Here is a 72,089-nt window from a genome sequence, read left to right as displayed (position 1 = left end):
AAAGCCTGCTCGAAGCAGATGGGTACACAAACTGCTGAAGCGAGAGGTTGAAGATACTCGTGAGCACATATCTTCACTCATTAAAAAGACAGTCTTGGCCATTTGGCTACTCTGGTTCAGTCCCACCTATCACCTGTGAGTTGTGCTCCTCCCACCTGCTTATTCTGCCTTCTGCCCCCTTCCTTTCCAGTCCTGGTGAAAAGCCTCAGCTTAGCATGTTGACTGTTTATTTCCTTCCATGAATTCTGCCTGACGTGCTGAGTTCCTCCAGCTTTGTGTGTTTGTTGATGAATATTTCCAGCATCTGCAGAAATCTCTAGTGTCACTAATTTGTCTGGATTGCTCACTAACTCACTTCCCTAGTTGTTGCAGGGCCCTGGTCTTATAATATTTTGGCCCTGTCAATCCTTCTTTCATAGTGATCATGCTCAAATCTGCATCACCCAGGTTAAGCAAGGAAATTGGCTGCTGCATCATTCCCTCTTTACTGAAGAGGCTTACAGTACCCTTAGTCATAATTCAATTAAATAATTTTCTGAGGAATAGACTTTATCTTTTAAAAACTTATATTCCTTAAAGTCCATTTTTTAAAATAATTAAATTTGTTGTCTGATATCTTGTCTTTAACTATTTTTGCTTCCATGTAAAAGCCCATTGAATTTGTTAACTCCACATCTTCACTTGGTTAATTTTGCCAACTTGCTAATTTATTTTATTCATTTATACCACTATTATCAACTTTTTAAAAATTTGGTTAAGTCACCATGAAAGGTCAATATTGAATTAATAAGTTACCTTTAACCGTACACTGAATGTAGTGTCCATGGCCTTTTGCTGCTGAAGACATCCATTTATTGTCAGCTTCCTGCATCTTGAACCAGTCTGGCCAGTCTCCTCTAACCTCTCATTAACAAGTCATTTTTGCCCATAGAACTGCCACTCACTGGATGATTTTTGTTTATCATACCATTCTCTGTAAACTCTAGAGACTATTGTGCATGAAAATCCCAGGAGATCAACAGTTTCTGAAATGCCCAAACTACCCTGTCTGGCACCAACAATCATTCCACTGTCAATGTCACTTAGATCACATTTCCTCTCCATTCTGATGTTTCATTTGAACATCAACTGAACCCCTTCACAACATCCGCATGTTTTTTTGGATTGAATTGCAGCTGTGTGATTAGATAATTATATATCTGTATTAACGAGTTGTACAGTAGTACCTAATAATGTGAAACCATTTTTCTCAGTATGAGTTTAGATTCTAGCTGTGTCCTTCTCCTCTATTTGACCTCCATTCTCTTCATTTTGTTACATATCTCTTCATTCTTTATGTCTGCCCTTTGCATTACCCATTCCCACCCCTTCAATTCTTTCAACTACTTCCACAACCATGGCTCATAATCTTTTCATTTTCTTTATCCGCTCTGTTGACCTCTTTACTTTTCTCTGGCAAAATGCCATCCAAGATTTGACAGCTGAAAAGACTAAATCAGTCAACGGCAATTTCTGCAAAATATTTATAACATGAGGCAAAAAAAAACACTGTGGAGAAACACAAGCAGCAGCACCTGCTGAGACAAAGGGAAGTTGAGATCCTTCATGACGACTGAGAGTAAATGGTTAAAGGAAAGAGAGGCTGTGAGAAAGGTAGCATGATTAGTTGGGGGGTGGGGTGCAATGGGATTTTACCATGCCTTTACTCCACAATGCTTCCTGATCAGCTGGAATTCCTCTAGTAATTTGTGCTTTGTTCACAAGACACAAGATAGGTATATCCACAGAAGAAGAAATTCTCAAATGGGAGGTTAAAGCATTTGTGGTTGACAAGGGAAATTAAGACTGTATAAAAGCCAAGGAAAGGCCATATAAGGTAGCAAAAGTGAGTGATGGCCTTCTGTCTCTTTCACCTATCAACTTCCAAGGTTTTTACTTCATCCATCCCTCTTCAGTTTTCACCAATCACCTTGTGTTTCTCTCTCCCCTACCCCCACCTTTTAAATCTACTCCTCAGCTTTTTTTTTCTCCGGTCCTGCTGAAGGGTTTTGGCCCAAAACATCAACAATACTCTTTTCCATAGATGCAGCCTGGCCTGCTAAGTTCCTTCAGAACTTTGTGCGTGTGTTGCTTGGATTTCCAGCAACTGCTGATTTTCTCTTGTTTGTGGGAAGATGGATGATTGGGCTTTTAAAATCCAACAAAAGGCAACTAAAAAAACTATAAGAAGAGAAAAGATGAAATATGAGGGCAAACTAGCCAATAATATAAAGCAGGGTACCAAAAGTTTTTTTCAGTTACATAAAGAGTAAAAGGAAGGTGAGAGTTGATATTGAACCACTAGAAAATGATGCAGGGGAGGTAGTAATGGGGGACAAAGAAATGGCAGTTGAACTTATTGGGTACTTTGTATCAGCCTTCACTGTGGAAGACACTAGCAGTGTGCTAGAGGTCTGTGAGTGTCAGGGAGCAAGAGTGAGTGCAATTGCTATTACAAAAGAAAAAGTGCTAGGCAGTCTCAGGTGTCTCAAGTCACCTGGACCAGACAGACTACATCCCGGAGTCCTGAGACAAGCTGCAAGGTCATGATCTTTCAAAAATATCTTGATTCTGGCATGGTTCCAGAAGACTGGAATATTGCAAAAGTCACTCCATTCTTTAAGAAGGGAGGAATGCAAAAGAAAGAAAACTATCGGCCAGTTAGACTAATCTCAGATTTTTCAGTTATTTAGGTGATGGAACTGATAACTTTGTGGCACCGTTAGCGAAAGATATGAAGATAGGTGGAGGGCTAAGTCGTGCTGAGGAAGCAATGTGATTGCAGCAGGACTTAGTCAAATTAGAAGAATGGGCAAAAAGGAGGCAGATGGAATGCAGTGTTTGGAAACGTATGAAAATGCATTTTTTGGTAAAAGGAACAATAGTATGGACTATTATCTAAATGGGAAGAAGGTTCAAACATCAGAGGTACAAAGGAATTTCGGAGCTCTCATGCAAAGCTCCCAGAATTTAATTTACAGGTCAAGTCTGTGGTTAAAAAAAAAGGCAAATAGAACTTGGGCATTTATATCAAGTGGAATAGAATAAAAAAGCAAGGAGATAACACTGAATCTTTTTAAGACACTAACCAGGCCACACTTGGAGTATTGTCAACAATTTTAGGCCTAATATCTTAGAAGGGATGTGTTGTCATTGGAGTGAGCCGAGAGGAGGTTCATGAGGATGATTCCAAAAATAAAAGGGTTAAAATATGAGGAGCACTTGGCAGCTTTGGGCCTGTACTCATTGGAATTTAGAAGAATGCATAGGGATCCGGGACGAGAGGGCATATGACCTCAAAATTGAGGAGCAACCTTTTAGAACAGAGGTAAGGAGGGTTTTTTTAGCCAAAGAGTACTGAATCTGTGGAATGCTCTGCCACAGACTGCGGTGGAGGACAAGTGTGTGTGTATATTTAAGCTAGAAGTTGATAGTTTCCTGATCTGTCAGGGCATCAGAGGATATGGCAAGAAGGCAGGCGTATACGGTTGAGTGGGATCTGGGATCAGCCATAATGGAATGGCAGAGTGACTTGGGGGGCTGAATGACTTAATTCTGCTCCTATGCCTTATGGTCTTATGGTCTAACTGTCTACTGTCCACTCTGGTGCGTTGATGCTCCCTGACCTATTGAGTTCCTCATTGCCTTGAGCATTCTTCCAGGTTATAGCATTTGCAGACTCTTATGTTAACATTCCTTTTACAGCTCTTTCCATTACAGATTCTGTTTTCTCAATTTTCCAGTTCCTGGAAGATCATTGACAAGAAACATTGATCCAACTCTTCCCTGCTGTCTGATCTGTTGAATGCTTCTGGCATTTTCCTTGTATCAGACAATGATACAAGTGCCATCTTGGGCACTTTTGTGACTGTATCAACATTGACCTGCACTCATCAGACTGAGCAGTTGTAATTAGAACTCTCTCAGGATGCGACTTGGAATACTAAATTTCTTGAGACCTTGCTTGACCTTGTTTCTATGTTAGAAGTTCAAAACATTATCCTCTTAAAGACAACTTTAAGACATAAAAGCTATTATTTTGTTGGTCTTTTAAAATTATTTTCTGTACCAGTCCATTGAAAGAAACAAGACTACCTCCATAAATAGTATAGATTGTTCTATCTTTCCTTGGATTATAAAGTAGATGAGCCCACTTTTAACTGTGTTGATGTACATTTTGCACAGTACTTGCTTATTTCTTCAGTTTATTAGTCTCCAATTCAGTGCTTCAATCTACATCATGCACTTAAATATAGAACATAGTGTGGAATACAGTATGGGCCTTTCAAATCATGATGTTGTGTTGTTCTATACAAGCCTACTCCACGATCAAATTAACTTTTATCTCGTACACAGTCCATAACCCTATAATTTGCTTACATCAATGTGCCTATCTAAGATTCTCTTAGATATCCCTAATGTATTAGCTTCTACCACAACCAGGCACTCCAGGTGTTCCAGTGCCTTCCAAGCACTTATAACTCTCTATGTAATAAACCCATCTCAGAGATCTTCTCTAATCTTTCCTCTACTCACCTAAAACTGATATCTTCTAGTATTGGCCATCCCACCCTGAGTAAAGGGTTCTGGCTGTCCACTCTGTCTCATAATCAAATACACCTCTATCAAGTCACCTTTCATCTTCCTTCTCTCCAGAGCAGAAGGTCTTAACTCATCAACCTTTCCTCATAAAACACACTCTCTAATCCAGACAGCATCTAGGTACATTGCCTCTGTGCCTTCTCTAAAGCTTCCATGCCCTTCCTACATTGAGGAAAACTAATCTGAACACAATACTTCAGTGTGGTCTAACCAGAATTCTATAGCTCTTGAACTCAATGCCCAGCTATAGGCCTTCTTAACTACTCTATCAACTTGTGTATCAATTTTGAGGTATCAATGGACTCTGTTCCTCCATACTACCAAGAATCTTACTTTTATCCCATACTGCACATTTCCTAACATCATTCTATAGGTGGCATTCTATCTCATCACGAGACATAATGAATAGGTGCAATCCCAACGCAGATCTTTGAAGGACTCATTAATCACAATCTGCTATTTTGCTTGTCTGTTATCTCAATTCTGTTTCCTATGACTCAGCCATCTTACAGGTCAGGACAATTCCATGAGTTTCAACTTGAGTCAAAAGTTTTGTGTGAAGGATTTCATCAACTTACCTCTGCTGTACAACACAAATAACATGCATTAAAAGATCTGTTCCAACATCTGAACAGAACTATGTTTTATATTATAGACATCCGTTAGTCTCAAGAGACCATGGATTTGCATCTTAGAAAATTTCCAGGGCGCAGGCCTGAGCAGGGTTGTATGGAAGATTGGCAGTTGTCCATGCTGCAAGTCTCCCCTCTCCATGCCACCGATGTTGTCCAAGGGAAGGGCAAGGGCCAATACAGCTTGGCACCGATGTCATCACATAGCAATGTATGGTTGCTCAAGGACACAACATGCTGTCTTAGCTGAGGCTTGAACTAGCGACCTTCAGATCACTAGACCAACGCCTTAACCACATGGTCACACGCCAACACTGTAAATTTTTTACAGAACTATGTGTGTTGAAAATAAAAGCCAAGAATTTCAAGGACATCAACAGAGATTGTATAAACCTTAACCCATTTAATTGAATATGGTTTAAGGGCTACTGAACAATTTAGTACCACAGCTGATCTGCCAGTAGAACCACTGCCTCTTAAAGCCAGAGACTTCGAATGCACTCTGTGTGGAGTTTGCTTGTTTTCTCTCTAACCATATGATTTCCTCTGGGCTCTCCAGTTCCTAGCATGTCCCAAAGACATAAAGGTTTGTAGCTTAATAGGCTTCTGTAAATTTTGTTTAGTAGATAGGTAAGTTTTAGAATCTGGTTGAGTTGATGAGAATGTGGAGACTGATTTATGATTAGTGTAAATGGATAGGTGATAGTCAGTATGAATTTGGTGGGCCAAAGAGCCCGCTTCCACATTGTATTTCTCCATGTCTTTGGCATGTATGATGTTGTGGGCATAACTGAACCATGGCTGAAAGAAGATTATAACTGGGAGCTTAATATCCAAGGATATACATTGTATCGAAAGGACAGGCAGGTAGGCAGAAGGGGTGGCATGGCTCTGTTGGTAAAAGATGAAATCAGTTCATTAGAAAGAGATGACATAGGGTCAGAAGGTTTTGAATCGTGGGTAGAACCAAGCAACTGCAAGGGTAAAAAGACCCTGGTGATTATATACAGACCTTCAAATGGTAGTAAGGAGATGGTCTACAGATTACAATGGGAGAGAGAATATTTATGTCAAATGGCCATTGTTCCAATAGTCATGGGGGATTTCAATATGCAGGTAAAGTGGCATGCAAAGTTTGGGCACACCAAGAGTTTAGAGCTCTCAGATAACTTTTACCAAAGTCTCAGACCTTAATTAGCTGGTTAGGGCTATGGCTTGTTCACAGTCACAGAAAGACCAGGTGATGCAAATTTCAAAGCTTTATAAATACCCTGACTCCTCAAACCTTGTCCCAACAATGCAGCCTTGGGCTCCTCTAAGCAGCTGCCTAGCACTCTGAAAATTAAAATAAATGATGCCCACAAAGCAGTAGAAGGCTATAAGAAGATACCAAAGCGTTTTCAGGTAGCCATTTCCTCAGTTCATAATGTGATTAAGAAATGGCGGTTAACAGGAACTGTGGAGGTCAAGTTGAGTTCTGGAAGACCAAGAAAACTTTCTGAGAGAACTGCTCGTAGGATTGCTAGAAATGCAAATCAAAACCCCCATTTGACTGCAAAAGACCTTCAGGAAGATTTAGCAGACTCTGGAGTGGTGGTGCACTGTTCTACTGTGCAGTGACACCTGCACAAATATGACCTTCATGGAAGAGTCATCAGAAGAAAACCTTTCCTGCATCCTCACTACAAAATTCAGTGTCATAAGTCTGCAAAGGAGCATCTAAACAAGCCTAATGCATTTTGGAAACAAGTTCTGTGGACTGATGAAGTTAAAATAGAACCTTTTGGCCGCAATGAGCAAAGGTATGTTTGGAGAAAAAAGGGTGCAGAATTTCTTGAAATGAACGCCTCTCCAACTGTTCAGCAAGGGGGTGGATTGATCATGCTTTGGGCTTGTGTTGCAGCCAGTGGCATGGGGAACATTTTACTGATAGAGGGAAGAATGAATTCAATTAAATACCAGCAAATTCTGGAAGCAAACATCACACCATCTGTAAAAATGCTGAAGATGTAAAGAGAATGGCTTCTACAACAGGATAATGATCCTAAACACACCTCAAAATCCACAGTTGACTACCTCAAGAGGTGCAAGCTGAAGGTTTTGCCGTGGCCCTCACAGTCCCCCAACCTGAACATTATCAAAAATCTGTGGATAGACCTCAAAAGAGCAGTGCATGCAAGATGGCCCAAAAATCTCACAGAACTAGAATCCTCTTGCAAGGACGAATGGGCAAAAATCCCCCAAAACAAGAATTGAAAGACTCTCAGCTGGCTACAGAAAGTGTTTACAAGCTATGATACTTGCCGAAGGGGGTATTACTAAGTACTGACCTTGCAGTATGCCCAAACTTTTGTTTCGGGCCCTTTTCCTTTTTTGTTGTTTTGAAACTGTAGAAGATGAAAATAAAAAAGCCATCTTGCTTAAAATATTAAAGAAATGTGTCATCTTTAACATTATGTCTTTTGGAAATCAGGTCATCTTTTACTCGCTTAGCTATTCACAGTAACAGAAGTTTTGACCAGGTGTGCCCAAACTTTTGCATACCACTGTAGATTGGGAAAATCAAGATGGTGCTGGATCCCAAGAGGGGAAGTTTCTAGAATGCCTTTTTAGAGCAGCTCATGGTTGAGCCCACGAGATGATCAGCTATTCTGGATGTTGTGCAATGAACTGGAATTGATTAAAGAGCTTAAGGTAAAAGAACCCTTAGGGAAAGTGATCATAATATGATCAAGTTCACCCTGAAATTTGAGAAGAAGAAGCTAAAGACTGATGTATCAGTATTACAGTGAAGTAAAGAGAATTACAGAGGCATGAGAGAGGAGCTGGCCAAAATAGATTGGAAAAGAACATTGGCAGGGTTAATGGCAGAGCAGCAATGAGTGGAATTTCTGGGCACAATTCGTAAGGCACAGGATATATACATCCAAAAGAGGAAGAAGTATTCTAAAGGCAAAGTGACACAACCATGGCTAAAATAAGAAGTCAAAACCAACATAAAAGTCAAATAGAGGGCACATAATAGAGCAAAACTTACTGGAAAGTTATAGGATTGGGAAGGATTAAAACCCAACAGAAGACAACTAAAAATCGCTTTAAGAAGCAAAAGATGGAACACAAAAGTAAACTAGCCAATAATATTCAAGAGGATACCCAAAGTTTCTTCAGATAAATAAAGTGTAAAAGAGAGGTGAGAGTGGTTATTGGACCACTGGATGATTATACTGGAGATGTTGTAATGGGGGAGCAAGGAAATATCAAAATGGCTGAATAAGTACTTTGCATCAGTTTTTATTGTGGAAGCCACCAGCAGTATGGTGGCAGTTCCAGAGTGTCAGGGGTCAGAAGTTTGTGGAATTGTCATTACTAGGGAGAAGGTTCTTGGGAAACTGAAAGGTTTGAAAGTAGATAAGTGACCTGGATCAGATTGTGTACACCCCAGTGATCTGAAAGTGGTGGTTGAAGAGGTTGTGGAGGCATTAGTAATGATCTTTCAAGAATTACTAGATTCTGGAATGGTTCAGGAAGACTGGAAAATTGCAAATGTCAATCCACACTTCAAGAGGGGAAAAAGGCAGAAGAAAGGAAATTATAGGCCATTTAGATTCACGTCAGTAGTTGGAAAGATGTTGGTGTCGATTATTAAGGATGAGGTTTCAGGAGACTTGGAGGCATGTGATAAAATTGGCTGTAAGGCAGCATGGTTTCCTTAAGGGGAAATCTTGCCTGACATATCTGTTGGGATTCTTTGTAGAAATAACAAGCAGGATAAACAATCGGTTGATGTTTTGTACTTGGATTTTCAGAAGGTCTTTGATAAGGTACTGCACATGAGGCTGCTTAACAAGCTATGAGCCCATAGGATTACAGTACGGATACCACCATGGATAAAGCAGTAGCTGACTGGCTGCAGGCAAAGAGAGGGAATAAAAGGAATCTTTACTGGTTGGCTGCTGGTAATTAGTGGTGTTCTACAGGGGCTTGTGTTGGGACTACTTCTGTTTATGTTATGTGTCAAAGTCAAGTCAAGTCAAGTCAACTTTTATTGTCATTTCATCCATAACTGCTGGTACAGTGCATAGTAAAAATGAGACAACGTTTTTCAGGACCATGGTTTACATGACACAGTACAAAAAACTAGATTGAACTACGTAATAAAAAAAACACAGAGAAAGCTATACTAGACTACAGACCTACACAGGACTATGTAAAGTGCACAAAAACAGTGCAGGCATTTCAATAAATAATAAACAGGACAATATAAGCTTGGGGGAAGAAACTGTTACATAGTCTGGTCGTGAGAGCCCAAATGCTTCGGAGTCTTTTCCCAGATGGCAGGAGGGAGAAGAGATTGTATGAGGGGTGCATGGGGTTCTTCATAATGCTGTTTCCTTTGCGGATGCAGCGTGTAGTGTAAATGTCCGTGATAGCGGGAAGAGAGACCCCGATGACCTTCTCAGCTGACCTCACTATCCGCTGCAGGGTCTTGCGATCCGAGATGATGCAATTTCCGAACCAGGCAGTGATGCAGCTGCTCAGGATGCTCTCAATACAACCCCTGTAGAATGTGATGAGGATGGGGGGTGGGAGATGGACTTTCCTCAGCCTTCGCAAAAAGTAGAGACTCTAGGCTGGGCTTTCTTTGCTATGGAGCTGGTGTTGAGGGACCAGGTGAGATTCTCCGTCAGGTGAACACCAAGAAATTTGGTGCTCTTTACGATCTCTACCAAGGAGCCGTCGATGTTCAACGGGGAGTGGTCGCTCCGTGCCCCCCTGAAGTCAACAACCATCTCTTCTGTTTTGTTCACATTAAGAGACACGTTCTTGGTTCTGCACCAGTCCATTAGCTGCTGCACCTCCTCTCTGTAAGCTGACTCGTCGTTCTTGCTGATGAGACCCACCACGGTCATGTCATCGGCGAACTTGATGATATGGTTCAAGCTGTGTGTTGCAGCACAGTCGTGGGTCAGCAGAGTGAACAGCAGTGGACTGAGCACGCAACCCTGGGGAGCCCCGTGCTCAGTGTGATGGTGTTGGAGATGCTGTTCCCAATCCGGACGGACTGAGGTCTCCCAGTCAGGAAGTCTAGGATCCAGTTGCAGAGGGAGGTGTTCAGGCCCAATAAGCTCAGCTTTCCAATCAAAGACTTTGATGATGGAGTTGATGGCCTTATTGCAAAGTTTGCAGATGATACAAAGATAGGTGGAGGGGCAGGTAGTTTTGATGAGGTAGATAGGCTACAGAAGGACTTAGGCAAGTTAGTAGAATGGACAAAGAAGAGGCAGTTGGACTACAGTATCAGGAAGTGTATGGTCATGCATTTTGGTAGAAGTAATAAAAGGGTAGACTATTTTCCAAATGAAGAGAAAATACAAAAATCTGAGGTGCAGAAGGATTTTGCAGACCTTGTGCAGGATCTCCAAAATGTTCATTTGTAGGTTGAGTCAGTGGTGAGGAAGGCAAATATGATGTTAGCATTCGTTTTAAGAGGACTAGAATATAAAAGTGAGAATGTAATGTTGAGGCTTTATAAAACACTGGTGAAGCCTCACTTGGAGTATTGTGAGCAATTTTGGACACCTTATATTAGAAAGCACAGGCTGACACTGGAGAGGGTTCAAAGAGGTTCACAAAAATGATTCCAAGATTGAATGGTGTTGTTGCGTGAATGAAGTCATCAGAGAGAGAGAGTTACTTGTAGAAACAAAGCAGCTTCTTTATTCGACAAAACAAGGTACAGCAGGCCTCATACCTAGACACTTTCGGTGGAAAGGTCTGCTGGCCCAACGTGGGGCTCGATATTTATTTGCTAAACATAAAGGACAATTCCATATTTACAAAGTATAGGCATTGTTTTCTTTTGAAACTGCATACAAACTTCACACCTTCTGATTCGCATCCATCCCCCAGGTGCCAGCAGTGTCTGGACTGGGCTTTTAGGAATCCATTGTTCCAAACTGAATCCACAATACATTGTCAAGGAACAGAAGACTGGTAGCCAAAGCCATTTGCTAAATGTTAAAGACCTAAACCCCAAAATCACTCTAACAGTCCCTCCTCTTAGCCCTCCTGGACAAAAATAAATTTGTAACCAGGAAAGGCCAACCTAAGAGGATCTACTCAAATAGGGCAGCAAAAACGCCCTGCCTCGAAATTCCCCCCCCCCCCCCCAATTTTGTGTGCTTTGATATCTACCCTAGCATTCCCTAATTGCTACCTACCAAATATTAAGCAGAGAGGCTGTTCCAGAAATTTGAACAAGTCTTTAGAACTGCGGCTCCTTTCGTGTGTCTGTTGGCTCTTTCCCTGCAGGCTGACTGCAGCTTAATCACATTCCTTTGCCTTCAGCCCTTCATTCTCTGTTTGCTGAAACTCTCTTTCCAGGAGCACCCACAGCCTCTCTCATCAATGTACAGTAAGGGGTTGGGGTGGTCTCTATGTAAATGTCTGCAAGGACCTCTCCCCGGTGGCACCCGCTTCTGAACTGTCCAGTCGATCACTGGCCCAACTGTTCATTCAGACTGAGGGCGACTGCCTTCAGGTGCCATGTGCAGTCTGAAATGCCATCGAAGTTGTAGAACTTGCTGTCTCTGCTTTAACTTAAAAATCCCTCCCCATCTGTTTTCCAATTTTTTCTATTCTGTGCTATGAAACTAATCATCTACCTTCAGCAACCAGCCTTCATTACGGAGTATCATCATCATCATACTTTAGCATGCTATTCATCGTTTTTTGTCACGCTCTCAGTGTCTTCTGCCACAGTCTCAGGGTTTTCTGTCGTTGCGTTTCCTCCGGGTATGTTTTCATCAGCTGTGGTCAGATCTGGCATGGCCAGCTGGTGTTCCTCTCTTAGGTTCTCTGTAATTACACAGTTACTGGGTACACTTGATCCCCACTCTGTCTGTGGGAGCAACAAGAGGGTGAATCGTATGCTTCAACCTGAGTCCTCTGAACACAGACACAAGTGTCATTGATTAAGAGTACCATCTGCGGTCCTATCCACTTGGGGGCAAACCCTGGCCTTTCTGGCAGCACCCTCACCAAGACTTGATCGCCAGGCCATGGAAGGCCTATCTCCCTTTCCTCTGGCTCTCTCTGGTCAGCGATTCGCTACTGTTGCTTTGCTCGGTCCTTCAACACTTTAAGTTGGTTACAAAGATCTTTCACATATTGAATTTGGAGAAGGAAGGCTGAGGATTGGAGCGGGATTGCAGCGGGAACCATTTTGATTTTTTCTTCTTCTCATCGGAGTTAAGAGAGGCGGGAATGCACAGGTGTGTGACATCGAGCAGTGAAGCGCAGAAGATTTAAAAGGTCAGAAATCCTGTTTCGGGTTTAATTTGGAGAAGGAAGGCTGAGAATCGGAGCGGGATTGCAGCGGGAACCGTTTTGATTTTTTTCTTCTTCTCATCGGAGTTAAGAGAGGCGGGACTGCACAGGCGTGTGACGTCGAGCAGTGAAGCGCAGTAGACTTAAAAGGAACACAGCCTTATACAGCGGGCAGCAGAGTGTAAGCTTAAGGGCTTTGGCTCAACGGGCTTGGGCGGAAACGGGTGAGGCAAGGTAGGTTTAGGTTTCAGTTTTTCCTGTTATTTGAGGAAAGGGGGGAGTATGAGTGTGAGGGCAGCTTGTTGTTCTCAGTGTCGGATGTGGGAGGTCCTGGAGTCTCCTAGCCTCCCGGACGTCCACATCTGCATCAGGTGTGCCGAGCTGCAGCTCCTAAGGGACCGTGTTAGGGAACTGGAGCTGCAGCTTGATGACCTTCGGCTGGTCTGGGAGAGTGAGGATGATGGAGAGGAGTTACAGGCGGTTGGTCACACTGGGGCTACGGGAGGCAGACAAGTGGGTCACGGTTCGGAGGGGGAAGGGGAAGAGTCAATATCCTGGCGGGGAGATTTGCGAAGGCTACTGGGGAGACTTTAAACGAGAATGGTTGGGGGGTAGGAATCAAATTGAAGAGACTGGGAGAGAGGAGGTTAGTTCAGCAATAGAGATAGCTAGTAGGGTTGAGATTTTTGATTGCAGAAAGGCTAACTTTGAGGAGATGCAAAAGGATTTAGAAGGAATGGATTGGGACAATTTGTTTTATGGGAAGGATGTAATAGAAAAATGGAGGTCATTTAAAGGTGAAATTTTGAGGGTACAGAATCTTTATGTTCCTTTTAGGTTGAAAGGAAAGGTTAAAAGTTTGAGAGAGCCATGGTTTTCAAGGGATATTGGAAACTTGGTTTGGAAAAAGAGGGAGATCTACAATAAATATAGGCAGTATGGAGTAAATGAGGTGCTCGAGGAATATAAAGAATGTAAAAAGAATCTTAAGAAAGAAATTAGAAAAGCTAAAAGAAGATACGAGGTTGCTTTGGCAAGTAAGGTGAAAATAAATCCAAAGGGTTTCTACAGTTCTATAAATAGCAAAAGGGATAAAGTTTGTCCCTTAGCGAATCAGAGTGGACAGCTATGTGCGGAGCCAAAAGAGATGGGGGAGATTTTGAACAATTTCTTTTCTTCAGTATTCACTAGGGAGAAGGATATTGAATTGTGTAAGGTAAGGGAAACAAGTAGGGCAGTTATGGAAACTATGATGATTAAAGAAGAGGAAGTACTGGCACTTTTAAAGAATATAAAAGTGGATAAATCTCCAGTTCCTGACAGGATATTCCCTAGGACCTTAAGGGAAATAAATGTTGAAATAGCAGGGACTCTGACAGAAATATTTCAAATGTTATTAGAAACAAGGATGGCACCGGAGGATTGGCGTATTGCTCATGTGGTTCCATTCTTTAAAAAGGGTTCTAAGAGTAAATCTAGCAATTATCGGCTTGTAAGTTTGACGCCAGTGGTGGGTAAATTAATGGAAAGTATTCTTAGAGATGGTATATATAATTATCTGTATAGACAGGGTCTGATTAAGAACAGTCAGTATAGATTTGTGCGTGGAAGTTCATGTTTGACAAATCTTATTGAACTTTTTGAAGAGGTTACGAAAAAAGTTGACAAGGGTAAAGCAGTGGATGTTGTCTATATGGACTTCAGTAAGGCCTTTGACAAGGTTCCGCACGGAAGGTTAGTTAGGAAGGTTCAATCGTTAGGTATTAATATTGAAGTAGTAAAATGGATTCAACAGTGGCTGGATGGGAGATGCCAGAGAGTAGTGGTGGATAACTATTTGTCAGGTTGGAGGACAGTGACTAGTGGTGTGCCTCAGGGATCTGTACTGGGTCCAATGTTGTTTGTCATATTCATTAATGATCTGGATGATGGGGTGGTAAATTGGATTAGTAAGTATGCAGATGATACTAAGATAGGTGGCTTTGTGGATAATGAAGTAGGTTTTCAAAGCTTGCAGAGAGATTTAGGCCAGTTAGAAGAGTGGGCTGAACGATGGCAGATGGAGTTTAATGCTGATAAGTGTTACAGACAGAAAGACAGACAGACATACTTTATTGATCCCGAGGGAAATTGGGTTTCATTACAGTCGCACCAACCAAGAATAGTGTTGAAATATAGCAATATAAAACCATAAATAATTAAATAATAATAAGTAAAATATGCCAAGTGGAAATAAGTCCAGGACCAGCCTATTGGCTCAGGGTGTCTGAAACTCTGAGGGAGGAGTTGTAAAGTTTGATTGCCACAGATAGGAATAACTTCCTATGACGCTCAGTGTTGCATCTCGGTGGAATGTGTCTCTGGCTGAATGTACTCCTGTGACTAACTAGTACATTATGGAGTGGATGGGAGACATTGTCCAAGATGGCATGCAACTTGAACAGCATCACAAAACTGGAGTTCTTTGCAGCAACGGCAAAGTTATTTTTCACAGCTACATTCACATCAAATGAAGAAGTTCTTAGAAGAGCCCAAGCAGTTAGATCACTCATACCAACAATAAGAGAAAGACAGCTCAGATTCCTAGGACACATCACGCGGAAAGATGAACTAGAGAAACTCATACTCTCTGGAAAGATTGAGGACAGCAAACCTAGAGGAAGACTTTGGTTTATGTACATTAAAAGCCTAGCCAGGTGGTTACACATTGAGGAAATGGAAGTCATCCAAAGAACGAGGGATAGATCTGTATGGAAAACCATGGTCATCAATGTCCGCATCGAATATGGTACCTATACAAGACAGGACATTCTATTGCATTGTGTCTCTTTATTTTCTTTTAACTCTCTGCAAGAAAATGCAGATAGTGACATATGCGTATTTTGATAATTTTATGTTGAATTTGATTTTGACACTTGGTAACAGGAACATACCATATTGTCCATATTATGCTGTATACTCTGTGAGTTTTAACCTATTCTGCTGTTAAATAGCAGCTTAATTGCAGCAGAATGACCTTGGGCAAAAAAATTCATTGACGGATATTGCACTGCAGCAGGTCTTGTTAATATTATATATGACACCATTTTAGTTTTACTGCATATGCCTCTAAAGCCCTAGTGTACTATGAAATGTTACATTCCATATTGCCACATTGTTACTTTTGAAGAAATATACACATCATAAAAAATGCAACTGAGTGTAAAATTCTTTACTGCACTGTTGAGATCTGCTATTGTATATCATGGAAAGTAAACTTGCTTTTCTCTTGCACAAATGAAGAGTGATACTCAGGTGAATGTCTCACTAGCATTGGGCATCAGTTCTAACAATACAAAGCAGGCAATGGTTCTTTATGACTATTGCTTTTTCAGTGTTCACCTGGGAAGTTACATTTGGATTATTTTTAATTATTACTAACTGAGGATACAGGTTATTATTTGAAACAGAATAATTTAGCTAAAATATGGGATGGTTAACTTGACTCACAAATGCATATTAATGAAGCATTTAAAATTTTTAAAAAATCATAATCAAAGTTGTGACCATTCCAAATACATGCTGTTACTGTGCATTTCTCACATGTAGAGCATATAGAATAACTGTGGTTATTTATCTCAGTTTGATTTAACCTAATCTTTGAAAATCAACTCTTCATACATTAGTGTAATATTTTCTTTTCCTATTCATAGAGTGGAATAGAGTGGGTTTTCCAGGTCTGATCTAAAGCTAGCAGGATTGAGTGCAATCAAGAAAAACTCTGATGATGCCTGAAATCCGAGCAACACAAACAAAATACTGGAAGAGCTCAGCAGGCCAGGCAACATCTATGGAAAAGAGTTCAGTTGATGTTTTTGCACAATTTGATAGGAGGTTGTGAAAAAAGTTGAATGATAATGTAATACTGAATATGCACAAAAGCATCATTGAGAAACTTAAGGTATTACAGTATATAAAGATAATCTTGCAAATGTTGCAGGGTAGAACAACTGGCTATTAAAAGACAAAAGCCATTGATGTCATTTGTAGGAAAATAATGACATCTGGGGTCAAGAGATGATTATCCTAATTATTCTTTCTAATCACCACTCTCAAATCTTCTCAAGGTACTGAATGAAAACAATCTCATTGTTTTAATTTTATAGTACCTATATAAATTATTCACCACCCACCCCCCGGAAGTTTTCATGTTTTATTGTTTACAACATTGAATCACAGTGGATTTAATTTGGTTTTTTTTTGGATATTGATCAACGGACTCTTCTGTATCAAAATAAACACAGATTCAACTACGAAGTGATCTAAATTAATTGCAAATATAAAACACAAAATAGTCGATTGCATAAGTATTCCACCCCCTTCAAGTCAGTATTTTGTAGATGCACCTTTGGCAGCAATTACAGCCTAGAGTTGTGTGGATAGGTCTTTATTAGCTTTGCACATCTGGACACTGCAATTTTTGCTAATTCTTACTTACAAAACTGCTCAAGGTCTGTTAGATTGCATGAGGATCGTGAGTGAACAGCCCTTTTCAAGCCCAGCCACAAACTCTTAATTGGATTGAGGTTTGGACTCTGACTTGACCACCCCAGGATATTCACTTTGTTATGTTTAATCTGCTCCTGTGTAGCTTTGGCTTTATACTTGGGGTCATTGTCTTGCTGGAAAACAAATCTTCTCCCAAGCCTCAGTTCTTTTGCAGACAGCATCAGGTTTTCCTCCAGGATTTCCCTGTATTTTGCTGCATTCATTTTATCCTCTAACTTCTAAATCCTTCCAGGGCCTGCTGCGGTGAAGCATCCCCATTGCACAATGCACCCACCACCATGTTTCGCTGTAGGGATGGTGTGTTTTAGATGATGCACTGTGTTTGTACGTTTAATCTGATGGCTAAAAATCTCAATTTTGGTTGAATAAGACCTTAGAACTTGCTTCCAGCTGACTTTAGAGTCTCCCACATGCCTTCTAGCAAACTCTTGCCAAGATTTCATATGAGTTTTCTTCAACAGTGGCTTTCTCTTTGCCACTCTTTCATAGTGCTGCAACTGGAGAAGCACTCAACTAACAGTTGTTGAATGTAGAGTCTCTGAAGCTTGTAACTCCTCCAGAGTTGTCATTACTGCCCAATGCCATTCGGTTTTACAGTTCAACCGCCAGGGGTAAGATATGTTAAAGTGCCGGGGTTAGGACTGAGCTTAAGTTACCATTCAATGTATTTTAGTAAACTATTTAAGAACTTTTTAAAAGCTATTTATTAATGCTTTTTGAGAGGGTGATTTTAGATGCATATCATATTATACTGAGTTAAGTATTGTATGTAATTAGTTTTGCTACAATAAGTGTATGGGACATTGGAAAACATGTTGAATTTCCCCATGGGGATGAATAAAGTATCTATCTATCTATCTATCTATCTATAGGTCTCTTGATGGCCTCCCTCACTAGTCCACTTCATGCATGGTCACTTAGTTTTTGAGGATAACCCGCTCTTAGCATAATTACAGCTGTGCCATATTCTTCTCATTACTTGATGATTGACTTGACAGTACTCCAAGGGATAATCAGTGACTAGGAAATTTTCTTGTATTCATCTCCTGACTTGTGCTTTTCAATAACCTTCTTGTGGAGTTGCTTCAAGTGTTCTTTTGTCTTCATTGTGTAGATTTTGCCAGGATACTGACTCACCAGCAGTGCGACTTCCCGGATACAGATGTGTTTTTACTAGAATCAATTGAAACACCTTGACTGCACACAGTTTTCCAAAAACAGATCTCCATTTAACTAATTATGTGATTTCTAAAACCAATTGACTGCACCAGTGATGATTTGATGTTTTAATGTGTCGTATTAAAGGGGAGGTGATTACTTATGCAATCAATTATGTTGTGCTTTTATTTGTAATTAATTTTGATCATTTTGTAGAGATCTGTTTTCACTTTGACACATAAGTGTCTTTTTCTGTTGATTAGTGTCAAAAAAGCAAATTAAATCCATTGTGATTTAATGCTGTAAAACATTAACTCACAAAAACTTCTGGGGGGTGGGGGGGATGGAATACTTTTTATAGCCACTGCACATTTCCTATTGTAACTTTTGTTTTTTTAAAGCATTGCACTGTACTGCTGCCACAAAACAACAAATTTCACGACATATGCCAGTAATAATAAAGCCGATTCTCATTCTGACACAAAATTACTACAAAATAGAAAAACAAGTACATAATGAATAAAAAAGTAACAACAAGGTAGTATTCATGAACTCATGGACCATTCTGTATCTGAAGATGGAGGGGAAGAAGCTGTCTTTGAATCATAGACTGGGGGTTTTCATGTTCCTGTATCTCCTCCCTGATGGTTGTAACAAGAAGAGGGATGGTGAGTTGGAAGGGGGATTGATACTTACCGAAGATGTTCTTGATATCAAAGAGAATTTTGCCAGGAATAGAGTTGGTTGAGTCCTCAACCCTCTGCAGTCTCTTACGATCCTGTTCATTGGAGCTTCCATACCAGTCAGAATGTTCTTCGCAGCATGTCTATTGAAACTTCAAGAATCTATAGTGATATACCAAATCTCCTCAAACTCTGATCAAAGAAGAGACATGATTGATCAAAATTGATTTACAAAATTATAAAATACTACTCAGCAAGAAGTGAAAGTTCATGAGATCCCCTTATACAACTATTAAATGAATGAAACCAGAATTCATGCTTTATAGCTAGAAGAAAATGCCTCTCCATTCATGAACTACACAATGTAAATATATTCCCTCCACTGTGAATTACAGTCTTATTGTTTGTCAAACATCTGTAAAATAAGAACATAGAGTCATTGAGTTGTAGAGAAGTACAGTACAGAAACCATGGCCCATCTAGTCCATGTCAAAACCATTTAAACTGCCGACTTCCATTGATCTGCACCGGGACCATAGCCCTCCATATCCCTACTATCCATGTACTTATCCAAACTTCTCTTAAATATTAAAATCGAACTTGCATGCACCAGTTGTGCTGGCAGGTTATACCACACTCTCACAACTCTCTGAGTAAAGAAGTTTCACCTCATGTTCCCCTTAAACTTCTCACCTTTCACCCTTGAACCATAATTTCTGGTTGTGGCCACCACCCAACTTCAGTGGAAAAGGCCTGCTTTCAATTATCCCATCTCTGCCACTCATAGTTTTGTATACCTCTATCAAATCTTCTCTCAGTCTTCTACGTTCTAAAGAATAGTCCTAACCTATTCAATCTTTCCTTACAACTCAGGTCCTCCAGGCCTGGTAACATCCTTGTAAATTTTGTCTGCACTCTTCTAACCTTGTTTACAACTTTCCTGTAGGTAGTGACCAAAACAGCAAACAATACTCCAAGTTAGGCCTCAACAACACCTTTTACTACTTCAACATATAAAACATCTTCTCCTGTTGCTAAAAAAACTATAATACCTGGAGACACTGGACTAATTGGATTATAACTCACAAGGAATAAACTGGGTACAAAAGGGAGAAACAAAACTGTCAATCAATTATCATGATAATTTTTAATAGACTGAGGGTTAGAGATAAAACCCTTATAATCTTACTGTTTCAATTAGATGCTGAATTAGAATTCAGAGATCTGAACTACTGTTGACAGAAACAGAGAAGGCCACTCTGTGAACATGGAACATAGAACAGTCAAGTGAACCACAAAAATAATGCCAACCTTTTAACCTGCTTTAAGATCAATCTACCACTTCCCTCCCACATAGCCTTCCATTTTTCTATCATCCATATGCCTAAAAGTTCCTTAAATGTCCCCAATGTACCTTCCTGTACCATCACTTCTGGCAAGGAATTCCATGCACTCATCACTCTCTGTATATGAAACTTACTTCTGACATCCCTTTTATTATTTCATCCAATCACCTAAATCACTACAAATCAAATAAGTTTTTAAAAATATAACTACTCCAGTATCTTCAAATGCATATTTCGTCAGCTCAATGGCCCTTGTACTCAGAGTGTTTAAATGTTGTCCCTTTTGGTCTGTATCCACGTGTCACAGCTAATGCCTGTGAAGTAACCTAATTTGAGATGATCTTTCCTTACTTTCAGCATGTTAGTTCATGATTGATTCCTTTGAGCAGATTGATACCCATGACTGTTCATGATTTGTTCAAAGTTTAGTGGGTACACTTCTTTCTTAGGTTACCATGACTATTAGAGTGCTTGTTTTTCAGCTTACAATTTGATGTGGTTTAGCCACATTAATAATATACTGTATGTTATGCAGATACCCTGTTTTCTTACAGCTTACTTGTGTACTTGCTTTTTATAAATGTTTAAAGCTGGTCTCTCTTATGTTACCGATAAACTTGAAGGGAAGAGCATAATTCAGATCCTCAGTCATGAATCCTTCATGATGATGACAGATGTTCCTATGCACAATAACATCTAATGGTAAAACCACCCATTGGTCTCTATACACTGTTTGCTGCAGATAACTGGAATTATATGCTACCTCCACATAAACTAATTAGAGCCTTGTTCAAGAAAGCCGGGAACAGATTGCACATAAAAGGGGCCTCTGGAAAAAAATTCTCAAGTATATATTTTTTTCATTTGAAGATGAATGGAAGCAATAAACTTCTCAGATGCCTGGCTGTTCAAATTCTTTTTCTCAGGAATTTTTTGTGGATGATTGTTCGTGCTAATATAAATTGATATCATGTGGTGGCATCCGTCGGTCTCGAGAGATCATGGATATGCGCCTGGAGTTTCCGGGGCGCAGGCCTGGGCAGGGTTGTATGGGAGACCGGCAGTTGCCCAAGCTGCAGGCCTTCCCCTCTCCATATCACCGATGTTGTCCGAGGGAAGGGCACAGGACCTAAGCAGCTTGGCACCGGTGACGTTGCAGAGCAATGTGTTGTTAAGTGCCTTCCTCAAGGACACAACACGCTGCCTCAGCTGAGGCTCGAACCAGTGACCTTCAGGTTACTAGTCTGATGCCTTGCCCACTAGGCCACGCGACAACACAAATTAAGAAATTAAGATTAATAAGATAAATTAAGATATCAAATTAAAAATATTGTGAATCCATTCTGTGTTGAGCCTACAAAGCCTTTTCCAAATTTCAGAGGTCTTAATCTTGTCAGCATGTTTTCATATTAATCAAGAAAATAATTGAGAAATCACCTGTCTTTGTAAATTGTAAAAGGATGTCCCATATGATGAACAAAATGCAAACTAGAAATTGTCTAGCATTTCAGCAACTGAAGTCCTGTCAGATCACACTGGAGTGATACTACTGTGGCATTGGTATGACAAAGCTTAGCCAACAAATTACACATTGAGAGAAAAATATCTGTGGCTACTCTTTTTTTTGGCTTTTGCCAGATAGGTTTATACTCAAAAAAGGCAAATAAGCTTGTGCCAAGGTTGTGTCAAGTCTTCAAAGTCCTTTTAGAGACTATTAATTTATATAAAAACATATTTAACACTGTGTATTTCCATTGTAGGCTGAAGAAATATCCATTTAATATAACTATCTTCTGTCAACATAAAAGCATCCAAATATCAGCACCAGGGTGTCAAAGACTACAGGGCAAGGCTGGAGAATGGGGTTGAGAGGGATAATAAATCAGCCATGATGGGATAGCAAAGCAGACTTGATAGGCTGAGTGGCCTAATTCTGCTCCTACATCTTACAGTCTTATGGTCTAATGTTATTCAAATTAGTGTTATTTTTTATTTACTGTAAAAGCAAGTCATTTTATTGAAGTTCTTCCAGTCATAAACAACCTCATAAAATTTTAGCTTCCCAATACAAAATTAATTTAAATCTAATTATCTATTGCACACTATGCAAGTCATTTGTCTTTCAGCTTTCAGAATAATTGAGAAATAAGGTACTAAAATGTTCTCATTCTTTTCTCCAGGAAGAATGATATATTCAACCAATATGCTCATTCAGATTTTCTGTAATAAAATCAATTTAATTCTAGACTTGTGCAGGCAGCTCTACAGTTCAAGTCATTTCTCCTGATGATTTATCAAAACCCATAAGAGAGGTTGCATTTTACTGTACTTGTTTATTATCACAGGATTACCTGTTTAACATCATGCCTTGTAATGTTATAAAATCTCCCCAAGTTATTACTTGCATGTTTTTAAACAACACACCAATAATGTCACCAAATCCAGCTTTTGGCTATAGCTCGGTACATATGACAATAATAAACCTTCACAGGTACTGATTTAATAATGTGTGATTTATTGAACATGTGCAAAATTAGAATAAAACACAATGGCTTTCCACATACTTAAGACCTTGTAATTGAGTACGTGAATTCTATCACAATTTTGATCTATTTTTCTGTCAGATCCTAAGACTGCTGCTTCACAGAAGGGAAAGGTTCATCATTATGTATGATTAGACAGTAAACTGTATAACAGAGAAAATTTTAAAATCACTGATACCTCTGTTCAAAGCCAGACCTGACCAGCTGAATAAAATACTGACTTCTCTCTCGGCTATGAAAGGATGTTTCAAAAGAAGACAGCTTGTTCTTTGTAGTATTTAAACAATATCTACATAAATAAACTTTGTCTTCCAGGATGAAACAGTATTTATATTTTTCACGCTAAGATATTCTCATGTGATTTATAGCTGAGGAATGAATCACATTATTCCAGCCACAAAAAATGGGATTTACTGATGGCTAACTGTTTAAATTCCTATCTCTATTCCTATTTGGACAAGATGGTCTGCTCTTCTGCCACAATAAGGCCACTCTTACTTTGGAGGAGCAGCACATCATATTTCATCCAGGTAGCCTCCAACTTGATGACATGAGCACCGATTTCTCCAACTTCTGGTGATTTGTTACACCCTCCCCCTTCCCTCTTCTTCAATACTTCACTCTGGCCTTTTACCTCTTCTACTCATCTACCACCTCTCCCTGTTGCCTCTCCATCTTTCCTTTCTCCCATGATCCACTCTCCTCTCCGATCAGAATGCTTTTTCTCTAGCTCTGTAGCTTTTCCACTTATCACCCCCCAACTTTTACTTCAAACCCCACCCACGTGACATCACCTATCACCTTCTAGCTTGTCCTCCTTCTTCTTCCCTCACATTCTTAGTCTGGGATCTTTCTCCTTACTTTCCAGCCCTAGTGAAGGATCTCGGCCTGAAACATCAACTATCTATTGCAGCCTGACCTGCTGAGTTGTTACAATGTCTTGTGTATGTGCTCCGGATTTCCGGCATCTCGTGTGTTTCTGAGTAGGATGTGAGAGGCTATTTTGTGCTGGATGTGTGTTCAGCAATTTGTCAGCTGCTGCCTCAACAGTCTGCGACTTCGTCATTCTGGGGTATCATGGATCGAGAAATTTAGGATCAGCAAGACATAGTCTCAGGTGATGAGGAATTAAGAGCAAGGAGGAAAAGGGGAATAGGATTTTGGGAATAGAGAGTCAGGCTATGGGTAGATAGAACATACACCATAGAATATAGAAAATAGAATAGTACAAAACAGTGATGATGGCATCTGTTAGTCTCAATGGACCCTAGATCTGCGCCTGGAAAGTCTTGCTTCAGTCTGTGTTGGTAGAGCAGTGTCTGTAGTGTCTGTAGAGGCCCACACAGGAGAGACAGTCTCGGCTGCAGCGACTGCACTTGAAGACACTGTCCTCCGGTGTTGTCTTGGTGCTGTTTTCTCGGCGAGTGCGCTTTTCTTCAGCAGCAAGCCTCAGCTTCTCTTCTCCTCTATTTAGCCCTCTGCGTAGTTCCAGCCTCCACTGAGAGCGGTCACTTGCAATGTCTTCCCACCTCTTGATGTTCATGTTCAGTGACTTCATGTCTCTCTTGCAGGTATCTTTGGAACGAAGATGGGGCTGCCCTTGTGTTCTCTTGCCAGTTCCCCGTATAGCAGGTCTTTTGGGATCCTCCCGTCTGACATGCGGTGTACGTGGCCCAGCCAGCAGAGACGGCATTGTTGGAGCTGGGTGAAGAGGCTGGGTATCAGGGCGCGGGCCAGGACCTCATTGTTGGTGACTCGGTCAGTCCACTTGATGTCCAGGATGTGTCTCAGGCTGCGAAGGTGGAAGACATTGGGATGCCGCGCTTGTCTGAATTAGAGGTTCCAGGTCTCGCTGCCGTAAAGCAGTGTGCTGAGGATGTAGGCCCTGTAGACTGCAGTCTTGGTGTGCATCCTCAGCCTTCTGTTCTTCCAGACTCCCTTTGTCAGCCTGGCAAATGTTGAGGCTGCTCGTCCGATCCGTCTGTTGATTTTGGGGTCTAGTGAGAGACTGTCCGTTATGGTGGAGCCAAGGTGTGTAAACTCGTGAACTACCTCCAGCTCGTAGTTGTTGATGGTAATGGCAGGGGGGTGCTCAACTCCTTGGCCCAGTACGTTGGTCTTCTTCAGGCTGATGGTCAAGCTGAAGTCCTGACAGGATCGTGAGAAGCTGTGTATGAGGCGTTGCAGTGACACCATCAGTTGATGTTCCAAAGGCGTGCTTCAGCATGACTGCGAAGAAGATGCCGAACAGGGTGGGGGCAAGCACACAGCCCTGCTTCACACTGCTGCGGATGTTGAAGGCCTCCGAAGAAGAGCCGTCAAACTGAATGACGCCCTTCATGTCTGTGTGGAATGACTGAACTATCCTGAGGAACCTCGAGGGACAACCAATCCTGGAGAGAATTTTGAACAGGCCGTCTCTGCTCACAAGGTCGAAGGCCTTCATGAGGTCAATGAAAGCCACATAGTGTGGTTGTCTTTTTTCTCTGCATTTCTCTTGTAGCTGTCGAAGGGAGAAGATCATGTCAATTGTGGAGCGTTCTGACCTGAAACCGCACTGAGATTCAGGATATACCCTTTCGGCTATTTTCTGCCATCTGTTCAGGACCAGGCAGGTGAAGACCTTCCCAACGATGCTCAGTAAGGAGATTCCCCTGTAGCTGTTACAGTCACTTCTGTCCCCTTTGCTTTTATAAAGGGTGACAATGTTGCAGTCTCTCACGTCTTGCGACACTGCTCCCTCTATCCAGCACTGGCACAGTAGTTTGTGCAGGTGGTCTAACAGGACACCCTTTGCACACTTGATGACCTCTGGTGGAATGCCATCCAGTCCTGGTGCCTTCCCAGTGGGCAGGCTGTCGATGGCTTTACTCAGCTCTTCAGCAGTTGGGAAAGCATCCGGTTCCTCCCTGACAGGCAGTCATTCCACGGCATCTAGCATGCTGTCCGAGATACTGTTTTCTCTGGAGAAGAGTTCAGAGTAATGCTCCACCCATCTCTCCATCTGCTTGCCTTTGTCTTTGATGGTCTCGCCTGTTACGGTTTTCAGCGGAGTTATCTTGCTCTGGGTTGGACTAATGGCTTTCTTGATCCCCTCGTACACGTTACAGGTATTGCCTGTGTCAAATGAACACTGAATGCTTTCACATACTTGTAGTCAGTAGTCATTGGCACAGTGTCTGGCTGTTTCCTGGGCCTTGCTTCTTGCTGTCCTTAACGCTTGCAGTGTTGCCTGGGTGGGGTGGCGTTTGTTCTCTAGTAAAGCAACACGCTTTACCTCAATGACAGCAGTGAGCTTACTTGAGCTCACTTCAAACCAGTCCTGTGTCTTGCCCCGCTTCTTCCTGAAGGCCTTGAGTGCAGTGCTGTGGATAGTGTCCCTGAGAGAGTCCCATCTCTGCTGAGCATCTCCTTCTGGTGGGCCTGCAAGGAGAGCATCCTCCAGTGACTTAATGAACTCCACCACTTTGTCTGGGTGTTGCGTCTTACTGTCATCGATGCGCTGCTTGTGGGGAGGCTTGGCGTAGTGCGTCTTCTTTGGCCAAAGTCTGATCTTGCAGCAAACCAGAAAGTCGGCATTCTGCAAGGAGCGAGTCATGAGCACGTTTCTCGGATGATGGCGTCTTGTTGTTATCAGGTCTAGCTGGTGCCAGTGTTTGGAGCGGGGATGTTGCCAAGACACTTTGTGCTGAGCGTTGGTCTGGAAGTAGGTGTTGGTGACACACAATTCATGGAGCATGCAAAGCTCAAGCAGTCGTTGCCCGTTGTCATTCATGCTGCTGATCCCATACCGCCCCAGGCAGCTTGGCCCGGAGTCGTGGTCGGTGCCCACTCTGGCATTGAAGTCGCCAAATAGCAGCAACTGTTCCTGACTTGGGATCTCCTATATCACCCTTGAGAGCTGGTCGTAGAACTCGTCCTTTGCGTCTTGTGTAGAGTAGAGAGTTGGGGCATAGATGCTGACAAGGTTGACAGGCCGGTTGGATGTGTGGAGTTGAAGTGAGAAAATCCACTCCGTCCCTTTCTCACTAGGCTCCACCATCTTCAGCAGCGAGTTCTTCACGGCAAAGCCGACACCATGCTCTCTGGTCACACCTGAGCCCTTCCCCTGCCAGAAGAAGGAATAGTCTCTCTCATGCAGGGTTCCTGATTCTGCGAGATGTGTCTCTTGAAGCATTGCAATGTCCACTTGGAGTCTCAGCAGTTCATTGTTAATCACTGCTGTTTTGCATGTGTCACTGATCTCCCGAAGGTCATCTGATATACCAGTGGTCATGGTCTGTATATTTCAGTATCCTAGTCTGAGTGCTGGCTTCTTCCTTTGTCTTCTTGTTGTGCCTGCTGCAGTGTTTACAGTCCGCAGTTCGGGCTACTTATGTCCCTAAGCCCCACGCACCTATCAGAAACTGGACTGTGGCAGGACAGCACCTAATTGGCTGGGGGCTGCCCAGCTTGAGGCGGGCGGTAGCTGTCCAGCGAGATGCGATGGTCTCTCGCTCCACCGAAAGCAACCCTTGGTGCCTTGCTCTACGCCAGTCGAGCACAAGCTTATAACCGGTAGACTGCTATTTTCCGTGTTGTGCCATCGAGGTGAGGCGGCGCTGGAGTGTCCTCTCCAAGCCGTAGACCTGGGCAAGGTTGTATGGGAGACCGGCGGTTGCCCAAGCAGCAAGTCTCCCCTCTCCACACCACTGATGTTGACCAAGGGAAGGACAAGGGCCGATACAGTTTGGCACCAGTGTCGTTGCAGGAGTTGCCAGACCGAGGTTGAAGACAACATTGGACAGCCTTAGAGACTCCAGCTCCGGATTTGTCCTCAGGGTTTACTCCTGAAGCCTTTCCCATGAGTGGGTATGGCCACAAGACAGTGGAGGTTTGAAATCAGAGTTTTGCCTCTCTTAGATGGACTGCCTTCCCAGGCTGACAAGCTCCATCTACCTGAAGCACTGGTTTTAAGGCGCCAGGACCCGCCTTCGCCCATTCTCCTGTCAGTAGGAACAGTTCTGCTGGGCTTAGAGGTTAAGCCACACAAGAAGGCCAGGAGTTGGATTTGGTTGTCAGAGGCTATTTGAGGCGCATGCCGGGAGAAGCACTTTTAGGTAGTGGGAGCTTGTCCCACTACCACTCCTTGGCTTGACAACCTTGGAACCTACAAAACAGTACGGTCCAGGATATTGTACTGACCCATTTAATCCAACTCCATTCTCCCCTCCTACAAAACCCATCAAACTTCCATTTTTCTTATATCCAAGTGACTATCTAAAAATCTCTTAAATGCCTCTAGTGTATCAACTTCTACCATCACACTTGGCAGTACATCCCAGACACCCACCTCTTTCTGTGTCATGAAACCTACCTCTAACATCTCCTCTAAGCTTTCCTCCACTCACTTTAAATGGATGTCATCAGACATTAGTCACTACTGCCTGGGAAAATCAAGTGCCGGCTGTCTATTCTGTTTAAGCCTCTTGCAATCTTAGACATCTCTATCAAGTTCCCTTTCATCCTCTGTCACTCCAAAGAGAACAGCTCTAGCTTGCTCAACTTTTCCTCACAAGAACATTCATTAATCCAGGCAGCACTGTAGTAAATCTCCTCTGCACTCTCTTTAAACCTTTCACATCCCTCCTCTAATGAGACAAATAGATCTGAACATAATACTCGTAAGTGTAGTCTAACCAGAGCTACAACATTATCTTGTGGCACTAGAACTCAAACCCCAATTAATAAAGGCCAACCATCCATAGGCATTCATAATCACTCTACCAACCTGGGTGGCAACCTTCAGCTACGACTTTGTTTGATCTTCCACAGTGTATCTATTTGCACTTCTCCAGATTAATCCTTTCCAGAAAGATGTTGGGGAATGTCAGAACCTCGGGGGAGGAAGGCCCAAACGTAACCAATGAAACTTGCCTTAGTGGGGGCCCTGTCCAGTTCAGCAGAAGGCAAGGCTGCTTCAAAAGTGGACATGATCATCCCTCAGAAGAATGCTGTCTAACTTTTGTGTTGATGCATCTTTTAGGGAGTTTTCTGTTTTGACTTCATGGAAAGTTTCAATAGTGTCAGTAATGTGTGTGTGATATGGAAATCATGTCAGATGTGCAAGCACATTTCATGGAGAGAAGTGTGTAGTCAAATCTCTAATGGGAGGCAAATGACCCAGAAATAGTCATTATCATATATCACTGCTGGAAGAAAGCAGTTTTAACCACATTACATTGAAATATGTAGCACTCCACAATCAAATTTCTAGTCCAGTGTGCTTGACTTTTAATCATTTATTGTATAAATGCATCCCTATACACTTGAAATCATGCTATTCTCGAAAACATATATTGCAGGTCAGGCAGCATGGATAGAGAATGAAACAGATTTAACAGACATGTTTCAGGTAAGTGGTCTTTCATTAGAACAGGGAAAATTAGAACAAACTAGAATTTAAGGCTGCAGAGGAAGAGGAGAACAAATGCATGTCTGTGACAGGGTGGAAGACCGTTAGCATTAAAGGAAAATGGGGGCAATAGAAAAGTTGAAACAGGACGGTAATGGGCTATAGAGAAACACATGTCGGATAGGACTTGAATCTATTTATTTTAATAGATCTCTTTAAGTCCCTATCAAATTTAAAGCTTTACACTGGAAAGTGCATGTATTGTCTGCATTTACCCTGCCCATGTGTGTAACATTGTACTTTCTAAATGATATATCATTTGCTATTCACATTCAGCCTCCCAAGCCATCTAGACCTGCTTGCCCCTCACACAGATCCTGGTGTCATTTGCAAAATTGTGGATCAACTATTTCTAGATCAGTACTAAATATAGAAAAGAGCCAAGCATCAGTACAGATCCCTGTGGGAGATCTGTACAAATCCATCTTCATGCATTTTTGGCGCATGATCTTCCAAACAGTTCCTACTTCAGCACTTGTTTGTCTTAAGCGTGATTTTATATTAAGTCGTTTGTGACCATTATAACAACAAAATGCATTCTTCATATAAGGAATGTTGACTGCAAAAATGTTCATAATGTTTAATATGATAGTCCAATGGGATAATATCATTTGGTTTAATAACAGAATTTTCTCCTTTTGAAAGGCATTAAATATCTTTAGCATCTTTTTCTTCAGTGGTGCATATTGACCACACAATAATCTGGTAACTGTAGACCAACAGAAGCTAGGATTTTTTTTCCCCAGAATCTGGCTGTGCTGAAAATTCCTTCCTTGCTGATTCCAGGAAACAATTTTTGTGGTGATATCATGTGCCGCGTGTAAGAACGTGATTGGACAGAGTTCGGGGCATGCGCAGAAATGACAGAATGATCAAGAAACTTGTATGTTAAAATGTGGTTGCTGTTTGCTGTTAAATAGAAGTTCTAGATATTTTCTTCCAGAATATGTTTCTTTATGAGTAACCCACGGTACGTATAAAGAACATAACATGGTGTCAGAAGTCGGTCTGGAAGAATAATAGTTTACTAAACACGGGAGAAGTGAAGATAATCAAGAAAAAAGCAGTGCAAACCTTTTTAGTGTTTGCTAACAGCTTTACAACTAGAAGGGTTGCAACCTTCAAAAACACTTCAACTGTCTGGGGACAAAGCTGGAGAAAATTCAAACAATGTTTTGAAATTTATTTACCGGCGTTCAGAGCAGAAAATAAAACAGAAGAAACAAAAGCTGCCATTCTACTCCATGTAATAGGGGGAAAATGCAATTGAGGTATATAACCATTTTACTTTTGAAGATGGAGATAATTTGAATCTAAAAGAGATAATCGACAAGCTTGAAGCATTTTGCATACTGAAGCGCAATATGAAGTAAAGATTCTTTACGTGTCAGCAGAGAACTGGTCAAACGACTGATCGATTTGTTACCGAGTTGAGAAACTGCAGTAAAACATGTGAGTTTGCAGAGCTGACAGAATTGTTTGTGGCATTCTGGATAATGCTCTGAGAGAAAGACTCTTAAGAGAACCTTAGGAGTCTTGGTAGATTTGGTAAAAGCTTTGATTCTCTGCAAAGCTTCAGATACTGTGAAGTTGCAGGCTAAAGAGCTTTTTATTGAGAGATACGTAGACGCTGTGGAAAAGCGTAAACATGTTAGAAAAAGTACTAAAACGGCATTGACACCGACTGCGAACAAGGCGTCATCTGAAAGAAAAAAACTTTGTGATCGCTGTGGGTGACAGCACTGACCTAAAAGTGTCCAGCGTATGGAAAAATGTTCAATCACTGCTGTAGAGTAATTACTTTTCACACTGTTGCAGAAGTAGAAAGGAAATAAAACATGTAAATGCAGTGCTTGAAAATGACATGAGGAGTCTTATAGAGATGTGCTTTGTGAAAACAAACAAAGTAAGAATGACTGGACTATGCCATTGCAAGTGAACCAAAACATTATTCTGTTAAACTGGATACTGGAGCACAAGTAAATATACTTGCAGAATCTGAGTTTAATGCATTAAAACCAAGACCAAAGTTACATCAGACAAATATAAAAGTGACTGGGTATTCAGGTGCAGACATTCCAGTTAAAGGAACATGTGTGGCAAAAGTATCACACAAAAATATGGTGCACACCCTTTCATTTCTGGTCTTGCCTAAGAATGTACAGCCAATATCGGGTTTATCTGCCTGTGAGAAACTGAATTTCAGACAGACATACTTTATTGATCCCGAGGGAAATTGGGTTTCGTTACAGCCGCACCAACCAAGAATAGTGAAGAAATCAGAATCAGAATCAGAATCAGAATCAGACTTTAATCGCCAAGTACCTATGCACATACAAGGAATTTACTTCCGGCAGATGTTGTCTCTCTGCTCATAACAATAATAATGATAAATATAAATGAAAATATAGATTATACATACAGGTAGTGCAATCCAAGTAATAGTTAGCCTACAGTTAACCGGCAATTAACTGTTCAACAAAGTGACCGCAGTAGGGAAATAGCAATATAAAACCATAAATAATACACTTCTTCCCTCACCACCATCCTAGGCCCCAGAAAGTCCTTTCAGGTGAGGCACCACTTCACCTGTGAGTCAACTGGGGTGATATACTGTATCCGATGCTCTCGATGTGGCCATTTATACATTGGGGAGACCCGCCACAGACTGGGAGACCGTTTCGCCGAACACCGGCGCTCAGTCCTCCAGCAGTGGCGGGATCTCCCTGTGGCCACACACTTCAATTCCACAGACCACTCCCACTCCGACCTGTCTGTCCATGGCCTCCTCTGCCATCAAGATGAGGCCACACACAGGTCGATGGAGCAATACCTTATCTCCCGCCTAGGTAGCCTCCTACTTGCTGGCATGAACATCCAACTCACTGACCTCCATTGATATCCCTGCCCCCCACCCTTACCCCCATCCCTATCTATTATTTTAGTCTGGTTCTCTTTCTCTCTCTTTTTCCCCCCCTTACTATAATCTCCCCACAGCTCTACCTTTCTTTCTCTTTTATTTCCCATAATTCTCCACCTTCCCCTTGCCCATTTCCCTCCAGCCTATCACTTCCCAGCTCTCTACTTCATCCCTCCCCCCACTTCTTATCCCCCCTCGACCATCCCATGTTACTTCACTCCTGATGAAGGGTTTCAGCCCGAAACATCGTCACTACCTCCTCCCATAGATGCTGTCTGGCCTGCTGAGTTCTGCCAGCATTTTGTGTTTTTATTTATTTCCAGCATCTGCAGATTCACTCGTGTTGTATATAAAAATAAGTTAATCATTCCAAGTGGAAATAAGTCCAGGACCAGCCTATTGGCTCAGGGTGTCTGACACTCTGAGGGAGGGGTTGTAAAGTTTGATGGCCAAAGGTAGGAATGACTTCCTATGATGCTCAGTGTTACATCTCGGTGGAATGAGTCTCTGGCTGATTGTACTCCTGTGCCTAACCAGTACATTATGAAGATGGCATGCAACTTGGACAGCATCCTCTTTTCAGACACCACCGTCAGAGAGTCCAGTTCCACACCCACATCACTGGCCTTACTAATGAGTTTGTTGATTTTGTTGGTGAATTTGGTGAAAAGAGTATTAGTTCTGGATAGTGACACAGAGTCAGAATACAGTGACTTGATGAAAGAGTATGAGGACTTGTTCAAAGGACTTGGTTGTCTTCCAGGAGAGTACACGATTAAAATTGACAACACAGTGCCACCCGTAGTACATCCATGGAGAAAAGTACCTTTTGCATTATGTCATCAACTGAAAACAGAACTTGACAGAGTGGAACGGCTAGGAGTCATAAAAAATTGATGAACCAACTGAATGGGTCAATTCGCTTGACATTGTTGATAAGAAAAATGGAAAACTGAGGATTTGCTTAGATCCAAGAGACTTGAATCAAGCCTTTAAAATGAAGCATTTCAAATTACCTATTCATGAAGAAATTATGTCACAGTTTGCTAATGCAAAGTACTTTAGTAAATTAGGTGCATCCTCTGGATTCTGGCAACTTAAACTAGATGAGCCAAGTTAAAAGTTGTGTACATTTAACACTCCTTTTACCAGATACCACTTTCTTAGGCTTCCATTTGGAATTGCATCAGCTCCTGAAGTGTACTATAAAACCATTCATATCAGCACATGCTCTATGAGCACTTTGAGGTTGTAGATACTTCCATGGACGATATTACTGTTCGGAGATCATCTAAACAAGAGCATGGTGCCAGACAGACAACTCTTAGAGGCAACACGCATGGCAAACCTGAAGTTGAATAAAGCCAAATGTCAGCTAGGAGTGACTGAACATACCTTTGTTTTCTGACGTCATCAGCGATGAGGGTGTGTGTCCTGATCCATTGACGGTTTCTGCTATTGAGAACATGCCAAGACCGCAATGTAAAGAGGATGTTCAAAGGTTTATGGGAATGGTCAACTACATGGGAAAATTCATACCCAATCTTTCAGAACAGCTTGCTCCATTGAGGCAGCTAAAAGAAAAGAAAAACGAATGAAGCTGGAATGATGAACAGGAGAAGGCATGGCAAAATCTACAGAAAGTGCTCATTAAAGAACCTCTGTTGAAATGTTATGATACTGACAGACACATCAAAATCTCATGTGATGGAACTCAGGCAGGCTTAAGGACAGTATTATTTCAGAAATATAATCAGGCATGGCTACCAGTGGCATATGCATCTCATGCATTATCCAATCCAAGAACAAGATATGCCCAATTGAAAAAGAATTGCTCAGCATTATGTTTGCTTGTGAGAGATTTCATCAGTTTGTGTCAGGGCAATCAATTGGTGTTGAAACTGATCATAGGCCTCTGACTGTATTGTTTAACAAACCTTTAAGCGATTGTCCTTAGTGAATTCAGAGAATGATGATCAAATTGCAAAGATATGCATTGAACGTGTCATACACACCTGGGAAATTCATGTACATGGCTGACACACTTTCCAGAGCTGTGGATCCAGCAACAAAAGACAGTCACAAGGACGCTGTCGATGTTCAGGCATTTGTTGATATGATCATAGAGACTACCTGTTGCTCCCGAAAAGTTGTAACTGCTGTGTCTTGAGACAGGGAAGGACAATATTCTCAGTCAGGTATGTTACATCCCACGTAGGTATCTTCTGACTGTCACATGACCATGATGTAATTGAGTCTCTGCTGGGCATGATGTAATGGTCTTGTGATGATGGAGTGATGTAATTTTCCCGCCAGTGAGAGGTCATGTGATGGCCTGTTTCAACAGGTATAAAAGGAGAAAGCCTTGCTGTGACGCAGGTCAGTTTGTGGCTTAATTCATCAGGTTATACTGCATGTTCATCTCATGACGCAGTTCTGTTTTAAAGTGGAGTTTTACTTTCTATTGTAAGTTGTGCCAGCAGATTTTAAAACCACTGCCAGTTTTGATTCCTACCTTTGCTGTCCAGTTGGAGAGTGAAGAAATTATTGAATTTTGGAAAACACAAAGGATCGAGAAAAGTTGGCGTTGTTGGCGATGAAACAGTTTTGATCTTATTTGATCCTCATTCGGAAGGAATTAGTAACCTGTACCCGAGATAGTCCCTGCTAAAAGAGCAGAAAGGACTGGAGCAGGGTTTTGTCAAGGAAAAGTCATTGCCTTTAAGCCGTTTTATTTCCTTCATTGTAAATCCTTCGGGCAAGGCATATCTCGTCTAGGATCAGCAGTAACGTCACATCGTTGAGGAATTCGTTACTTCAGGAAAGTCTCCTAATTGACTGTGTAAATCATTTGGACTTTTGCATTTATCACTTTTAAGGACTGTGTTCGCATTTATCGCTTTAAGAACTGTTCATGTTGCCATATAGCAGTTAACTTCTGGTTAAGTTAGTCATTTATTTACTTTTGGTTTTTTATTGAGCAGTGTTTAATACATGTCTTATTTGTTTATAAGAAAACCTGTCTCAATTCTATATTCATTGTTGCTGTATCATAACAGGTAATACAAGTGGTGATGGATGGATGGCCAGATAATAAGCATGACTGTAGTACAAGATTACACTGGACAACAAATTTTTTCATAATTGTTGCTTCCTCAGAATTTTTTTATGATAGACTGCTTGAAGATGAACACAAATATAATTTCAGACTACTTGTATCACGTAGGAATTTGGAGAAACAACAAATTAACTTTTATGTAATATTATCGGTTTAATTGCATAATGGTGCTGATGCTTTGCAATAGTTGAATTAAGTTAAAAATATTTTGTTAATGATTTTCATTTGTACTCAGTGTCTGAGGCTTCTCGCTTAAGTGTCCAAGAATAATTTGCCAGCATTGATGGATTCCAGTTGCCCTGGTATCTTTTGTCCATGACCACAATGTCCTGGTGAAACCTTTCACTATGCTCGTCACTAACAGCACCAAGATTTGGAGGGAAGAAGTCTAAATGGGAATGCAGAAAATGAATCTTTAATGACATGTTGCATTTCATGGTTTCATATGCTTGAAGCATGCTTTCAACCAGCTGCATGTAGTTTGGTGCTCTGTTGATGCCGAGAAAAATTACAACAACTTCTTTGAATGCCTTCCATGTGATTTTCTCCAGCCCCACTAGAAATTCTTCAAATTGCCTGTCTGATTTGTGGACCAACAAAAATGTTTTCCTTAATCTTGGCATCAGTTATTCTGGGGAGCATCTGTTTCAAATATCAAAATCCTTCATAGAAATTTTTGTGCCTGGTGATAGAAAATTCCATCCTTACAGTCCTGAACCCAATAATTATTACTAAAACCTGTCCTGCCATGCAGCAGCCGTGCCGCCTAAGCATGCCCAAGCATGCCTGGACAAGATAGGAAACTTTCCAGCTTAAGTTGTAGGCAACATTTTAATTGACTTGAATTATGAATTGAAATAATAAACATGTGCATTAAAAAATGGTGCGTGATAGGGAAATTTCATGGTGATTTTCATCATCAGTAGCCCAAAATCCATAAGATACACCTAAAGCTACTCAGTAAACAAAATCTTTGTTGTCCAGTGTTATTGGAGCCATAGAACTGTCTGTTGTTGGATGGGATATTGTACAAAGGTAGTAGAATTGTGATACCTAAAAGTCTCAGAAAAGAAATGCTTGGGAAAATTCAGGAAGGTCACCTAGGTATTGAAAAGTGTAAGAGAAGGGCATAGGAAGTAATGTTTTGGCCCAGGATGAATCAAGAAATTGCAGAATTGGTGACTTCTTGTTGAATATGTTTTAAGTACCAACCTAACAACCTTAAAGAGCCACTGCATCCACATCCTAGTCCTCAGAGACCTTATCAGAAGGTAGGCGTTCATCTGTTTGTAACTGACAACAAAGTCTATCTATTAATAACAGATTACTCCTCATTATATCCTGAAGTGTACGGTTTGAGCAGAACAACGGCAGAGAACGTAATTACATGCTTGAAATCAGTTTTTTTTTCCAGACCTGGTGTACCTGATGAAGTTTTCACAGACAATGGTCCATAATTCAATGGTGAATGTATGAGACATTTGCTCATGAATGGGGCTTTGTTCATACAACATCTAGTCCATTTTCCCCTCAGTCCAATGAATTAGTTGAGAAGTCGATAGGAATTATGAAGAAACTGATGCACAAAGCAAAGGATAGTGGAGGTGATTTTTATAAAGCTTTGTTAGCCTATCACAGTACTCCACTTGAATGTGGATTTTCACTTGCTCACCTCTTGATGGGACGCTGTTTGAGATCCAATCTGCCAATAGATGAGAGCCTTCTGAGAACGGAGGGAGTGAACAAGTGAAAAGATGGAAAGATGAACACAAAGTAAAGCAGAAAACATACTTTGACAGATGTTCTCATCCATTACCTGAACTGCACCAAGGAGATGAAGTGACGATACAAGACAAAATGAACACAGAAGGCTATAGTACTTGATGAAGTACAACCCAGATCATACATGGTCCAAACAGAAGATGGAGCAGTGTTAAGAAGAAATCGCAAAGACCTCAAGAAAGAGCCAACTCCAGAGTTTCCATTAACTGATGCAGACCAGATGAAACATGAAAATAACAACGAAACACAAGAACTGTGTGAACCACTTAGAAGTTCTACTCGTGTTCGTAAACCCCCAGAGAGACTGATAGAGATATGTTATATTTTGCATTTCTTTTGATTAATGTTGCTAATTGTTTTTCTTTTTAAGGAAAGAAAGATATAGTGATATCACGTGTCATGTGTAAGAACGTGATTGGACAGAGTTCGGAGCATGCGCAGAGATGACAGAATGATCGAGAAGCTTGTATGTTAAAATGTGGTTGCTGTTTGCTGTTAAGTAAAAGTTCTAGTTATGTTCTTCCAGAATATGTTTCTTTATGAGTAACCCAAGGTACGTATAAAGAACACAACAATTTTGAACAGTGAACATTAATATTTTTTACCAAGCGAGATTCTAACTTCTTGAGGATAAAGGCCTAAATTACCAGTAGTAATGATAGATGAGAACTGGAAGGCTTCTACTTTTTACCTATACAATAGAGGGTTCCAAAACTATTAACCACCCCATGAAAATAAACTTAGCATAACTTCCCTAATTTAATAGACTATATAATTTGAGCAACTCAATGATTTTCTCTATCACTGTTATTTTGGAAGACTGGTGGACAAATTTTCATTTAGGACCTTAACAATGCCATTAGCATCTACATACAAGTTTCCATAACGACAATCGTAGCAGTTATAAAGTCATTAAAGATGGTGGGGGATGTTGGGAAGTTGTGATGTTCTGAAACCTCCAAAAATACAATCAGATAAAGTTGTCTTAACTATCATACAGAAAGGACCTTGGCCAGACCCCACTTAGAGTACTGTGCTCAGTTCTGGTCACCTCACTACAGGAAGGATGTGGAAGCCATAGAAAGGGTGCAGAAGAGATTTACAAGAGCATTGCTTGGATTGAGGAGCATGCCTTTTCTCCTTGGAGTGACAGAGGATGAGAGGTGACCTGATAGAGGTGTATAAGATGATAAAAGGCATCGATCGTGTGGATAGTCAGAGGCTTTTTCCCAGGGCTGAAAAGGTTGCCACAAGAGGACACTGGTTTAAGGTGCTGGGGAGTAGGTACAGAGGCGATGTCAGGGATAAGTTTTTTTACTCAGAGAGTGGCGAGTGTGTGGAATGGGCTGCCAGCAACGGTGGTGGAAGTGGATACGATAGGGGCTTTTAAGAGACTTTTAGATAGGTACAAGGAACTTAGTAAAATAGAGGGCTATAGGTAAGCCTAGTAAAGGTAGGGACATGTTCGGCACAACTTTGTAGGCAGAAGGCCACACTGGGCTCCACTCCTGCACTAAATAAAGTGGCCACTGAGTATCCTTTCAGCTCTTTCACTCCCTTCACTTCTTTTACATCTTTTTGTTATATCCGATGGCATGCTGTTACTGTTGAGCATGTTACCTACATTCTGGCAATGTGCTTTTCGGCCAATCAGGCAAACTGTTGTTTTACTGTCTCTGAGAGGCTTCCATGAGGCTTCAAGCAAAGGGTGCGGCCTCGAGGCCAGGAAACCAGGAGCCTATGATTGACACTGTCTTCACTGATTAAAGCACCGAGGAAGATTGAAATCATCAAGGTGGGAAGTGTCAGAACTGTCAACCAGCCTCTTGCTTGCTGCTGAGAGAGGAAGGTGCCTGCGTGTGTCAGTGTCTCTCTCCCTATCGCTCGCTCCTCCTGAAGGAAGCTCCTTGCATTCAAATGATCTCTCTCTCTCCCTTGATGCTGTCGGAGGATGGTGCCAGAGTCAGATTTAATCAATGTGATTTGTGGATTGCGGACTCTAATTTACATATGAGGTGTTTCTAGTTTATCTGGTCACTCCTATTTGTGTTGTTGGTTTGGGTGTATTTTGAATTGGGTAGCCTGAAGATAATGAACACTGAGCTGAACTGAATATACCTTTTCATTTTGTCTTTTCTATTCTGTGTTTTTGCTCTTTTTTTCTGTTGCCATTTGTGTGATTTTATTTTCTTCATGCGAGGGGGGTTTAATCCTTTTTTTCATGAACGGGTTCCACTCTATGTTTTACAGCTGTCTGTGCTGAAGATGAATCTCAAGAGTTGTATATTGCATAAATACTTTGGCAATGAATGTACTTTGAATCTTTGAATCTCCTTCTGTCCTCCTCATATTATACGTTCGTACCTACTTTTGACACCAGCAAACTTAGTAAACATAATCTTAATGCTTTCAACAGGTTCTTTACATACAGAGTGAAATGGTAACGTCTCAACACATGCTTTGTTACATCTTAATAACCAGATTTATGCTTAATTTCTTTCCCTTGACTGCCAGCCAGCTTTCTAATATGTTATAACCTAACCACTAAGTTTTATTTCTATTTTTTGCATTAACCTTTAATGTGGTACCTTGTGGGATGCTTTCTGGAAATGTAGGTATATTACATCCACCATTTTCTGTTCAACCATGCCACAGGCTATGTCTTCAATTTGTGCCTCTCCTGTAGTGTTTCATTGTAAAGTCTCAATTCCAGTCTTGGAAGGCATAAATGTGCTCTGCTAATTGTGGCAGTAATCAGACATTACTTTCGGAATTACAGGTAGTTACTTAAGAACAAATATTTGAGATAGCAATCACTTTGGCAATATCTAATTACTTCAAAAATCTATTTTTGTTACTTTTACAAATGCATTTATTCATTAACTGAAAACAATTTAATGGAAGGATTATTAATAGCATAGAAAGTATTCAGACCTTTACATTTACTTGCAAACAGATGGTACAAATGAAATAATTAATCTTCATTATTTTATTACTTAAAGTATCTAAAGGGGATTTCAGAAAAATGCATTTGGTTGCCCTTTCCAGATTGCACTCAATTAACTATCTGCATCTACAATTTCTATTTCTGTCATTAAATGATTAATTTCTCTGGAATATTTATAATTTGTTGTGTTAATTCCAACAAAATTTACTGCAAGTGAATGTTTATATGCATTTTTTAAATTTCTAACTCATTTCTTCTTTCCTCATATATATTTGGAAGATGGACAATTTTAGTTCATTCCCCAAATGTCTCTAATCGCTCTTGATATCCAGTCAATAAATAATATTTTGGCATTTTGCAGTTCGGCCTTACAGTCCTATTCTCAGAGCAACATAACTAGATGCTTGTATTTAATATTCAGTTCATGAGGTCTTTCTCGATAGAATGTCTTTTACCTGTGCTTAGCAGTTGATTAAATGTTATTCTTCATAAGAACTTGTGTCAGTAAGACAGACTGTAAATTAAACAAGGAGTCTCTTATTTATAGGAACATGACTCCTTTCGGGGCTTCACTTTAAATAATAACATTTCTCCAATGTTCAAAGTTATGCAGAATTAAATTTCCCCAGACAATAAAATCTGCAAACTCATATTACTTGAAATAATTGATGGTACCATCTCTCTAGCAATATTTAAAGTACACCAGTATCTCACTGGATATTAGATGACTTAAAATGTCTACAGAATGGTTTATTCAGTCTATTGATCAAATCTGTTACCTGGGAAAATCCATTTCCCAGAAACGCCAGTTTATTTTGTTTACAAAAATGGCTATCAAAAATTCATTAATCTTTGAATGACTTTCCCCTTCAACTTAAGCAAAGAAGACATATTGCTCCCAAAGAAACATGCAGCACACCCGATATAAAATGACAATTGTAAACAAATTAAGTATCTACCATTTCAATTATTATTCTTTTAATAAAAGGAATAGATATTTTAGCCTAAGTTTTATCAACAATTTTATATCTGTATTACAGATGGACCTCATACAGCTAACTTGGCTGGAAATCAGATAAGGATATTTTCTTAGAGATTCAGCACTGTCATAGCCCTATCCAAGCCAATAAGTCCAGGCTGTCCAGTTACACCATGTGACCTATTAATACAGTACATCTTTAGAACATGGGAGGAAACCAGAACACCTGGAGGAAAGCCCCGTGGTCAAGGGGAAAACACGTAAACTCCTTACTGTTGCAAGGACGAGGCTGAGGACGAACCCAAGTGCAGGACACAGACACGGAGGCAGAGTCGTGAGGCGTTAGCACCGCCGTGAACGGGGAACCGGTATCCAGGAGAATCTTTACACAGAGACAAGGTCTACGTACAGTATCCAGGAAATGATGGGGAGCTTAAAACTGACAGTCCTCAGAAATCAGGAAATGAGGTTTACTCACACTAGAGTCAACCAACGAACTGACACAGTATGACTGTGACACCCGGTTTTATCCTATGTTCGCTAATGGGAACCAGGTGTGGGGTAACTAATGGGACCAGCAATCATAGGGAATCAGCCGAAAGTAATTAAGCACAATCAATGAGATAATGGCAAGATGGGGAATTGCCAGCGGGACCATGGTAGTACCCTCCCCTCAACGGGAGCCTCCAGGCGATCCTCCAGGCCTGTCCGGATGGCCCCAGTGGAAGTCCTGGATGAGGGAAGGGTCCAGGATGAAGGAGCAGGGAACCCAGGAATGCTCCTCTGGGCTGTACCCTTCCCAGTCGACCAAGTATTGGAGGACCCTGCCGCAACGGCGCACATCCAGTAGCCGCCGGACAGTGTGTGCCAGGTGGTCGTCGATGATTCGGGTGGGTGGAGGGGTTTTGGTCAGAGGACACAAGGGGCTGATGGAAATGGGTTTTATTTGGAATCTAGGGTGGATATGCATAGACTTAGGTAGTTTAAGTCAGACTGCTGTGGGGTTGATGATACTTTCGACCTTGAAAGTTCCCAGGAAGCGAGGGGTGAGTTTATTAGGCTCATTTTTGAGAGGGATGTCTTTGGATGATATCCACATCATCTGCCCAAGTCGATACTCAGGTGCTGGAGTCTGATGGCAATCGGCAATCCTCTGGTTGCGAATGGCTGTCGGAGCAGGACCGTACGTGTGTCCTCCCAAACCTTGTGCACCGATCAATTTGGGCCTGAACCGACGGCACTGCAATCTCCTCTTCTTGAGCGGGCAACAGCGGGGGTTGGCACCCAAGAGAGCATTCAAAAGGAGATCTTACGGTGGCAGTACTAACTAGAGTTGTGGGCATACTCTACCCACGCGAAGTGATCACTCCAGATAGACGGGTTGTTGATTGTTATGCAGCGTAGCATCGCCTCCAAATCCTGGTTGACCTGTTCCGTTTGTCCATTTGTCAGAGGATGGAAGCTGGATGACAGACTAACAGAGGCACCCAGGGCTTGGCAGGAGGACTTCCACACCTGCAAGACGAGTTGGGGACCCCAATTGGAGATGATATCTGCAGGAATTCTGTAGAGGCAGATGACGTGGCGGACGAGCAGGTCTGCGGTCTCTCGTGCCGAAGGGAGTTTAGGGAAGGCTACAAAATGCACCGACTTGGAGAAGCGGTCTATCACAGTGAGTACAGTGGTGTTTCCGTGTGAAGGGGGTAGACCAGTGACGAAATCTAGGGTGACGCGTGACCAAGAATGACACCGGACAGGTAGGGGACGGAGTAATCCCACAGGTGGCCAGTGGGAGGCTTTTCCATGGGTGCAGATGGAACATGCAGAGACATAGGAATGGATATCTGCCTCCATAGAAGGCCACTAGAAGTGTCTTTTCAGGAGAAACAGTGTCTGATCACTCACAGGGTTGCAGGCGAACCGAGACATGTGCCCCCACTGGAGAACCTGATACCTGACGGAATCAGGCACAAAAAAGGCGATTGGCGGATCCATACCCGGGTCCGGGTCATCCCGTTGTGCCTCATTTAAAATAGACTTGATTTCCCATGTGAGGGCTGCCCTACACAGGATGGGGGGGGGGGGAGGATGGTCTCCGGGCTGGAAATGTCCTCCTTGGAATTGTACTGGCAGGAAAGCATGTCAGGTTTCCCTTTCTTGGACCTTGGATGGTAGGTGAGGATAAACTTGAATTGTCCAAAAAACAATACCCAACGGGCTTGGCAGGAGTTCAAGAATTTGGTGGTCTGGAAATATCTAAGGTTCTTATGATCAGTCCAAACAATAAACTGGTATTTCGCCCCCTCCAGCCAGTGCCTCTATTCCTCCAATGCCAGCTTGACCACTAGTAATTCCCAGTTCCCCACGTTGTAATTGTGGTGGTTCAACCAGGGGTATCCTAGAACTATAGGGGCTTGAGGAGAATGGATTAGATTAAATTGTACCTTCTCTCAATGGTTTCCAGACAGAATCAAGGTCAGGGGCGGCGTGCAGTGGGTGACCTGGGCCAGCAGTTTTCCGTCCAGCGCCCGGGCCTCCAGAAAGGTACTTAACAGTTCCCGAGGAATTCCGGCCCAGGAGGCTACGTCCTCGTCCAGCAGATTTCCCTCTGCACCAGAGTCCACCAAGGCAGAGAGAGGCAGAGACTGTTGGTGGTAGTTCACAGTAGCCTGGATCTGCATCTGGGTTTGGGAGACTGAAGGGAGTGTCATCTGACTCAAAAGAACAGTCGGAGCGGGAGCTATGCTAGGAGCGGAAGGGAGAGAGAGGTTAGGGCTGGTTGAAGAGGGTAAAACGGGCCGTGGGATGACCCAAGGAGTCATCCTTGGTCTATTCTCTCAGACGCTCTTGAAGTCGAATATCTTGCCCGGTGGCTAGAGAGATCAGAGAGTCCAGGCTGTCCTCGTCATCCCTAGCTGCTAATTCATCTTTTATTTTATCTGAGAGGTCCTGTCGAAACACGTCCTGCAGTGCCTCATCATTCCACCCAGAGTTGGCCGCTAATGTACGGAACTTGATGGAGTATTTTGCTATGCTTCACGAACCCTGACAGAGAGTTAGCAAGTGCTTAGCGGCATCCTTACCGCGAATGGGCTGTTCAAAGGCCTTCCTCATTTCAGAGACGATGGAAGAGAAGGAGGAACAGACCTCTGATCGGTTGTCCCAGATCGCGGTGGCCCATGCCAAGGCATCCATCGTAACAACCCCATGATGTACGCAATTTTTGATCTGTCTGAAGTGTACGTACGTGGCTGTTGCTCGAAAACCAAGGAGCATTGTCGCAGGAAGGCTTAGCACTTCCCTAGGTCCCCAGCGTAGGGTGCTGTTTCAGGTACGTATGGCGCTCAAGGTGATGGCATTGTCGACCCAAGGGGCGAAGCCATCCCAGGATGTGCGTTTTTTTCAGAATGGGTTCTTGGAAGGGACGGAGTAAGGAGAGCAGCTACCTGGTCAACCTGCTCACTGACCTTCTTTACACCCTCGGACAGGGCACGAAGATCTCTCATGACTTTTCCGAGCAGTTGATCATGTATGCCCAGTAGGGAGCCTTGGCTGACGAAGGCCTGTTGCACGGGGTCCGTGTCCGCTGGGTTCATTCTGGGCCAGTTCGTTCTGTTGCAAGGACGAGGCTGAGGACAAACCCAAGTGCAGGACACAGGTGCTGAGGCAGAGTCGTGAGGCGTTGGCACCATCGTGAACGGGGAACCGGTATCCATGAGAGTCTTTGCACAGAGACAAGGTTTACTTGGAGTATCCAGGAAATGATGCGGAGCTTAAAAGTGATGGTCCTAAGGAATCAGGAAGCGAGGTTTTCTCACACTAGAGTCAACCAATGAACTGGCACAGCATGTCTGTGATGCCCGAGTTTTACCCTATGTTCGCTAATGGGAGCCAGGTGTGCGGTAATTAATGGGACTAGCAATCATAGGGAATCAGCCGACAGGAATTAAGGCAAAATCAATGAGGTAATGGCAAGAAGGGGAATTGCCAGTTGGGACCATGACATTTACAGACAGCAGCCGGAATTGAACCCAAATCACTGGGACTGTATTTGATATTACAGATCGTCAGAACCTAACAGTGCCTCCATATCTGGCTGTGAATGTGGTGAACAATTCAACTGATTGCAGGTAGAGCAGGCTCCCCCCCAAGCATTGCCAACCTGGTGACACTGGGGAACAGCATATGGCTGGGAAAAAAAAGCATACACAACTATGTTCAGCTGTAGAGTACCTTCTGAGATCTCCGCATCATTTCCTGGATACTCTACGTAAACCTTGTCTCTGCGCAAAGACTCTCCTGGATACTGGTTCCCCATTCGTGACGTTACAGAAGCCTTTCTCCAACCAATTTTACTCATGCTGAGTTATATTTGTTACATTTAGAACAGCTGAAACAGTGGATACAACAAGGACTAAGGAACCTGACACTCTGAAGTGCTGAAGGCCTGTGTTCCAGAATTAGCTCTGGCTCTACCCAAGTTGTTACACACACAAATATAGTATTTATTTCTCAATTGTCCAGATATTTATAATATAGGCAAAAGTCAGGATGAATCTATTGAGATGAATTATTGTTTGATTCGTCTACACTTAATCAATAAAATTGTCGATGAGCATTAAAGTGGTCAACTACACAATTTGTTAAATGGAAGATGGCCGAGGTTGTCAGAGCCAAAGAATTTCCTCAGGGCAGGTACTAATCCCAGCTGTACTCAGTGGCTTTATAACTAATTTCCTTTGATCATAAGGTCAGAAGTAGGAGTGTTTACTGATGACTACATGATGTTTAATTACATCATCAACTCCCCAAAAAATGAATCAGTCTTTGCCCTCATGCAGTCTGACCTAGACAATATTCAGGCATGGGGCTGGTAAATCACAATTAACAGTTGCATCACACAAATGCCAGGCAATGATCATCTCCGAGTGTCCAATGGAACCTCCTTTATAGTCAGAGTCATCATCGCTGCATGTTATCCACAGAAACCACCTTACAGGGGTCACCAGTGATCAAAAGTTCAACTGGACTGACCACATAAATACAGTGCCTAGGTATCCCGTAGTGAGTGACTCCTTCTCCGGATAAGACCAGCTTTGGCCTGTAAGGCCCATGCTGTTCACAGCCTTGTATGGCACAAAATTGTAAGAAATGTTTAGCATCACTGTAGATGCACATTGGGTGCCCTGTGTTTGTCTGTCATCCTCGGGGCAGACTAACATCTCAGCGTGCAGTACCAGTGCTCTAAGAAACAAATCAAATCCAGACATCGATTTTTTAGTATAGCAGACAAAAACTTTAAGCTACATGCTGGAATTTTAAGCCAAAGTTTTTGTCTTATGTTGCATTGAAAGCAATGATTTAATTTTAATATTTCTCCTAATGTACAAGATATTAGAAATGATTGATAAATTAAACTGAGAAATAAAGCCCATGGCATTCGTTGCTACAGAAAACATGCAGAGGATTCTGACAGATTCTGATGAAAAAACTGGTGAATCTGTTATGAATAACTAATGTTCAGTCATTTGAATCACTTGGTATAATGAATGAAACCTTTGGGAAATATATTACTTTACTTGATTCAATGATCCAAGATCACTTGCGACAAAGATCATTGGCAGCGTTTGAGTGAATGCTTAGCTGGATGACAAATAAAGCTGCCATGGCCACAGCACTCATGCCTTCTGTATGGCATTGTTGGAACTACAGTGCAAACAATGTTGCCTTGATTTTGTTGCAGGTAGGCTAAAAACATTCTCATTTCTGTAGAATTGTACTGGCATACTTGGAACATTGATGCCTATATAAGAGATTTTTATCAGTAAATTTTCAGCTCAGTGAAGATAATGAAAAAATTCCCATCTGCTTGCCATTCCTGATTATTTTATTATTTTTCTAAAATGCATATAATCACCTCCACCAGCAGTTTTTCTTTTAGGTACTAAGGAGACCAGATAGTGCAATAGCTTTATTTATATTGTAACTATTAAATCTCTCATCCTGCCTTCCTTTTTTATCTTGTTAATGCCTAACACTTAAAGGCTTTTTCTGCATAGTGACATTTTCATGTGGTGTTGGGATTATTACTAATTATAATCATGCTTTTAGGTCAATAAACTGGTTCATAATGCAATGCCTGCAGGTTTCTTTGTGATGCTATTTTCATATGTAAATAAACTGGTAGAGATATAAATAGAATATCCTTTATTGAAATCAGTAACTCAGCTAAAACTGCAAGGTGTTGGTAAAACTATATATCAAGTAATACCATGTGCTATCAACTGATTCTTAAATTACCCAACGTTTCAATACACTTGTGTGAGTCTTTATAAAGGTAATAAAACCAAACAAGTCATCATTCTCTTTACAAATATGAAGTAATACAATCAAATAACTACGTTGATATATAGTTACAAATTTAAGCAACTTTGAATCTATTTCGTCTCAGCTACCTTTTATCTTAGTGATGCATCTAGCACGGTTTCTGCCTCTTACCTCCAGTGACTTGGGTTCAATCCTCTGGTAATGTGAGCGTGGAGATGGACTTTCTCCATATGACTGGATGGGTTTCCTCTGCGTGCTCCAGTTTTCTTTTCAAAAATGTACAAGTTTGGAGGTTAACTGTCCTCTGTACATTGCTCTTTATGAAGGTGGCTGCTCGATTTAGAGTCACAGTGTCATTGGGTTATACGAAATGGAAAGAGTCTCTTCAGCCCAACTTGTCCATGCCAAACAAGATGACTAGCTGAGCTAGTCTCATTTGCCTGCTTTTTTCAATATCTCTCTGAACCTTTTCTATCTGTGTGCCTGTCCAAATGGCATTTCACCAGTGTAATTGTACCAACCTTTACAACTTCCTCTGGCAGCTCATTCCACACACCCACTACATTCTATACGCAAAGCTGGCTTACAAATTACTCCCCACACACCTTAAACCTAGGTTCTTTGGCTTTAGCCTTCTCTATTCTTGGAAAAAAAGACTGATTTTTCACCTTATTTGCACCTTCATGACTTTTAACATCTATCGAAGGTCACCTCTCAGCCTCCTATGCTTCGGTTAAATAAGCCCCTAACTATCTATCTCTCCTTATAACTCATGTCCTCCAGTCCTGGTAATATCATTGTGCATTTTACAGTAAATTTCCAGCTTCTGAACACGTGCAACAGCTCACAGGTAGTTAAAATGTTAGGAAATCAGGCTAAAAGCTTCACTAAAAACACCTTTTGTGAGGTAAATTGTGTTAAATTATTGCTGTAGACAGTGAGTGGTGAGCGATAGCGAAGCGAGTTTGAGGAATGAGCCGGGACGGTGTTTAGATACTCGATGCAGAGAGAGTAAGCCAGTTGGAGAGGAGAAGTCCAGGCAGTGGAGTTCCAATGCTTATACATCTAGCCTGGATCTGAGGTTGGATTACTCTAGGCGCTGAGAGAAGATTTAATGTCCGTACTGCTGGCCCGGGTGCAAGTTTGAATCGCTCTAGGCCCCAAGTTGAATTGACTAGCTTGAGAGCTACTTTTGGCTGTGTGGCAAAATCTGGGCCTGGATTGAGTCGCTGGGTGGTGTGGTCTAGGCCCTAAACCTTTCGTAGCTTCCGGGTCCTAGAGCGAGGAATGATCTGCCGCTGAGGCAATTTAAACATCGGCTCAGATAGGAGGCGAGAGTCGATTTTGCTCACTCTTTGCAATGAGCTCCTCTCCCCGGGGCTTCAGAGCATTTCCCTGCTCTGTTGTTTGATCCAGATATGCTGAAAAGACAGGGTGTTGGAATCTGAGCTGAGAGCCAATTTTGCCTGCTCTCCACAATAGTCACTCCGCTCTCCATGGAGCGGAGGATATGAAGACTGCTTTGGCTCTGTGCCGCTATTATGATAAATTGATAAGCAAGGCTTTGGCCCTACTTTAGGTTGCTCCAGGGTTCAGATCTGAGGACTCAGTTTTGTTTAGAATGTTGTTGTTTGCATGATTTTGTGTTTTTTGGTTTTTCTCTTGTGCTTCGGGTGTTGGTCTTTTACTTTTTTTCCCTTTAATTGGGATCTTTCTGGTTTCTTGCTTTGTGGCTACCTGTAAGTAAACAAATCTCAGGGTTGTATAATTTATAATTCCTTGATAATATATGTACTTTGAAAGTTTTCAAAACCCTTTCCTGGTTAACGACATTGTCTCTGTAGTTGTATGACCAGAATTTCACAGTGCAGTCACAACAGTATCTTATACAGCTGTTATTTGGTGTCACAGCTCTTGTACCCATTGCTCTGACTGATGAAGGCATACGGGGCAGACACCTTCTTCACACCCTGTCTATCTATGTCACCACTTTGCTATGATACCAGCCCCCTCCTTTGCGAGAATCACAAGAGCCCTAGTGAAGGGGGGGGTCAATGACCCAAGAGAGAGGGAGACGTGCTGAATACCACGTCCGGGATGCACAACAAAGCGACCCTGACCATTGTCTCATGAAGACCACGTGTAAAGCCCTCGGGCAAAGTGGGCTGGTTGAGAGAGATTGACACCTGTGATCCCGTGAGGAGGTATAAAGGAGAGTCTGGGGGGGAAGACCCCTTTAGATGCACCAGAAGACACGCTAGAAATCCTGCGACAGCCAGTGGTGGGGTTCGTGTGCATCTTTTCCTTGCCTGGGATTGGCGACCTCACCACGAGAGAACAGCTTAGCTACAGGGGAGGCCACCAGCGAGCGTCCATTCCCCAACGAGACAAAAGACGGAATCGAACCCCTAAAGGTTGGACAAACCCGGCGGGTAACTGTTTCATTCAATCTCTCTCTCTCTCTTTCTAACAAAAGTGCACCAACGCGACACCACCAAAGACGGCAGCTGGTGGAACTGCAGTGACCGCAAGAGACTTTCAGATATACAGCGGACAATATATACATTACCCCTAGACAACGGTAGAGTTTATTTCTTATTGGTTATTACTATACCTGCGCTTTAGATTGAGTAGTGACGACTTATGGTATCTGAATGTTTGTATTAACCTTACTTTTGTGTCCCTTTATAAATAAAAACGTTTGAAAATGGTACCATCAGACTTCAGCAGACCTCTCTATCTTTGCTGGAAAGTGATCCAGTTACGGGATACGTAACAACTTTCTAAGAACTATGTACTTCAAAGAAAGCCAAAGGCACAAGCACAGTGCAGTACAGGTTATAGTGAAAACTAGTGGGGGAATGGGATTACTTTCTAAACTGGCATTAACTCAATGCCACTTCCTAAGTCATAAGGAATCCTAATACTTCCTATTAGGAAGTAGTCACTTCCTAAGTCATAAGGAATTGTAGAAAAATGAACTCTTCTTTGCAAGTTACATTTTACCTCGCTGAAGTATCCCCCCAGCTTTGCATCCTACATCCCTCTTTAACTCTCTGTGGGTGCCAGATCTTCCTTCTTGCATGCAATTACTTTAGGGGTTTCAAAGCCATCTCCTCTGATCTTCCCTTTTGGATTGTCACCAAGACTTTCCACATTGACATGACTGTTCACAGTCTGTATTTACCCTCCTGTATGTTAGTGTTATGTTGGCCAGATGTTACTGGGTCAGCCTCAGAAGATCTTCAGAACGTTAGACCAGACACCATTTTGCTATGGATTTGCCATTTTGTTCAGGAATTGAACTAATTCTTCATTTGATTCAGTCCATACAGGGTTTTCTATAAATAACAAGAACGTTAGAATCAAGCTCTTCCCTAGAACTTGTGGTCTCTGCTTTCCCAACTGTGTCAATATTGACACATTTAACTAATATCAGTCCTTACTTTGCAGATTTAATGAGATTGATCAATGGACTCACCTTCTTCTTCCCTTTCAAACAAACTGCTTCCTCTGTTCCTCCTTGTTTTGATATTGCTCCTCTACCAACTTTGACTCTGTTTCTTAGAGCAATTTCTCATGCAACCAGATGAATTACCATACCTGACCTTTTACCTCACTACCTCCTATCAGGGAATACCTCAAGGATTCAAGCTGCTTGTCTAGTTGAATTATCAGTTCACTTGCACTTAGTGTAGTGCTTTAATGATACGGAGATGCATGTTGTTACCAATGGTTACTTTGCAAAACACCTCTGTTCAATCAGCAGGGTTAACCTAGTGCCAATGAATTCAATTCTCCATCCAGATCCTATTTTGAACTCTTTGTTTTTTGCCCCCAACACGATTGCGATGAAGCCTAATGCAAGCTCAAGAAACATTTGATTATCTTCCCTTCAGCCACAAGGAAGACTTTTTGGTCTTAATATTGAAATCAATAATTACAAATAATCAGACTTTCATATTTGCATCACAATTAGTCAGTATTGATGTTAGGTCATGCACAAATAACATTCAATCAGTTTTTCTTTCTCTCTCTGCACAGATGCTATCAAGTCTGCTGGATATATCTAGAGTTCTTTTTGTCTCCATTTTCCAGCCACTGTTACGTTCTGCCCCTCAGACCTCCAGAATGTTTGTCTGATTATTTTTTTCATCCTCTCTTTACCTCCCAGTGTATGTTATTTCTGATTTTTTTTGTTAACTTACACAAATCATTTAATATATGTAGGGTTATCTTGAAGAAGATGATCCTTCTGAATATTCATACGTGGCATGAATACCAGTCAAAATGGCGCTAGCGAACAATCATTCCTAGGACAACATATTTCAGGTAGACTATCTCTTCATTATTTCACTTTCTCTACATCTTCTGCTTGTTTGTCTTGATTGTGGTTTGGAAACTGTGATGTGCAGTTTGGAATTCAATGGAATGATGGAGCGTTCCACTATACCCTGAGAGGACCAAGAGTAGGAGCTGCCTTATGGAGAAGATCAGAGTCGGGGTACATGGCCATGATTGATTCTGTTTCAAAGTGTCAAAATGAGGTGAATGTGGAGGAGGTGACAGTCACTCTTCATCGAAGGAATGAGTTCATTCAGCTGCTCCCCTCAATGCTAATGATGCTTTCAAAATTCTGAGATTAATGTGATTATTGGACTGTAGTTTATAATGGTCTTCTTCAGTTTTCTGTGTTTTTTAAAATTATTGCTGATCTGCCAGGTGGGCAGTATGTTACTTCTTGCGAGGGAGGGGTTGGGGATTTGGGATCTGATGTTCTTTTTGCTGTTTTCTGTATGGGCAGTTTGATAGCTTTTGTGCGAGGGTGGGAGCTGGAGGTTTCGAGTTTTTGACGTTTTAGCTGCCGTTTCCCATGTGGGCAATCTGGTTTTTTTTGCGCACTTCACCTCTCCTCCATAGTTTGCTGAATGTATTTTAAATCTTCAGCATGTCAACAGAGCCTTTCCTCCTGATATTTCATCTTTAAAAGCTTCCAGGTGACACATAGAGTGACGTACTTTACTATGCTATATTTAACTGATTCATGGCTGAATATGAAATTTCCAAAAGATAAATTTGTATATTTTGGTTTAGTGTAACAAATGAATTATGAAAGATTTACAAAGCATTTGAATCAAGTTTAGCACCATTCCTGCCAAAGTATTCTCTCATCAAAGCATTGCAATCATCTACAATTTAGAGAAGAATGCAAGCTGTGCTACAACTTAATCTTTTAACCTTGTGAAGTGAGAAGGGATCGCAAGGAGTGTAGAGTTTGAAATCTGGAGCAAACAACAAACTACTGCAAGGACACAGTGGGTGGAGCAGCATCTATGGAGGTAAGTGTTTCAGGTCAGGACTATGGGGCTGCATTATAACTGGGGGATATGGAAACAGTAAAGGGACTAAAATGTTACAGTATCAGGTAGAGCAACACTGCAGCCTCCTCTCATGTTAAAGTGTAAATATTCACAACCAAATTGATGAAATACCCTGATCCGCCACCATCACTGTCTTCAGTCATGTTAAGAAAACTCATTCTCTCTCCATACTACTTCAGCAGTGGATTCCTTGAACCTCAGGAAACACATGGACATTCAGTTGGCATCCCAGTGTTTTGATAATATGCACTTAAAATTCAATATGCATATTGAAGTTTGCTATTTGTCATAACACGAGATAAGCCTATAAAATTCTCCCAAGAACTCTTTCCCAAAAGTTGTTACAAAAATAACTTACATCCGATACTGGCCTTGAAATTTGTTTGCAAGGTATTAGCTTTAAGTGTCACATGACTGAAAGCTTTATTGCTTGCACAGAATGGGAGTTGGACAAAAATTGTCAGCAGACCCTGGGCAGCCACAGTGACAGTCAAATAGGCCATAACATTGCCTGATCCACTAAGTTCCTCCAGCAGTTTGTGTTTTCATTTGTCTCATTTTTTGTCACATAATTGCTCATCTGACATCACTTTGGCAAGCCTGCATCAAGTGTAAATCCAGTGCTAAGGTCTCTTTCAGTCCTCTTTGAAAGGGACAGACTTTACTTGGCCCCCTGCTAGAGAATTCTAATCATCTATCTTCCTCCAGTGGGACTTTTCTTTAAGTTTATAATATTATTAATGGTCTTTCCTCGTCCACCCTCTTCACTCCATGGAAAGTGTGGGTCTTCTCCAGGTCCTCCGGTTTCCTCCCATAGTCCATAGAAAGACCAGCTTGGTTAATTGGTCATTGCAAATTCTCAAAGTTCAAAGTACATTTTTTATCAAAGTACGTATCCATTATACAACCTTGAGATTCATTTCCTAACAGACTGCCACGAAACAAAAAACAAAAAAAAAAACCTCAAAAATGTATATAAAAAAAGGAACACCCAATGTCCAAAGAATAAAAACCACTTCAAGCCTATAAAAAATAAAATAACATAGTCATCAAACACCCAACGTGGAATGAAAAAAAATCATGCAAAAAGCAATCACAAGCAAATAGTTTTTCTGAAGTCCGTAAAGAGAGCCCCATAGTTCAGCACATATAATCACTCCTGCGATTATTTCATGGATAATCAGGTCTGTCAGAGGTTGCCGAAGCAACATGGCTTGAAGGGCCAGAAAGACCTACCCTACCCTGTACTGTATCGTTAAATAAAAATTAGCCTGCTGATTGGCCCTACATTGACCCCCACTCTACACCAGTCCTTCCAGCATCAAATATGCTATTGTCCTCCTTTCAGAATCATCACCATTGTCCAATTCTAATTCTGCTGCCTGCAATCTATTTTCAATCTATGAATTGCCACTCACGATCTTTGGATTCCATTCCAATTTTAAGGCCTTGATTTTCCCACCCTATCCCTCAGTCTTTACCCAGGTCTTTTGCTCCATCTCCCAGTATTGCACTGATCCCAACTCCCCCAATTCCCACTACTCAGTGGTGGGAGACAGTTGGAGAAGAGGCATTTATGTGGGCTTCTTGTGCAATGCCCATCCTGTTGTGTACTATTCCTTGGGCATCATGGATGATAGCATACTGAAACCAAACCTCTTTCCTCTTCTGAAACAAAGCATTTACTTTGTAAAGTACCCAATCTTGGGATGATGAGTTACCCTATGCAGAGACTTATGAGTAGTTGAACTAGAGCTCCTCTCCCAGCAGAGTGTAAGAAAGTGCAGGAAGACAACAGGAGGTGGCCAGAAGAACCCAGACTCGGTACAATAGAAATAGAATCCCAGTGAGGATGTTGTGAATTTTGTTCTTCAGTAATATTTGAGTAATCTTGTATATATGTTGACAGATTAAGCATTATTCATTTAAATAATGTATTATGGGTTATATGTATTATTACGTGAATTGCATACATCATTATGTTTTCATGTGATATGTGCACGGCTATCTCAAAGTAAACATGACTCACATGTCTTCTTTTTAATTAGTTTAATATTTTGAAATTACGAAACATAACTTGGAAGACAAGGTATTTTTAAACAAACCCAATACAATTAACGACCTGCTGAAGTACAGTGAGATGTTTGAAGTAACGAAAAAAAATCAGTGAGAATGGTGAGTAAGAAACACAGCTCAGTACATGCAGAGACTGTCAAGCTAAAAAAAGGCAGTAGACAGAAGAATTTGTACGTTCATAAAGAGTGAGTACTGGGTGATAATAATCATTAATAAAGCAGAAATGGCTGGCTACATCAGAGCAATCTATGTGTTTGATTACACCACAGATAACTTGATTTTATATACTGAGCAAATTGAACAGAGCTTTGAAGCAAATTAAAATAGCCAGTGAGGAACAAATACCAATTTTGCTGAGTGCGTTGGGTTTAAAGTCATATGGTTTACTTCGAAGTTTGACTGCTCCAACCCAGCCAGGAGAAATGAGCTTTGTGATATTGTCAAAGTAATGCTGTAACACTTTGAACTGAAGCCGTTGCTGATTGCACAACTCTATCACAACCATCATGTCTGTTACAGGGTCTACATGCCCTGCAGGAAATTGCACTCATGAAAATGCACATGTCAGCTAATTACAGTTTCGTTAAGGTGGTATTTAACTCCCTTCTTTTCATTGCAGTGCCCATCAAGACTTCAGCAAAGCACAACAGCCTGCTTGCATTTGGCCTTGGCTGAGAAAATGGATTATTGAGCTGATTAAAGCTGGAGACTAGTGGTATTTGTTTTACATTTAGATATTCCTTTCAGCTATGGTGTTGGCATCTAGATTTTCTGTTTGAGAGTTTTAGTTAATGGCCCTGTTTGGCCTAGTTTTAATTGTTTTCCTTTTCCTTATTCACCCACTTTAATTTCGTCTTCACCTATTGTCCCAGCAGCAACAGTATCAAGGCCAATGTTCTCTCTCAGCAGTTCAACAGATCTGAAGTCAATGGCAACCCAGACCCTATAGTCCCTCACTTGTAGATTGCTGTTCCAGTGATCTAGGGAACAGAGGTAGAGGTGAAGGCTGCTCAACAGGCAGAACCTGGCCCAGGTGGACAACCTCCCAACCAGCCATTTGTCCCTGCTGTGATGAACACCAAGGTGTTGAAATAGGGTGACTCCTTCCATCTGGCTGGCCATCCAGGAATTCAATGGACACAGGAGTTTATGAAGAGACAATTTTGATGGCCATCTATGTCCCAGGATGTTCATGACTTTGTATCTGCCTGCCCCACCTGTGCTGAGGACGAGACATCACACCACCATCCTGTGCGTGTCTGTTATGTCTGAGGCCTGTGTCCCACCCCCCCTGGTCCCACCTCTCAGTAGATTTCATCACTGGGCTGCCCCCGTCTAACAGAAACACTACTATATTTTGGTCGTTGTAGATAGATTTTTGAAGGCTATCCACTTTGTTGCTCTCTCAAAGCTCCTCTCAGCTTGTGAGACTGCTACTGTCATGGTTCAACATGTGTTCAGACTCCACGTCTTCCCTAAGACATAGTGTCTGATCATGGGCCACAGTTCACTTTACAAGTTTGAAAGGCTTTCTGCTCTGTTGCAGGAGCCACGGCCAACCTCTCATCTGGTTTCCATCCCCAATCTAATGGCCATACAGAGAATGAATCAAGAGGTGGAGACAACCCTGCACTGCCTTGCCTCTTCCAACCCCATATCCCGGAGCTCCCAATTGGTTTGGGCAGAGGTCATCCACAATAACTTCCAGTTGTCCTCCAATGGTATGTTCCCCTTTGAATGCCAGGAGGGATTCCAGCCACTGTTCTTCCCTGACCAGGAGATTGACGTATGAGTTTCTGCCACTAAACAGCTGATCCAGTGTTACAAACTCACTTAGAGATGAGCCAGGGCTTCTCTGCTGTGCACCCAGAAACAACATGTCTGGCAGGCTGATTGGCTCCACTGTCAGGTCTGGCCTTTCAAGCCAGGAGAGGAGGACTGGTTGGCATCAAAGGATCTTCCCCTAAAAATCAACAACCACAAATTAGCCCTGTGCTATGTGGGATCACTTGTAGTAATCAACAAGATCTTGATTCGATTGTGTCTACCAGATTCAATGAAGATACACCCAGCGCTCCATGTTTCCCAGCTCAAGCTGGTTATTACCTTCCCCCTAGATCCAGTCAACACACCTTCCCCTCCTCTCCGCTTACTAGAGTGTTCCCTGGTCTGTACTGTGTGGTGCCCCCTGGCTTCTCACTGGGTACGTGGTAAACTCCAGTACCTTGTGAATTAGGTAAGGTATGGTCCCGAATAACATTCTTGGATCTCAGCAGAGGACAGCTTGTACAAGACTCTCATCTTAGACTTCCAGTGGACACAGGTCTGTGGCGTCTCAGGAGGGGTCCCTGTCACAACCACAGACTCCATTACAGGGTCTACATGCTCATGCAAGCATTTATGTTCATGACTATGCATGTGTCAGCCAATTACAGTTTCATTATGGAGGTATTTAACTCCCTTCTTTTCATTGCAGTGCTTGTCGAGACTTGAGCACAGCACGGCAACATTAGGCTGCCTGCTTGCATTCATCCTTGCCTGAGAAAATGGACTACTGAGCTGACTGATGCTGGAGACCAGTGGTATTCATTTCATATTTAGATATTCTTTTCAACTGTAGTGCTGGCAACTAGTTTTTCAATTTGAGCTGTTTAGTTAATGGTCCTGCTCTGCCTAGCACTTATTGTTTTCTTTTCCCTTAAAATCCCTTTCACATTAAAGTCTGTGAACAATCGACCTGCTTCAGTGTCTCTTACTCTGCTCTCGGCCATTACCAAATGTCATGTCAAATGGTTTAGATTTCATAAGCAGAATCAAAAGGAAGAGGAGTCCGTTTCTGTGTATGTGGCTGATTGAAGAGATTATCTGGGCATTGTCAGGTTAGTGATTGGCTTAATGATGCACCGAGAGATTGTTTAGTACATGGAATCCTACAAGAAAGCATTCAGAAATGACTCATAACTGGAGCACAACTTACATTTAAAAGAGCAGCTGAAGTTGCTGATTCAATGGAAACTGTAAACAATGATGCAGTCAGGAATGAAAGTGAGTGTGAACGAAATTGCTGCATCTAAACCAGGGTTTTTCAACTGGGATTCTGCAGAACCCTAGGGTTCTTTGAGAGATTATGATTTAAAAAAATGAACATTGTTCTTTGGCAATGAGTGATGCTAGTGCTCGCAGTGGTAGGCAGCCCCAGTAGCAGTCCCGTTAGAGTTCTCAGCCCAATAGGGCAGTGTGAGTAGGGCTATATTTATTTGATTGACTACATTCTCAATTTTTGATGAGAGATATCAGAGGCCATTGATAATTGGTGAGCACTGTATTGCATGGAGGGGAGGACTGTATGCTGAGGAGAAGCGAGAAGTACAGCTTTCAACTATTGAATGGACTAACCTAACTTGGACTGTGACGTAATCCTCTCCCTCCCGAATTATCTCTCCCAGCTTCCCCTTACACGCCGCCGAATGACATATGGGAACGAACAAGCTTCCAGTGTAGTAGAAAATTGGGTGAAATTTTTCATTCTAATGAAGGAATTTTTACACACTGAGACTCAGCTGCTGGCCAGCTGCTTTGCTTTTGTTGTAAATGTTACAAAAGGTGAATTGTGTAGGTTAGAGGTGAATTGCATTGTGAAGTTTTTGTATTTTGCATTTTTTACGTTTAGTTATTTATTACGCCATTTTTAAAAATATTTTATTTACCCATGTGTTAAGGCAAGATGCAGCTTGAGAAATGAACAGGTTTCACTCTCAAACAGTGCGATAAGTCGACTTATTAATGACATGTCACATGATGCTGAAGAGGTTTTATGTGATAAACTGAAAAACAACAGCTTCTCTATCCAAGTTGATGAGTCAACAGATTTCACCAAGAAATGTCATGTTGTAAGATTTGTAAATGATGGTGAAATTCAAGAAAACTTTTTATGTTGTGAAGAGCTCCCTGAAACAGACAAAGGCCAAGATATATTTAATGTTTTGTCTTCATGTCTGGAAACAAAAGATCTGTCTTGGAGGAATGGTGTTGGCACCTGTACTGATGGTGCCCCGTTAATGGCTGAGTCCATGAGAAGATTTGCTTTCCTTGTAAAAACAGAAAATCATGACGTTGTCACAAAACACTGCTTTCTTCACAGAGAGGTGCTGATGTTAAAAATTCTTGGAATGAAATGACAAAGTTCTGGATGATGCTACAAAAATAGTTAACTATTAAACAAAAACTAGTTGACTCAAAAATGTTTTAAAAAACTATGAAAACCTGGACAAAGAGCACACCAATCTCCTGCAACATGCAGAAATCCAGTGGCTTAGCAGAAGACAGTTCTCAACAGGGTGTTTAAGCTGAAAGGTGAATTGCAGGGGTACCCTTAAGAAAATAGTAGGCCAGATTTTGGAGAGTGCTTTGAAGACAAAGAATGGCTGCAGAAACTAGCCTACTTAGCAGACACTTTTCATCATATGAACCAGTTGATCGAGTCTCTGCAAGGCCCTGGAGAAAATGTTTTGACTTCAAGTGACCAGATTCTGCGATTTAAAAAGGAAGCTGAATCTTTAGAAAAAATCATGTTGCAAAAGGAAATCCTGAAATGTTTCCACTGCTGCTTGGGCTGGAGAGTGAAGAAGGATATCAGAAAGTCTTGAGTCTTATTGAAAACAGACATTTATTATGTTTGTCTCATAAATTTTTAGAATTTATGAAAGGGAAAGAAAAAGATTCATTTCAAGAAAGGTAAGCTAAGCTCAACTACCTTTTTGTTTACAAGAAAGGTTGGCTAGAAATTCATTCTCTACTTAAAACAGCATTGACAATTATATTTGGATTATTTTGTCGACAACCTACTGATCATGCTAAGGTACTGTGAGCTGCAGACATAATAATTTTTATGCAGAGGTTTCCTGAGGCCTGATAATTATTTCAAGGGTTCCTCTAGAGCAGAAAGTCTGAGAAAGGCTTGTCTAGACGGAAGACTGGCTGAACAAATTATTTGAAATGAAAGAAAAGATTGTTAATTCGAGTTGGGGCTTCTTGTTTGTTTGTAGGGTTGTTCACCAAGCGTGAAGGTTAGGTCACAAATGTTTCATTTCCAGTTGAGGTGATATCATCAGTGTGCAACTCGGTGTTGTTTCTGCTGAGTGCTTGTGTTTATGTTAGTCTGACTCAGTGTTCTGACTGGTCGGCTGCCAACCTGGCCTCTAGTCTCGGCCAGGTCCCGGCCAACCGGAGAGCTGCGAGGTCTCCGCTAGCCCATATCTCGGGTTATTGGTCGTTGTGAGTGGCTGTGGCTCCCCCCTCGGCCCCAGTACTACAGATGCGCAGGTTCTTAAATTACATCTGGTTCAATATGCTTGTTAATAGAATCTTCCATTGAGAACCAAACTTCCAAAAGTTCTCTAGATTTCTTGTTTTGTGGTTCTGCCAGGAATTTTGTAGTTTCTTAGGTGGACCTGTGTCCTTCTTGGTCGCCATGTACTGAAATGAGTGATAGAAGGTATCTCGTCTGGAGAAACAACTTATTAATTCCTACTGAACAGATAAGAAAGAAGCTAGCCCTAACATACATCAGGAATATTTCCAAAATGATGGCAAGAATGCTCCAACCACATGGAATAATGGTAGCACACAAAACCGGCACAACCATGAAAATGCTCATCTCAAGACTCAAAGATCCAACAGATCATCACGTCTTTTTAAAGCTAGCTGATGTTCATGTAGTCTCGTGGATAGTTTTCTCCCCATCTGTCCTACGTAGTGTTTGGAGCAGTTTCCACATTGGATTTGGTATATTACATTTGTTCTCTGCATGTGAGCTGTTGGATCTTTGGGTCTTTGGATGAGCGTTCTCATGGTCGTGCTGGTTTTGTGTCCTACCATCATTCTTGTTGCCATTTCGGAAATATTCCTGATGTATGGTAGAGCTAGCTTCTTTCTTGTCTGTTCAGTAGGAGTTAAAAGGTTGTTTCATCAGACGAGACATTTCCTGATGAACAAATTGTGTTACTGTTGTGGCAGAGGCTGGCATACACAAGACTAATGCAGATCTAAGGGCAAAACTTGCAGAAAATGCAATGAAGAAGGGCACATATAAAGAGCATACCAGGCAGACAAAAATAAATGGACAACATGGGAAAGAGAAGATAAAAAGTGAAACAACACACACAAAATGCTGGTGGAACACAGCAGGCCAGGCAGCATCTATAAAGAGAAGCACTGTCGACGTTTCGGGCCGAGACCCTTCGTCAGGACTAACTGAAGGGAAAGATAGTAAGAGATTTGAAAGTAGTGGGGGAGGGGGAAATGTGAAATGATAGGAGAAAACTGGAGGGGGTGGAATGAAGCTAAGAGCTGGAAAGGTGATTGGCAAAAGTGATACAGAGCTGGAGAAGGGAAAGGATCATGGGACGGGAGGCCTCAGGAGAAAGAAAGGGGGAGGGGGGAGCACCAGAGGGAGATGGAAAACAGACAGAGTGATGGGCAGAGAGAGAGAGAAAAAAACAAACAACTAAATATGTCAGGGATGGGGTAAGAAGGGGAGGAGTAAACATGAAGTTAGACCCACATTTCAGACCCGGTGTCTTCTTTTGAATTAGTTTAATATTTTGAAGTTATAAAAGATAATCTCATCAACCCCTCAACCTCACACAAACGTCAGACAAGGCAGAAGCTGGTGGCAAGTCTACACATAGCACTGCTCTGATCATACAAAGTTCCCGTCAGTGGAGGGTGCCTCAAATCAGGGGAATGGATGGCATCACCAAAACAGATTACTTGGCTAAAGCTGAAATGGAGCTAACAGAGGATTCCCCACCATCCCTACAGAGAGATAATATCACAGCTCAGCAACGGGCTGTTGGAGAACTGCAGCCAGTCAGGCGTGGGCTGGGATGAGCCAAAGTATTTGGAAGTCAAAATTAAGGTATAGCTCACAAAGACTGGACAGCTACTTAGATTTTCTTAACTTTTGCCTTTCATTTTTAAATGAAGAATACAATGTACGGGAAATATATATTAGCTAAAAGCACTCTTAAGAATTGTACTGTGTGACTAACAACAACAGATGTATATATAGCAATGTTGTTTAGGGTTGACCAGTTCATAAAATCTCAGTATGTCTTTATGAGAGTAAGCACGCATTTGGGAAATGCAAATCCTTATTTTATAAAGCTCCCTATCAGCACATACAACTGACTTATCTTTCTACGTCATAGTGAGTGATTGAGAGAAAGATAATGAGAGAGCTTTAATGGGCTTGTTTAGTTGCTGTACAATGTTCAGTCTACTATGTTTAAAGTGGAATATGCCTCATTATATTTAACATATTATATGAAAATTTAATTCAGAGTAATCTATTAAATCATCTATAAATAGCCCTATGAATTCTAAATACTTTTTATGTTTTTTTTCTTTCTGGTGGAATTTGTGGATTTATCACTTTAACTGTGATCTAAGATTTCACTCTAGCTTCTGTGAGAACAGAATTAAGTTAAAAATGAAAGTGCAAAAAGCAATATCCAACAGTCACCTACCTGCCAGTTCTCTTTCTAGTGAGATTTCCAATGCACGTCATATGGGTCTTTTGACTCCAGTTGACTCACAGCTTAGTAATGATATTGGTGCCATATTGCAGCCCGAAATTTGGCAGATGTTGATTTGTATGTCATTGCGGATGCACATGTTCACAGCTGGCTGATCACCAGGTAGTGGCACGGAAATAAGACTTTTTCAATTTACTGAAATAAATCCAGTATGCTGGAGAGACTCGGGAGGCCAGGTAGCATTTGTGATGATAAAAACAGATAATATTTCAGTTTGATGACCATTCAACAGAGCCCTCTTGAAACTGCCCAGTGCCTCCAATTTTATTGTTTGCTTGTTTTGCAGGCTTTTTTTAAACTTTTCATGTATTAATTTACAGTTGCTAATTAAAGAATATTTGTCAGCACCTAAATAAACTACTGGAGACCTTAAGTAATTAAACAATTATCTGAAATATTACTAAAGCATCTTAAAACCTTCTCTGGTTGTCTCAGAGCTCTCAGTATTTATAGAAGTTTAATCCAACAGTCACCTTAATTGTCAGGAAATAATCAGTGTGCGTTCATCACTCCCTATCTATGATATGCTTTGTGCTTACTAACCTTTACAGAGTGCAGATATAAATAATCAATACACTCCAACTTGGAGTCCATTGTACGTTATGATCCTAAGGAATAATCACTTCACTATTTTTGTGCTTGCACCATCAATAACTTGGATCCATTTTGTAACAAAAATATTGATCCACATTATATGTAAGTTTTCTCACCACTGAATATAAATTGTGACTGTATCATAATAATTGTTTAAAAATTACTGCAGAACTACAAAGATAAAGCCGAAAACTTTATTAGTACCTTTCTTGCACAACAAAATTGAGTTAGTGCCACTATTAAATGCCACCAAGTAGAACAAATATATTCTTGTAAGCAGCTACTGTCCTTTAACATGTAATGTCACACATTTACAAACACTATAAGTCTGTGTGCAAACATATGGATACACCAACAATAAATGTATTCTCAGTAGCATTAATAATTCCTGTTGAGTTTTGTGACAAACGTTGAGACATGTTGTAGAAATATTTTTTAACCAAATCATGTTAATAACTGCAAATGAATTTGCTATTAATGGGAATATTAGGCTTATTGTCTACAAATGACAATGTCCCCATGCTCTGAAGTGAGAATATTCCCTTTAAAAGCTATTAAACCTTTAAACATCAAATAATAAATATTAAAACACTTTATGTCATAGCACAATTTCTTTTGAATTTCAGCTGGAACTTAAACTGCAAATAGTTTTGAAGTATTTAGCAAATCAATAACTGTTATAGCTAAAGCATCAAAAAATCACTACATATAAAATAATGACATGATCCATATTCAGTTTTTCATGACTATCCAACAATTTACTCCTCTGATCCTGACAACTGACTTGCAAATGTTTTGTCACCATATTAGGAGACATCATCAGCGCCTTGTTAATTGTGATGTGTCCTCGGAACGCTTGGCCCTTATATACTTATCAACCAGCTGATTGCTCGTCATTTCAGAGCACAAATTACAACGTACTCCAAATTAGACTATATTGATTGTTTATATCTGTGATGTGAGGAGGGAATGCCACTGCAAATCTTGTTTGCTGCAAATATTATGTTGGCCAAACTGGGAGAAAACTATCCGGAAGGATGCATGAACATCAGCTGGCTGTGAAGCCGCATGACCAATTCTCCCTAGTCTCGACCCATGGTGTTCGAGAGGGGTACAAATTCAACTGGGCATCAGAATAAGTCATGGCGCAAGTAAATATGCAGCATGCAAAAGAACTCCGAGAAGCGTGGTTTTCTGCAAGCAATTTTGTAAACAAACATGTAGAGCTCGATCCTATTAATGAGACAATGTGGGCAAACTTCCTGACTACAACCCACGAAGTTCACTACACAACCAGTCAGCGATGAGAATTCCTCCCCACATCACAACTGAGTGTCCAAAATGACAGCCAATCGGCTGATTGATTAGGACATAAAGGCCAAACGTTCGGAGGATGCAGCACGATTAACAGTGAACTGATGATGTCTGCTCATATGGTGACAAAACATTTGCAAGTAAATCGTGAAGATCGGAGAACAACTCAACCCAACCATCAACCACCCGAGCTACACATTTTTCTGAATTATTTCCAGTTCACTCATGCTTGTCAGGTAGTGCTTTGTGGTTGCATGAATGTTTTTCTATAATCCTTGACAGGTTGAAATGGGATATGTCAGTGCACATTTAAGAATGGCACACTTGTGTTCTCAATCAATCTTTACGGCATTGGTGAATGAGGCAGGGAGTAGATGAGAGGCTCTTTACCCATAGCAATCCAAGAATCACGCCTAGGAGGACATGGCTGGGCTGCTTCAGTGGATTCAAATACCTCATATGGATTGCCAATATAACAAAATATACATTATCAGGGGTCTTTCTCCCTCCAACTTTGTCATGGGCATCATACATCACAAATGATTACCTAACGATAACCTCTAACAATCAGGGCTTGAATCAAATGGGCAAATGTTTTACCCCTGACCCTGCTTGAAGCATTTTTCCAAGTGTTACACTCACATCTCATAATGTTCAGCCATGGCAGATACTTCACTGGGACACATTACAAGACACACATTATCACGTATTCCTCTATCTCGTGGTAGTTTTTGCTGCAGGGAGAAGGGGGTGGAACAAAATTATGGCCTGCAGCAATTCACGAAAGACATTAAGTAGGAGTTTTCTCATTTGCCTTGAACAAGGGAATGTTGCCCGTCACTGCAAAGTAGCGCGAAGAGAATAATAATCCACCTCCTCACTTTCCTCTCCCCTCCACTCACATTCTCCTTTGACTTACAAGTTCCTCTCCCCTCCACTCACATTCTCCTTTGACTTACAAGTTCCTCTCCCCTCCACTCACATTCTCCTTTGACTTACAAGTTAGAGACAGAGTATTAATGCACCTCTTGCTTGTCTTCAAGCTCTCCTTGGACTGTGGAGTTAGTTTCAGTTTTGGAATGAAAGCACACTGCACAGATGCTAGGATATTGCTCATTTAACGTGGATGATATTTAGATGACTCTCATGATATAATTTGTGAGGAAGAAGGTGATGAATGTTGTTCACTAATTTTCAACCATTCTTTCTCAGTATGTAGCATTCTCTGGTGCATTAGGGGGCATGATCTTTTTCAATAAATGCTAATTATAATGATCCTGATTAACCATCAATGCAATAATCATTGAAATTGTATTGATCCTTATATTATAAGAGCAATAGACAGGGACAGATTGTAAAACAGTCTAACAAAACAATGGCATTTATCTTGAGAAGAATAGTCTTTAAAAAGAGAAAGTTATGCTTCTGATGTGGAGCCTCTTGTCCAGATACCATCACCAGTTTTATTGATTTTTGGAGGTTAAACCTCAAGAAGGACTTATTAGGATTTTACATGATACAGCACTGATTAATCAAGCAAAAAAGGTTGGCTTGCACTCCCTTGTGTGATGGAAGTCAATAGATAATGGATTATGGCAATTATCAGATGGCTATGAAACATCTTTTTTCTGGTTGAGGAAATTAGAAATCATGGGACATGATTATAAAAGCAGAGACAGGTACAAAATCTGGATGCTCTATTTCACTAAATATTGTAAGAATGGTGTAATTTTTTCTCCTCTTGGCTGCTTAGACAATTGAGGATGATTGTTCTTGCAAGTCTATCGAGAAGCAAGTTAGGTAAATGGAGTTCAAATGCCATCAACTATAATTCAATGAAATATCATACAAATTCAAGGGACTGTTCAATGAGTTTCAAGATTTGTGTAATGAGTGCAACTTTTCAATATTGATATTCAAAGTCTCTTGCTTTATATTATTAATTCTAAAGAACTGTGGTAAAGGTGTAATTTTTCTTATTTTGGGACGTGTGGTTCAACAGAGCAAAATTTGTGATCTTATGACATCAACATCAGCTATAATAAAAAGAAAGAATTCAGGAAACTAACAAGAGATCAAGCAACATCTGCAGAAAAAAAAACATAATGTTTTATAACTGGGGAAGTGAGAAAACAAGTTGAAGCTGTAGATCATTTGAAGGGATTAACTGAAGAAAGAGAATATCTTTGATAGGATGAGACCAGGCTTGTTGTGGAAATATATCATCTGGTTGGTTTCTATTTTTCAATTTGCTGTCTGAAATGTTGAGTGTATTCAACATTTTCTGCTTTTTTTCAGATTTCTAGCATCTACAATTGTTTGATTATTATCAATATGTGGTATGTTGACTCAGATGTCTAGTTTTTATTAATAAGATTATCATGCTTCCAAAATATAATGTCAGTATTAATATTGTAAGAAGCTAATTTTTATAATGCAATGTATTTTTTTCATTCCTTCTTTTCTTCTTCCATTTTTAAACACATATTCACCTTCACTTCTGCAAAGAATGGTTGAATGATTCATTGACTTCCCTCAAAGGACTCGATGAGTCCCATTACTGTCTACTTTTAAAACTGATGATTAATCTTAATGCACAATTACATAGCTTGCCAGTATCATTGACCTTCATTAAACTACAATGTGATATGGTTATAAAATGAGAACATTAATAATTATATTACTGTATTATTATGTGGAAGACCTAACAACTTACATTGAGCCTGCTATTCTAATTACCAATATAATCCCAACGGTTTATTCCAAATTATTTGTAGTGAACTCACATTCCTTCCAACTTCATGCTTTACAAAACATGAACTAACATCATACTTTTTAGCATTTCTGAGGAACTTCATGTGTGAATCCCATGAATAGAGAGGCCACACTCTGGTTGGAGGAGAAACACCTTATTTTCCATTTGGGTAGCCTCCAACCTGATGGCATGAACACCGATTTCTTGGACTTCCAGTAATGCCTCCCCCTCTCCTTCACCAATACCCATTCCCATTTTTCCTCTCTCATCTTATCTCCTTTCCTGCACATCACCCCCTTCTAGTGCTGCACTCCCTTTTCTTTCTTCCATGGCATTCGGTTCTCTCCTGTCAGATCCCACTTCTCCAGATCTGTATCTCTTTCACCTATCAATTTCCCAACTCTTTACTTCACTCCTCCCCCTCCAAGTTTCACTTATCATCTTGTGTTTCATCCTCCCCTCCCTCTACCTTCTTACTCTGACTCCTCATCTCTTTTTTTTCTCCAGTCCTGATGAAAGGTCTTGGCCCGAAACGCCAACTATTCACTTTTCCACAGATGCTGCATGGCCTGATTAGTTCCTCCAGAATTTTGAATATGTTGCTTGAATTTCCAGCATCTGCAGATTTTCTCTGGTTTATGAATAGAGAATGGCAGCATTGTGACAACAGAGTGGTTCAATTGCTGGAAATACAAATTAACAACAAAAATACTTTAATTAAAGAAGACCTTACAGTGTCAGGACACTAATTCTCGAAGTGGCTTTCTCCACAAATACAGACAAATTCTGGAGCCTTCTTCTTTTGTAAAGTTTAATGGCAGTTGGGCAGGCCAACAGAAGACACATTACCACCACCTACTGAGTTAAAGTGTGGAGTAAAGAGGCAGGAAGAATCCCCACCTAACTCCCCTCCCCCAAAATAAACTGAATAATATCAAAAGCCCAATGCTTTTCAAAAAGTCTATATACGTTATGAGGTCAGTGATATTCTAACAAAAATTCCATGTTTAACCATGGCTGTCTCAAAGATCTCAATTTAGCAATTAGATGCTACTTTTGCACCTCAAAGGAAATGCATTCAATCAATGGCATCAGTCATCAGGGAAAACGTTACCACAGTACTCAGTCAGGACAGACTGGAGAACTCGTTTAGTGAGGCTTCATGGGTGGAACTGAGAAATAAGTAAAGTATGACGGCAGGATTTAGAGGAACAAATTTGTAGGGAGGTCACAGACTGTTGCAAAAAACACAAAGTTGTTATAGTAGGTGATTTTAACTTTCTGTATATTGACTGGGACTCCTGTACTGTAAAAGACCTAGATGAAATTGAGTTTGTAAAATGTGTTCAGGAAAGTTTCTCTAATCAGAACATAGAAGCCCCAATGAGACAGTGTGCAATGATTGTACAGTTCAACTCGAAATTTGATAGGGAGAAAGTAAAGTCTGTTGTAGCAGTATTTCAATGGAGTAAGGGAAATTACAGTGGTATGAGAGAGGAATTGGCCAAGGTAACTTGGAAGCAGGTGCTTGCAGGGGTGTCAGCAGAGCAGCATTAACATGAGTTTCTGGGGAAAATGAGGAAGGTGCAGGACATGTGTATTCCAAAAATGAAGAAATACACAAATAGTAAAATAGTACAACTGTGGCTGACAAGGGAAGTCAAAACTATTGAAAAAGAAAGAAAGAGCATACAATAAAACAAAAATTAGTGGGAAGATAGACGATTGGGAAGTTGTTAAAAAGCATACAGAGAGCAACTAAAAAAAAAATTAGAAGGGAAAAATGAAATGTGTAAGCAAGCTAGCAAATAATATCAAAGTGGATTGTAAAAGTTTTTTTAAGTATGTTAAAAATAAAGGAGAAATGAGAGTGGATATAGAACCTCTAGAAAATAAGGCAGGAGAAATAATAACAGGGGACAAGGAGATGTCTGATGAAGTAAATGAGTATTTTGCATCAGGCTTCACTATGGAAGATACTAGCAATATGCCTGATGTTGTAGTATGTGAAGGAAGAGAAGTGGGTGCTATTACTGTTACAAGAGAGAAGGTGCCCAAAGAGACCTAAAGGCACACAAGCCACCCAGACCAAAGGAACTGTACCCTAGGATTCTGAAACAGGTAGCATTATTGATTGTGGTGGCATTCGAAATGATCTTTCAAAAATCATTGGACTCTGGCATGGGGCCAGAGGACTGGAAAATCGCAAATGTTACTCCACTCTTTAAAAAAGGAGGAAGGCAGCAGAATGGGAATTATAGACCAGTTAGCCTAATCTCAGTGGTTGGGAAGATGTAAAGTCAATTGGTAAGGTTGAGGTGATGGAGTACTTGGTGAGACAGGACGAGATAGTACAAAGTCAGCATGGTTTTCTTCAGGGAAAATCTTGCCTGATGAAACTGTTTGAATTCTTTGAGGAGATTACAAGTAGGATAGATAAAGGGGATGTAGTGGATGTTGTATATCTAGACTTTCAGAAGGCCTTTGACAAGGTGCCATATTTAAAGCTGTTTACCAAGTGAAGAGGCCATGGTATTACAGGAAAGTTACTAACATGGTTAGAGCATTGGCTGATTGGTAGGAGGCAGTGAGTGGGAATAAAAGGATCCTTTACTGGTTGGCTGCCAGTGACTCGTGGTGTTCTGCAGGGGTTAGTGTTGGAACCACTGCTTTTTAGTGCTGTATATAAATGATTTAGATGATTGAATAGATGGCTTTGTTGCCAAGTTGGCAGATGATATGAAAATTGGTGGAGGGGTAGGTAGTGTTGAGGAAACAGATAGGGTGCAGAATGACTTAGACAGATTAAGAGAATGGGCAAAAAAATGGCAAAAAAAATGCATCGTCATGCACTTTGGTAGTAGAAATAAATGTGCAGACTATTTTCTAAACTGGGAGAAAATCCAGGAATCTGAGATACACAGGGACTTGGGAATTCTTGTGCAGAACAATCTGAAGATTAACTTTCAGGTTGAGTTGGTGGGGAGGAAAGCAAATGCCATGTTTGCGTTCATTTCAAGAGGTCCAGAATACAAGAGCAAGGGTGTGATGCTGAGGTTCAAAAGTCACTGGTGAGACCTCACCTTGAGTATTTTGAACAGCTTTGGGCCCCTCATATTAGAAAATATGTGGTGGCATTAGAGATGCTGCATTTCAAAACAGAGATCCAGTGAAATTTCTTTAAACAAAGGGTGGTGAATTTGTTGCCACATGCAACTGCAGAGGCAAGCTTATTGGGTATATTTAAGGCAGAGATTAATAGGTTTTTGATTGGATATGGCATCAAAAGTTACGGGGAGAAGCCTGGGAACTGAGGTTGAGGAGGAGATCGAAAAAAAAGGGATCAGCCATGATTGAATGGCAAGGCAGACTCAGTGGGCCAGATGGCCTAATTCTGCTTCTATGTCTTATGGTCTTATTTAATACTTAATCTGCTATTAGGGAATGAGACAGGGCAGGTGACAGAAGTTTGTGTAGGGGGACACTTTGCATCTAGTGATCACAATGGCATTTGTAAATATGGAAAAGATAAGTCTGGTTTGCAGATTGAGATTCTAAATTGGAGGAGGCCAATGTTGATGGTATCAGAAAAGATCTGGCAAGTGTGGATTGGGATAGAATGTTTTTAGTAAAGGTGTACTTGGTAAGCGGAAATTGAGAGTTCAAAGTTAAAGATAACAGGTTTAGGGATACATGGTTTTCAAGAGATATTGAAGCCCAGGTTGAGAAAAAAAAATTTAGGCAGGTAGGAACAAACAAGGTGCCTATGGAGTATAAATAAATGCAAAGAGCACTTAACAAATAAATCAGGAGCAGTAAAAGACATGAATTTGCCCTTGAAGACAAAGTGAAGAACTCAAAGGGATTCTACAGATATATTAAAAGCAAAATACTGCAAGGGACAAAACTGGTCCTCTGGAGGATCAGAATGGTAATCTATGAATGGAGCCAAAAGAGATGGGGGAGATATTAAATAGATGTTTGCATCTGTACTTACTCAGGAATTGGACACAGTGTCTACACAGTGAAGTAAAGCAGTAGTGAGGTCATGGACCCTATACAGTTTAAGAAGGAAATGTTTTTTTTCTGCCTGAAGGCAAACTAAAGTGAATAGATCCCCAGGGCCTAACAAGGTATTCTCTTGGACCCTATGGGATACAACTTCAGAAATTTCAGTGTATCAGTACACTGGAGCAAAGATCCAATCACAGACCCAGTACTGTACACACAGTGATATTAATTGAGTAACAAATCCCAAGGTGCAAACAAAGTTGGCATCAAAGTTCAGGCAGAGATCAAAACATTCAGAGAAATCCAAAAACCACAATCAGGAAACAGGCAGAATATAAATGCTGGAAAGGCTAAATAAAAAATCACTAACACAATCTGGCAACAAACAGGTGAAAACACAGGACTGAAATACACTGAGCAATAAACAGAGAGGCAGATGATAGGTGGAGCACAATGAGACATAGGAGGCAACAATACAGGTAATAATGAAAAGCAGATGAGAGACGGAGTACTCAGTAATACATGGGCCGGAGTAGATCAGGAACAGGGACAGGAGCACATGGCAATACAAAACCATAGATTGACAGTTAGGAGGAAACACACAAAAAGACGTAGTTCAGCTGGAGGTACTGACACAGGGGCCCTAAAAGACACCAAAGATAAAATTAGAAATTACAGAGCCTGACATCAGTAGTGGGTAGGTTATTGGATGGTATTCCAAGCTATCAGACATATGAATATTTGGATTGACATGGACTGATTAGGAATAGTCAGCATGATTTTGTGCATGGTAGGTCATTTCTAATCAATCGCATAGAGATTTTCAAGGATGCTACCAGGAAAGTTAATGATGACAAGGCAGTGGATGTTGTCTACATGGGCTTTAGCAAGGTACTTGACAAGGTCTCACATGTCAAGAAGGTTCAGTCACTCGGCATTCAAGATGAAGTCAC

This window comes from Hemitrygon akajei, chromosome 3 (genome assembly GCF_048418815.1).
Source record: "Hemitrygon akajei chromosome 3, sHemAka1.3, whole genome shotgun sequence".
Classification (NCBI taxonomy): Eukaryota; Metazoa; Chordata; class Chondrichthyes; order Myliobatiformes; family Dasyatidae; genus Hemitrygon; species Hemitrygon akajei.
This window is presented reverse-complemented; position numbering follows the sequence as displayed.